General features: G+C 49.5%; 1 long non-coding RNA gene across 1 annotated transcript; it reads left to right on the forward strand.

Annotated features, from left to right (window-relative positions):
- The first annotated feature begins 25326 nt into the window (after positions 1-25326).
- Positions 25327-56288, forward strand: LOC132022585 (uncharacterized). Its single transcript, XR_009405633.1, has 3 exons — positions 25327-25770; positions 25884-25948; positions 55927-56288. It is a non-coding gene; the product is annotated as an uncharacterized LOC132022585 (long non-coding RNA).
- Positions 56289-71173: the final 14885 nt, after the last annotated feature.

A 71173-nucleotide genomic window follows, 5' to 3' on the forward strand; every position in this document is an offset into this window, starting at 1 on the left:
ATTCCATCTCTTTCTCAGAAGTTACCTAATGGCCCAGAGCCTCAATTTCCTTACTAGGAAAGCGGGGGTACACCCCCTCCTCCAGCTTCCCCTGCCAGGGTTACTGTGAGGACCAGCAGTGAGATCCCGTGATTGAAGAATGGTTGCAAATGGCAAAGGGCCGCCCTCACGCTCGATTCCAGGAAGTGAGGGCTGGACTCTCTTTGCGCTGTTCACACCCTTCCTTTTGGGGGAAGCAGAAGGCTCAGAAATAGCCTTTGCTTCTGTCCTCCCTGCATCCCCGCCCCCCGGGAATTGGGGCTGAATGTTTTCTTCTTGAAATACAAAAAAATCAAAGCAGATGCAGAAAAACCAAAAGCTCATTCCTGCTTCCCCTCAGCTGCCCTTCTGCTCTCTGGGGCCAAGAAGAGAGGATGCTGCTGGAGGCCTGGATAGAGCTCGAGCCTTCCAGAGTCCTCCCTGCCCGGCAAGGGCTCCCGGCAGAGACCTGGGCACTGTTTGTCATCTGTCCGGAGCCTAGTGCTGGTGGACCCTGGTCTTCCTTGGGAGGTGGGGCACTGAGAGAGGAGCCTAGCTTTCTCAGACCAGGCTGGTCTTGCCTGAGAGCACCAAGGAGCCACCTGGACACACCAGAGAAATGGGTCCTGTCCTCCTAACCCAAAATAATGGACACCTTTTTGGCCATTTGCACACTGGTGTTCAGAATTCTGTGAGTCTCTTTTCCCCTCTGATGATCAGTGGATGAGTTTTCAGGGCATGTTTGTCTTTTTCTAGAAACAGGGAGAGACCAGTTGCAGCATACACATTGTGTGGGACAGCTAGACGACCAGTCCCAAATGGGAGAGGGCCACAGAGTGGGGGCTGCTGACACGCCCTCCCGCCCCAGACCAAGGGGCTTGCCCTGAGATGGTTAGGAGGGCTCACTGGTCTACCTGTGTCTCCTCAGCTATATCTGACGGGGATCATTAATCAGAACTTGGTAACGGCAGCAAAAGGGATTCGCTGAGAGGAAGGTAACCTCTATACAGATGAGCCGTAAGACAGACAAGCTGTTTTCTAGACAGGCAGTCCTATCTGTGGCAATCTCAGACAATATGAGGTTTGTGTCTGGTGTTAAATGCCAATCCCTCTTTAACAGGAGACTGAGAAAGGAATGTTCCAGGCCACATTCTCAATCAGGTTTCCAGCAGGTCCGGGTTCTGAACTTTCTTCTGGCCCTCCTCTTGCTCCAAACCATTCTGAATTTCTCTTGGTTCCATGCCAGCGGCTCCCTTTCTTCTTAGGGCTTACAGCCTAGGAAACTGTTAGTTTCCCTAACTTCTCAGCATTGGATTTACAATACAGAGTTCAGCAGGCCTATTTTCATAGCTCTGTTTTTTTGCTGTCTGTTCTCCCACAGGCTTACCCAGAGACTGGGGATGGTGGGTGGGGCTCCGGGCCAGCACACAGTCTGCTAACGAAGGGGGCTGTGCCTTTGAAGAATTTATTTATTCATCTGACACACAGAGAGAGAGAGATCACAAGTAGACAGAGAGGCAGGCAGAGAGAGAGGGGGGAGGCAGACTCCCCGCAGAGCAGAGAGACCGATGTGGGCCTCGGTCCCAGGACCCTGAGATCATGACCTGAGCCAAAGGCAGAGGCTTAACCCACTGAGCCACCCAGGTGACCCAACACAGGTAAAATCTTAAAAGTAGGCAGAGAGGGGCGCCTGGGTGGCTCAGTGGGTTAAGCCGATGCCTTCGGCTCAGGTCAGGATCTCAGGGTCCTGGGATCCAGCCCCACATCGGGTTCTCTGCTCGGCAGGGTGTCTGCTTCCCCCCCTCTCTCTGTCTGCCTCTCTGCCTACTTGTGATCTCTGTCTGTCAACTAAATAAATAAAAACATTAAAAAAAAAAAAAAGGCAGGCAGAGAGAAAAGACCCAACAGACTGGCTACAGACTTCTCAATGAAACAGTGGGAGCCAGAAGGCAATAGAAAGATGTCTTCAAAGCTCTGAAAGAAATTAACTACCAAGTAGAAGCCTAGGGATCACAACTATCCTTCCAAAATAAAGGGGAAATCAGGACACTTTTAGAGAAGCAGTATTTGACCAATCTCATCACCAGCTGATTTGCCCTAAAGGAAATACTAAACAGTATTCTTTAGGCAGAAGGAATTTTTATTTATTTTTTTTAAATTTTTTAAAATTTATTTTCAACATAACAGTATTCATTATTTTTGCACCATACCCAGTGCTCCATGCAATCTGTGCCCTCTCTAATACCCACCACCTGGTTCCCCCCACCCCCCCCCCCCCATAGGCAGAAGGAATTTAAACTCCAATGTAATCTGGGAGATGCAGGAAGGAATGAAGAATAGTAAAGGTAAATACATGTGTAAATGTAAATGAATATTGGCTACCTTTATAATAATGATGATATCTTGTGGAGTTTTAAATAGGTAGCAAATTAAAATACCTGAAATAACATAAATAACATTTGTTAGGGGATGATGGGAGAGGTCCTTGCATTATCCAAGAAAAAAAAGGGGTAGAAGTACTAATTTGTGGGGCACCTGGGTGGCTCAGTGGGTTAAGCATCTATCTGCCTTCGGCTCAGGTCATGATCTTAAGGTCCTGGGATCGAGTCGCACATTGGGCTGTCTGCTCAGCAGGGAGCCTGCTCCCCCCCCCCACCTGCTGCTCTGCTTACTTGTGATTTCTTTGTGTCAAATAAATAAAAAAAACTTAAAAAAAAAGAAGTACTAATTTGTTATCACTTTGATTAGTCAAAGATAGATGTTGTAACCGTATGACATAAAATTTTAAAAAAGCAACAACACCCACTTGAAAGAGTGAGTCAGGTTGGCACTATAAAAATATCAAGTTGATAAAAAAGGGGCCAGAAAAGGATCATACAACAGGCAGGGCAAGTGGAAGGCAAAGAAGATGGGAGACTAAAACCCAATATAATAGTAATAACAATCAATATGGGGCACCTGGGTGGCTCAGTCGTTAAGCATCTGCCTTCAACTCAGGTCATGATTCCAGGGTCCTGGGATCGAGCCCCACATCGGGATCCTTGCTCAGCCAGAAGCCTACTTCTCCCTCTCCCACTCCCCCTGCTGGTGTTCCCTCTCTTGCTGTGTCTCTCTCTGTCAAATAAATAAGTACAATCTTTTTTTTTTTTTTTTTTTTTAATTTTATTTGTTTATTTGACAGACAGAAATCACAAGTAGGCAGAGAGGCAGGCAGAGAGAGAAGGGGAGGCAGGCTCCCTGCTGAGCGGAGAGCCTGATGGGTGCTTGATCCCAGGACCCTGAGATCATGACCCGAGCTGAAGGCAGAGGCTTAACCCGCTGAGCCACCCAGGCGCCCCAATAAATACAATCTTTAAAAAACACAAAACAAAAAACAATCAATATAAGAAGGATTAAACACTCCACTTAAAATACATCATTGTCAGAGCAAATAACAAAACCAGACCTAACTAAATCCTGTTTACAAGAGACATACTTTAAATATAAGTATACAGAAAGATAGGAAGGGAAAAAGTGATAAGCTGCACAAAGAAGTTAGGATAGCTACATTTATATCAGACGAAATCGATTTTAAGGCAAAAAGCTATTAGTAGAGTTAATGATACTCCATAATAATACAAGGTACAATTAGGTAGGAAGCTTAAGCAATTCTATAGTTGTATGAATATAATATATTATCCCCCAAGTAACCAAAGCAAAAATGAAAGAACTGAAGGAGAAATAGAAAAGCCACAGTCATATACTGGGGAGACGTTTTTTGGCCATCTCTCTTGGTTATTGATATCAACAGAAAAATATACAGTAAGGACACAGAAAATTTGAACAAGATGATTAATAAATTTGAATTAACTGATATAAACAGAAGACAGCTTTCAAACAACTTCAAATATACATTATTTGCAAGTGCAGATGGAATCTTTAAAAAAACTGGCCCAATGTGACACCACAAAGCAAGTCTCAACAAGTTTCACAAGATGAAATGAATATGTTGACTGAGTACACTGGAATTAAGTTTAAAATCAGCAACAACAACAAAAAACTTACTAAATCCTCAAATGTTTGGAAATTAAGCAATATTTTTCCTAAATAACTGATGGTCAAAGAAGAAATCACAATGGAAATTGGGAAATTTTTTAAAGTAAATGATAGTAAAAAGAGTACATTGCAAAACGTGTATGATGTAGTTAATTCCAGACTTAGAAAAAAATATTTATTTATTTATTTATTTTTGTCTTTTTTTTTTCCAGACTTAGAAGAAAATTTATAGCCTTACATGCTTAAATTAGAAAAGAAGGGCTGAAAACCAATGATTCAAACATCCAGCTCAAGAGGTTAGAAAAAGAAATTCAACCCAAATAAACAACACCCAAAGGAAATTAAACCCAAAGAAAGTAGAATGGTAAAAATAATGAAGATGTGAGCACGGATTAATAAAATAGAAAACAGATAAGCGATAGAAAGGAACCACAAATTTGGCCTTATGAAAATACCAGTAAAATGAACAAGCCCTTGGCAGATTCAATCATGGAGGCAAGAGGGGGGAGAGCGAGAGAGGGAGAGGGGCGTGGTGGGGGTGGGGGTAGAGGGAGAGAGAGAGAGAGGAAGGTGGAGGGAGAGGAAGAAAGAATGAATAACTGATACCAAAAATGAGGTAGGGAATTCAGATTCTATAATAATGGAATAATAATTCTATTATTAGACAGGAAGAAGATATGATGGACAACTTATGCCGATGTGTTTGATAACTTAGATGAAATGGACCAATTGCTTGAAAAAACTACAATTGAAATTTCCCACAAGTAGAAATTCTGGAAACTCAAAACCCTTAGAGAAATTGAATCTTTAGGGGTACCTGGGTGGCTCAGTTGGTTAATTGTCTGCCTATCGCTCAGGTCATGATCTTGGGGGTCCTGGAATCTAGCCCATTGTCGGGCTCCCTGCTCAGTAGGGAGCCTGCTTCTGCCTCTCCCTCTGCCTGCCACTACCCCGATTGTGCTTTCTCTCTTTCTGTCAAGTAAATGGATAAATGAAATCTTTAAAAAGAGAGAGAGGGAGAGAGAAATTGAATCCTTACTCAATCCAATATGGGCTTTCTGCAAAGGGAACTCTAGACCCAAACACCTTCAGTAGCGAATCTTACCAAACATTAAAGGAAGAAATAATGGCAGGATTACACGATCTTTTGCAGAGAATAGGAAAAGGGGAAACATTTCTTAACCTGTTTTCTGAATCTCATAAACCCTTGCCACCTGACAAGGACATTACAAGAAGGAAAATTTTCAGGCCTATTTGTCTCATGAATACAGATGCAGAGTCCCCTAAAGAAATATTAACAAACCAAATCCAGAAGTAGACAAAAGATATTAGATTGTGACTAAATTTGGCTTATTACGGAAATGCAAGTTCGGTTTAGCATTGGAAAAACATTCAGTTTGGTTTATCGCATTAATGGGATAAAGGGAAAAAGCATAACATCATCCTAATTGGTGCAGGAACATTATTTAATAAAACTTGACATACATTAATTGAAAGCACTCTTAGGCAAGAAGAAACAGAACCATCAGGATATGTGTGTGTGTGTGTGTGTGTGTTTATGTGCGTGTGCATGTGTGTGCATAAAGAGAGAGAGAGATTTTAAGCAACTGGCGCATGGGTTCATGCAATTATGGAGGCTGATGCAACCCCAGTTTGTAGAGCAGACCAGCAGCTGGAGACCCAGGAGGAGCCGACGACATGTGGGGACTGGTAATGCGGAGCACAGGCGAGGACATGATGCTCCGAGAGCTCTTAAACATTGCTGATGGCGGCATAAGTTGAAAACTGTACGAACACGTGCATACCCTAGGCCCCAGCCAGCCCACACTTAGCTATACACCCCCTAGAAATGCATTCATAGGAATTCCAAAGACATGTATGACAATGGCCTTTGGGGCTTGATTTCAGATCCCGAAACCAAATGTCCATCATCAATAGAATGGCTAATACTAGTCAGCAATGAGAATGGTTATTTATTCCTGTCAAACAACACGGGTGAAACTCACAAACACACTATCGAGCAAAGAAGCCAGACACATGAGTATATGCAGCACGATTCAGATTATAGAATGCTGGACACCGGGCAAAACTCATGTACAGTGTCAGAGGTCAGGATGATGACATTTGGGAAGGTGGGAGAGGCTAGTGTTTGCAAAGGGCATGGAGAGGGCTTCGGGGTTATTGCTTATGTGTTTCTGCTTTGTGGGAGGGTTGGCTGCATGACACAGCGTCTTTGGGAAATCCATCGTGTTTACATTAAAAAAATTAAAAAGCCAGAAAGAACAGGGGGACGTGATCTGGAGATTGCACGGAGAGACAGCTCTTTCCAGAAAGTTTGCTTTCAGGGTAAAAGGGGAGGCGAGTGGGCAAAAGGGATTTTTTTCGCTTCCATCTGGCTTTGGAATGCCGATGTGTTTGTGCAGTGGTGGAAATAAAGCGATCAAGGCTGGAGCATGGATGAAGATGGAGGGGGTCCTTGAGCCGTGAGGGTACAGGAGGAGAGCAGAGGCCAGAGGCACAGACTGCCCAGGCCCTCTGATCACCCTGTGAGGTGTGCAGGGAACTCACACACAGGCCCCTCCTTCCCAGGGCACCTCTTGTCCTCTTGCCCCGGCTTCCGGTCCCGCAGGGGGCCTGCCCCAAACTCACACCACCCAAGTGGAGTCTCTGCTTCCTGAAAGGGAGACAGGGACCGGAGGGTGCAAGCTAGTGGCCAGCAGCCTTTGGACAAGATGCAGGAGGAGCTTATGGCTGTGCAGGAGGTGAAGGTCCCAGCCCAAAAGGGGCTTTGAGGGGTATTCTGCGGATTTCTGCCTCAGGAGCTCCTGTCCTGATTGGCTGGTTCTGGGTAACCCAGGGGCTGGCCACCAGGCCCTGGCCACCTGCGTCTCTGCCCTCTGTCCCATTCCTGACCTGCTTGGGGCAGTGGCTGTCTGGCCACTCACCACTTTCAGAGGACCCCAGGGCTCTCCCAGCAAGCAGGGGGAGGGAACCTTGGCTTCAGGAAGGACAGGAAGTCAGCTTGAAAAAGCACATTCCTTGGCAGGTTAAAAAACATTTTTTTTTTTTTTTTAAAGTGTAAAGGCTTAACCTTTGCTAGGAAATGGTTGTGGTATTTTCTTTAAATGAAAAGAGACCATTGTAAGTGGAACTTTGGAAAATATACAACGTCTTGGTGCCTTTCTTCAGGGCGGTCCTGGGCAATCCTTGTCAGGCCAACTCTGGCCTTTCCTCCAGATGGTCTCTCCTCGTACTGTGTGAAGAGCCTGGACCTGCAGACTGGTCCCTGGAAAGGCCACTGGAATGCCGAGCCGGCAGGAGACCCCACGCAGAAGGGGCTTCTTGCTTCCTGCAGTGGCCTCCACTCCGGGCCACGTGTTAATGTGTAGGCCAAGTGCAAAATAAAAATGCAGGGCCCCTGGTTCAAAAATGATTAAGACCTTTAGGCTGGTGACAGCGGAGCATTACATGGAGTGCAGACCCTTCTAGTGAAGGACCACTTGTGACCCCTAGGTCTAGGAGCCTAGCCTCCACTGGACTCTGATGGATCATATTACTCTCATTCCATAGGCCAACTTGAGTTTTTGAAACTTGTCTCTTAGGGGGTACCCCCAGGGCCAGACAGGGATGCCAGAGAACACAGGGCAGGGCTCAGGGCTTTCTTCCGGGGTCCCACCCCCACTCCCTGCTTCCACATACCGCAGCTGGCAACAATTTCCCAAGCTGGCACCCTGCTCAGATTTCTTTTACATTTCATAAACTGCGTTCCTGGGTCGTGAGAACATTCTGGATTGAATCTGCACTTGCTGGTAACCTGGGAGTCTGGGATAATGGGGGAACACAACCAGCTGCATCCCATGAGTTCTGGGTTCCTTGATGCTCCTTGAACTGTTTGCAAGCCTTCCTACAGGGCCTATCGTAAATAGGAAAGGGCAAACACATGCCGACCTTGCTGCAAATGAAAACCATCTACTGCTTTCCCTGAATTTTAACACATACTGGTCTGTGTTGGTAGAGAAGGTATTACCTTGTATGCCACTTACAGACTTGTGTAGCTCTTGATGAGGTCAGGCCTAAGCATCTGGGTCTTCCTGGGTCTGGGAGACCCACCGTGTCCTACAGCCTGGTTCCCAGGGGTTGGGTTGACCTATAAGCCCAGACCCTCACCAGAGCTTCCCTGCCCTATGCAGTGGCCGGGAGCCACTCGTGGCTCCAGACCACTTAAAACGTGGCTAGCTTGAATTGAGATATATCATTCATGTACAATAGATAAAGGCTTAGTTCAAAAAAAAAAGGATGTAAGATGACTTGTTACTAATTTTTTTACATTGATTATATGTTGAACTTATTAAGATGACTTATATGATGGATAACGCAAAATACGTTATTAAAGTTAATTTTGCATGTTTCTTTTTCCTTTTTTAATGTAACTACTAGAGAATTTTAAATGATATTTGTGGCTTGCATGGTATTTCTATAGGCCAGTGCTTTTCTGAAGCCTCTTCTTGTGTATTTCTATATCCCAGAGTATGCAAATTCCATACGCACACACCCCTGATCAATTGACAGAATCTTGGAAGGAGAACCAGGCCCAGTGAGAAGATGTTGGCCTGAGTGCTGCCTCCTCCAGGAAGACCTCTCAGAATGTCCTAGGGCCACATAACACTACGGAGCCAGGGGCCTTTATCTGGCCATGGGTGATCTGTCTGCCTTTTTCCATCATCCAACACACATCTATTGAACACCTACAGTTGTGAGGCCCTACAGCACAATGACATCAATGTGTAGGCTCTGGAGTCTACATGACCTGGATTCAAGGCCTGGCCCTATCACCTTTGAGTTGTGTGCCCTTGAATGAGTTACTTACCACTTCATGCCTTGGTCTTCTCATCTGTGAAATGAAACTTAGAGCATTGATGCAGAATCAGGATGGTGATCCAGGTGTCTCCCTCACAGGCTCCCTGGATGAATTAGAACAAGGCACAGAGAGAGCCATGGACCCATCTGGCACCTGGACTTTCCCAGGGCTCAGCTAACTCTGAGGAAGGAAGGGACAGGAGTGAGGGCTTCAGGTAAGAGTGGCACCTTTGATCCTGGTGAGGCTCTGAGGCAGAGCAGAGAGACCCTGCAGTGGCCAGGATGTGGTGCAAAAGGTGGAAATCCGGGGAGGCGTCTACCCAGGATGCCCACCTAGAGGGCCTAGCATAGGCAGGCTTTGGGTGGAGGGCTGGGTTGATGATGGGGAGCTGGAATGTGAGTGAGGAGTGGATAGTCCTGAATGCAGATCATTCCCCCAGCTGGAGTCAAGCTAATGGGCAGGGCTGAGGGAGTGGCCCCAGATCACACTCCAAATCCCACACTGGCAGATCTGTGGTGTTGAACCCCTCTTTTCCTTGCAGTCTTGCTCTTCTTAATTTGGCTAACTTAATTTGGGTAATGCTCATTGATAAAACTCATCTGAAAACATCAGTAGCTGATTGTAGTAAACTTTAACATCCCCCCACAAGGGGCTGAGGGGGTTGTTTGTGCTGGCTGGCAGGAGGCCTTCCATGCAGTGATTCGGGGATCTAGGCTCTGTGCGTCTGGTGGCTCTGCCCTTCCTTACGTCCCCAAGTTCTCTGCAGCTGTCCAATGGGCAGACAGGGAGGGGCAGGTGCAGCGATTGTGACCTCTTCTAATCAACCTGGCCTGATGGGACCACTCATGCTTCCACTCCAGCCCTGAGAACAAGTCACGCGGCCCCTCCTGGATGCAAGAAGGGCTGGAAAGTGAAGGCTCTACATGATGGAAGAGAGAGCCCCGGTTTCTGGTGGCCATCTCTGCCAGCTCCCACTCTGGGGAGAGCCAAGCCACGGGCCTCCTTTCCCCCCACCAGACCCCCACCCTTCTGCCACCTGCCAGTTGCTGTAGCTGAGTCCTGAGAGGGCTCCCAAAAAAGAGTAGAGGAAAATAACCTCGACCCTCTCTAGAGAGTGACCCAGGGAGACACACTCGAAGGGACAGTGCACCATGGGCTTATACTTAGCCCACTCCAACCAGCCAGGCTTGGCCTGGAGGAATAGAGCTCAGTGTGTAAGCCAGGCCTGCAGTCTGGATCTGGAGAGAGTGTGGGGAGATGGACCAGCTAAGGCTTCCTGGAGCTGGGAGTGATCTCAGAGGGATGTTGCAGGGTCCTGTGGACAGCTCTCCCCATGTGCCTCATCACTATGCTGGTGAAACCCAAAGTCCCTGATGATTAGGACTGGACTGAGGGAAAGAGGCATGGGTGGGACTGGGGCAGGACAAGTCTTATTATCTGACCAGGCTTCTTTACACACCTGCTGGCCACTGAGGAAGATATGAAGGAGAACAAGGCCAGCTGGGCCTCAAGATATTTGTGAGTTTATGGAGAAAATGATCAAACTTCTGTACTTCGGTCTGAAGCAGGATATGCATCATGCCCTTCCAAGAGGAGGGGTAGATGGTGAAGGTCAGAGGGGAGGGGCTCACATGAGCAAGTCAGGCCTTCCCTTTGGGGCAATCGCAGAAGGCTTCCTAGAGGCTGAGGCTTGAAGGATGCAGACGGAAGAAATAGTGTTCCCACATGTGTGGTGCTTTATTATTTCCAAAGCCACAGAGGAAGGCAAGGTAGAGAGGGTGGCAGGGACAATGCCTTCTATTTGACAGGGGAAGAAGCAGAAGACCAGAGAGGCTAAGCTCTTGGCCTAAAGTTGCACAGGAGGTGATGAATGAGAAGGCAGGTGTCGGCCTAGCGGCTCTGGGCTCTGGGCTTTTTACATGAGTCTGATAGGCACGTTTCTCCCTCAAGGCTGGTCAGGCTCGGTCCTCAGGTGTGGCTGGGCAACTCCCAGGCAGGGAGCCGATCCTCCCTGGGGGCTTCTCAGGGCTGGGTGCTCAGCCTCCCCTACAGAACATGTGTTTCCTGTTTTCCTTTTCCCCCTGGCTTAGGACAGAGAACAGGGTTTTCCTGAGCGGAAGACCCTCAGAGACCTGGCCTGCTACCAGCTAGCTCCGGCTGAACGGCTTGCTCACGGTTCTCGTTACTCAGAGTGTTGAACCCTCTCACCCTCCCTCCCAACGGTCTGTGTGGCCATTATGTACCCTCCCCTGCCCCACTCCCAAACTCCCAAGACCTGGAATTCAAATCCAGAGCGGGGACTCTCCCCTTTGTATTCTCAGAAGACCCTTCACTGATCAGCCGAGTTTCTTGGGGAGACCTGGGGATTGCGCTGCTTTGGAACCTAGGAGCGGGAGCTCTGGGCCAGGGCTTGGCCCTGGGGTTTGGGCACTGAGCCAGGACTCTGGCCAATCCTACAGCCATTAGAAGTTCAGAGCCCCAAGAGCTCTCCCAACTCCTCACCCCCACACTGTTTCCCACTGTCCTGGGGCAGAGGCTAGGGCCAGTGGGTGACATGACCCAGCTGTCCAGCCTGTGTCACGTGAGGCGAGGCGGGGGAGACCTAGGGCTCACTCTGCTGAATCAGACTCGGCATCTTGTCCCACAGTAGGGTTCAGGGTGCCCCCCTGCTCCTCAGATGCAAGAGGGGTGCAGGATGAAAGCGGGAAGGGCAAGAGAACATTCCAGATCTGCAGAGCCTTGGCCCCTGGATGTGGGCGTGAGCTGTGAAGAAGAAAGGCAGGGTTTCACAGAAGCAGAATGCAATGCTGGCTACCATTCTGTTGGGAGGAGAAGCAAATGGGGGGGTGCGGGATGTAGGTCAAAGGGAACACTATTTTCAGTGATAAGAAGAGTAAGTTCTGAGGATCTAAGGTAGGGCAAGGTGATTAGTTCATAACATGGTTTTGCAGACTAGAAAGTTGCTGAGAGTAGATCCAAGTGTTCTTATCACACGAGCAGGAGTTCACTTACCTGTGCAAGGCCACGGCTTTATTAACTCTCTTGATCTTAGTACTAGCCCTACAATGTACATGTGTAACAAATCATCACATTGTATACCTTAAATCGATACAATTATGGTTGTCAAGTATTTCTCAATAAAGTTAAAAAAAAAAATCGGTATCGGCTACACTCCCCAGCATGGCTCCCACCCTGCCTCAGAGAAGAGGAGGAGAGGGTCTTCCCATTTCCTCGCCTGCCCCACCCACCCCACCTCACCCCTGTGCCTCCCCTACTCAGCACCACCTGCCCCTGCCCCTGCTGCTGCCCCTCAATCCCAGGAGACCCTGGTCCTGTGTTTGAGAATGGCTCTTGGGGAAGGTGGTGTGTGTTTCTTTCAGATGAGGTGCTGGGTTTGTGAGGACTTTAGGGGGGCAAAGGCGGGTCTGGGTACGTGGCTCAGTGTGGGTGCCTGTGGGGGCTGGTGAGATGTGACAGCCAGGCCCTGCCTTGGCCTATAGCTGGCAGTGGGGAAAACTGCCTCTGATGACCCGGCCTTGGGGCTTTGAAATCCCCCTTCCTCACCAGGGCTTTAGGCTCGTGGACAGCCCGGTTTATTAGGGACAGGTTTATCTGGGGCTGACTTAGCTTGTTAAGATAATTGTGGCAGAGGGAGGCTGCAGCCCTGGGGGCCCCGCCTCGGATAATTACTGTCCTTTCTCTTTCATCTCTGAGGGCTGTGCCCCTTCGTGCTTCCTGGGCCCTTTCGCTGGGGTCCTTCCAAGGCCTCAGGAGGGGCCCTGGAGATGCTTTCGTGTGGTCTCATGTTTTTGTTACACTTGCAAAAGCACGTTATTGCGACTACAGTCACCGGAGGCTGCTGTTCCTTTTCATCCCGACATCCCCTCTGTCCCGTGCTCCCTCCTGTCCCAGGGAGTGGGGTAACTGGTGGCATCTTGGGGACTCTTAGGGAACCTGGAGTTGGGGACGCATTTGAAGCAGGCCCAGGGCCTGTAAGTGTGTGGATGCAGCCCACGTGTGTGATAGTTCACGACGGAGGCTGTGGGTCCCTGCTGGGTAATGTGAAGGTTATTTGAGGAGGAATGGTTTCCAGGAACTCTCAGATGACCCCCAGTGCTAGCCCAGCTGCCGAGGTGGGGCCTGGGTGGGTCCTATGGCTCTCAAGAGGGGAAGCATGTGGGAAGCGCTAGAGAAACAAGATTTGAAGTGTCCAGAGCCGGAAGCGAGTCCCTGGGGGAAGTTCTTTTCATCTTGCAACACATATGAAACCTGTTAAGGGTTTACCCCCAACTGACACCAATCTTAAGAATTCACACGACATCAGTCTTGAGGCTGAAACAAACTTTTCTAAACTCTGCATGACAAAGCACATATTTCCCTCAGCCATGGTAGAGAAAAGGCCATTCTGTACTCTCCATGGAAAATGGCATGAAATTGCGGGCATGTGGTGAGCCCATCAGAGAACACACAGCCAAAAATATAAAAGAGCATTGTAAAAGTGTGTCAGGGAGTTAATTTATTAAAATATTATTTTTCTCAGGTGCCTGGGTGGCTCAGTCCGATTAAGCATCTGCCTTCAGCTCAGGTCATGATCCTAGAGTTCTAGGATTGAGCCCTGCTTGGGGTTCCCTGCTCAGCGGGGAGCCTGCTTCTCTCTCTCCCTCTGCTGCTCCCACTGCTTATTTATTAAATAAATAAAATCTTTGAAAATAGATAGGGGTACCTGGGCGCCTCAGTCAGTAAGTAGCTGCCTTTGGGTCAGGTCATGATCCCAGGGTCCTGGGATCAAGTCCTGAGTTGGGCTCCTTGATCAGTGGGCAGCCCTCTTCTCGCTCTCCCTTTGCCTGCCACTCTGCCTGCTTGTTCTCTCTTTCTCTCTGTGTCAAATATATTAAAATATTTTAAAAAATAAATAAAAATAAATAGATAAAATATTATTTTTCTGGTGTTTGCTTATTTGTCACCTTTTAAAAATGAAGGAGTTGATGTGACTTCTAGAAAAGAATGAGAAGCATTTTAAAGAAATAAATGTTCACTTTAAAAAAAAATTTAAGAGAGAGAGAGAGAGAGAGAGAGAGAGATGGGGCGGGGCAGAGGGAGAGGGAGAGAGAGAATCCTAAGCAGGACCCATGCCCAGTGTAAAGCCGGGTGGTGGACTCGATCCCACAACTCTGAGATCATGATCAGAGCCCAAATCAAGAGTTGGATGCTTAACCCACTGAGCCACCCTGGTAGGTGCTCCATGAATGTTCACTTTTTAACCTAGTTTTGTAATTTTGTGTTTGACTTCTTAAGGAAAGCCCCCTAAACTGGGTAAGTTTCTGGCCCCACAAAACTTGGGTCCACTTTGGTACTGCCACCGTTTGTCTGTGGGATGAGGTGAGGGAAGGTGGGTTGCCTTGAGATTCCCCTGAGGGTGCCCTGAGTCAGAGAGGCAGGCATGAGGAAGGGCCTATTGAACTTGGCCATTGCCTACATACTCTCCATGGCCCCGGAGGACATGCTCAGACAGCTGGGCTCCTTTGCAAGGCCCCTTGGGCAGTGAGAATTTCCAGAAGGGAAGATCTGGTATCCTAAAGGCTCTTAGATTTCACTTCTTATGTATATGGAGGACCGCACAGAAAGGAAGGGCGTTTTTACACCATTGTCAAGTTCAACGGAGTGATTATTTTATCATGTTCATCTCTCCTACTACACTGTAAGCTCCTTGAGGACAGGGCTCTTGTTTGTCTCACTCACCACTGTATCCCCAGCACCTAGCACAACGGCATAGAGTGGTGCTTAATAAACCTCTAGCAAAACGATGCATTGAATAAATTAATAAATGCACCAGGGGAGAGGCATGCAGCCAGGCAGGACCCTCTCTCATCTCTAAGCCCTGAGCCACAGGAAGCCCTCTGCAGACTTGCAGATGGTGTCTATGTGTCCCTGAACGCATCCTTCTTGGGGATGTCTGTGCCCCCGATGGGGACTGTAGGGGCTGCAGCAGGTAGGGTCCAGGGGTGAGGCTTGATCAGTGCTGATGAGGAAGGAGGAGGGGTGAGGTGGTGAGGATGGATGGGAGAGCTAGCCATTGTCATGGAATCAGAGCCCTCACCCTAGAAACCAGGAGGAACTGAGAGGTTTTGATAAGGTTGGCATGAGCCCTGTGGCCAGAGTGACTGAGCCAGGACTTGCCTGACCTCGTTGAAGTTCAGAGCTGGAAAGCGCCCGGAGTTCACCTGGAATGCTGAGTTCCTGTCCACCAGAGCCCTTCAGGTATCACCCCCTCCTGTGTTAATGTGCATGAGTGTGTCTGTGGGACAGGGTCGTCTAAGGGAGGGGAGAGTAGGGCCCTTGGTTCAAAAGGCCCGCTTTTGCTGGTATTCTGTATTCTAGTCCCTCAGTAGAGTGTCCCAACAGCAGAAAAGACTTGGAAACCACTTCCCTAGAACAAGTCATCTTGTTCTAATAAAGCCAGTTTTTGTTAGTCTCTCTGTGTTTTTAAGATATCACACATCTACAGTTTTTAGTGTCATACTGTTGGTTCATATTTTTAAGAATCTAATATCAGAGTCAGTTCTGTTTTGAAACCACCCAGGTAAGTAATATGCCACATTGCAATTTCAACTAGAACAAAGGGACACTCATTTAGAAAGCTTTGTGTGTGTTTCCATACTTCTCAAGAGGGGTAAGAAAATGCCAATCAGCATAGCAAACCTTCTTCTGAAGCTCTAGTTCTAGTTCAAAGAACCCAAGAGCATTGAGATGGACACAACCAATGGTGTGGCAGTCTCTGCCCATCACTGGTGAGCGTAAAGAAGGCTTTTATTAAAACAAATAAAAAATAAATGTTTACTATCAGTTAAAAGGTCTCATTCTTTGTCCACTTCTGCCAGAAAAAAAATTTGAAAAGCTTTTCTCAAACTTATTAAACAAGAGATAGATTCCTCCCCACCATGGTCATGGTGTCAAAAGAACATATTTGCTGTTAGTTTATAACTATCTCCGTGTACTGTTGCCCCAAATGGTATAGAGTCAGAAAAAGTTTGCAGTGGGAAAACTTTGCATGCAAATTGTTAATGTTCAGTTGTTAATGACATAACAAGGACATCTTCAATTTTTTTTTTTTAGAGTAGTACTAAATGTTAGTAGTACTAACATTTAATTTTCACAGTTAATTACTTTATCCTGTTATCTTTTGAATAAGTCCTGTGAATAATTATTTGGATAATTATTTAAAAGTTTTTGTCTCCTAATCATTTGTTCTGATATATTAAGTTTAATGTTTATATTTCTTCGAATGTTTCACTTAATGTTTTATATGTTCATTAATTTTTGAAATGAAGATAAATGTAACGTTTGGTTTCACTGATTTAAAAATGTATTAGTAATCTGAGCACTTAAAATACACATGTTTACTCAGTGTTTTGGGGTTATGCGAAAGCTAAGGACCGTTCATATTGTGATCACTATGTGAAAAATAGCCCTGTTGCATGCAAAGGACAGCACCAGTATTCAGAGAAATTAAGGGGACTTACTTCAAGGTCACAGGCCTCTTTATTTAGTGAGTGGCAGAGGATGGCATACGAATCCAGCTCTTCCCATGCTAAGTCTCTAGTTTTTGTCTGCCTCACTCTGCCTCTGACCCAGGAGAAACGGTGCAGGTTCTCCTCATCTGTGTCCTTGGTCATGTCTCTGTTGAAACCCCAACCCTCAGGTAGGAATGTGAGGCTGGTCCCACGGCTGTTAGAGATGCCGAAACCATAGGACCCAGTACCCACTCTCTTTTGCTCCCAGGGACTCTAAAGGCCACATGGAAGGGGGAAATGGCAGGGCCCAAGAAGAAGGAGAAAAGGGGGCTAAGATCCAGTAAGTCAGAGAGGCAGCCTTTGGCCTTGAGGGAGGAGGCCATGCACAAGCAGGTGGTCTCTGGTCTCCCCGCACATTGGAGTGTGTTTGTAGTTGTATCCCACACTCTGCTTGCTGTGGTCTTTGCTACGGGGTGAGGTGTTGCAGGGAGTGGAAGCCATCGCTCACTGCCCAGATCCTGGGCAGCATTGTGTGTCATGAGTGTCATGTGAAGGCCCCGCTTAGGATACTTTCCCAGAGAGACCTCAGGGTCCGTTCTGGGGACCCTGATACAGCCCATAGCTGCACACTGCGTCTGACTTGCTCACAAACATCTCGCCTTCCCCATCGGAGAGCGGAGGGCCCCACTCCTGGGCAGGCCCAGCTGCTGACCGCTCTGCTAATTAATGACTGCTGATTGGCTTGAGAGGCGCACTCATTATGCCCAGTAGAGATCAAAGCCAGGCCCAATAATCTGCTAAACGAGATGTCAGATTAGGGCATTCTTCTGGGCTATTAGAAAGATTTTTCTCCTTGGGTAAAGGCCTGTCAGTGTGTATGACCCCGTCACCCACCAGGAGCCAAGCCTCAGGGAAGCTCTGCAGCCTCCCTGCTCCTCTTACTTTGAATGTGGCCATTTAATGGGACAGTCCCCCACCCCTCCCCAGGGTCCTAGGGATGATCCCAGGGGGAGGTCACAAAATGGGGAGCCGTCCCCCTAGGAAAGTCATGTTTGGGCACAGTCACTTCTGCTTCTTTGTCCTTGGGGGTTTTGGGTGATTAGGAAGGTCTAGCCCTCCTTGGGTCCCTGCCTTCAGCTGTATTAAGACATGCTACCTCAGTTTGCCTCCCAGGACTAGGCGGCTGGGAGTCGAGTTTTGTGTTGATGCCACCCCTTTTCCTCGGAAACCAGTCCCCAAGAACCCCAACCCAAATTTCTCACCCCAGGGGTGGGAATGGAGCCCTGCTTTTCAGGGTTAGTGCTAACAGCCATTCATACCTCCCACTGATAAATGCAGGGTTGATCACTGAGCTAAGTGAGTAAATACTAATTTTATGGACCGCCTGAAAGTATTACAAGTTAGGTATATTAACATCCTCTACAATATATGCGCAGAGAAGGCCACTCTGTAATCGTCCAATTTAATTTAACAACAGCTCCAGAGGGGAGTCCTGATTGGCTGAAGTCAATCGGCATGTTGATTGGGCTAGAGACAAACACATGACCTATTTTTGGCCAATGAGAGAACACTAAATGCTAGACTTGTAAAGGAGGCCTGGAGGGAAGGAGCTCTTTTTCTCCCTGGGGGTGTGGGTGAGAATGGAACGTGTGGAACTGATAAAGCCATTTCTCTTACCAGAGAAGAATCTGGAGCTGTTGGAGAGATGGGTAGCATAAGACCACATGGGGCCAATATTGTGCATCTTTGGAGCCATAATTGAAGTTGTGGGTTAGAATAAAGCTAAATGAGGGACTGTGTTTTCTTTATGGTTTAAACCAGTTTGAGGTGGCTTCCTGGAACTTGCAAACACAAGCCAGATTCCACATCACCTGTCCCAGAGGAACCAGACCTCCCCACTGGGTCTGGCCTCCACAAGATGAGCCCATTTGGAAAGCCAGGAGACTGTTGAAAGTAGTCAGGGCACGGGCTGCAGTCACCACTTCTCCTCCTGGCTACCGTCCAACCTGCCACCTCAGCCCAGCCTGGCTGTGACCTCACCTGTCATTTGTGCTTCTCAGAGACAGCTTCACCTGATCACCCATGAGACAGGCTCTCCTCCCTATCCCTCACCAACCTCATCCTGCCTGGCATAGTTGAGATGACCAGACACGTCCATGCCCAGCCTAGCCCTCTGGGTTGGTTGGGAATAGTTTCCATTGTGAGAAACAGACACCCAGAGTGACAGTGGCTTAAACAAGATAGAAGGCTATCTCTTTCCCACCTAACATTCTGGATACAGGGTCCACCACTGGTGTGGCAACTTGGTTCCACCAGTGTTCATTTGTACCTTCACTTTTTTTATGTTGATCAACTTTCCCAGAGAGTTATCTACTTTGTCAGTCTTTTCAAGGAACCAGTTTTTGCTTTTATTGATGCTCGCTATGCCCATTTCCTATTAGTGTCTGTCCTCATCTTTATTGCTTTCCTTCTACTTTACTTGGGTTTACTTTGTTGTTTCTCTCCTCTCTAATCTCTTGAGCTGATCACTTAATTCTTTATAGGTTGTGATGTTTACATCTGCTCTTACAGGAGCCATAAATGAAAATGGATTTTTCTCTTTAACATTCTTGTACCTGCATCAAGAAACTTCGAGATGTTGTTATTTTTAATTGTTAGGTTCTAAATATTTTCTCATTTCTCATTTCCTTATAATTTTTTCTTTAAAGCATGAGTTATTAGGGGTGCATTTATAACTTGAAAGTATTTTTGCTATCATTTTCTAATTTCTAATTTGTGCATAACACATGGTCGGTTTTTATATATGTTCCAAGGGAAAAATATGAATACTACAATGACTGAGTGAAGGGCTCTATATTTGCCCATTAGACTAAGACTGTCAATTTAAGTCATTTCTAATTACATCTCCTTGATATGTCAGTTACAGAGAAATCTGCTATGATTGTGGAACTATCAGTTATTAGGGGTGAACTTTATATATTTCAAAGTCAAGTTATTAGTTATCTAAATGTTACAGATTTTCATCTCTTTCTGGAGAGTTTCCTTTCATACTATGTATTGAAACTCTATCTCTAATGATGCCTTTTGCCTTAAAGCCTATTTTCTCTATTACTGATACCACTTTTCTTTCAATTTTTATTTTTCTTGCTCTATCTAACTCCATCCTTTTACTTCACTTTTTCTGGGTCCCTGTATTTCAGTGTGTCTCTTATAAATAGCATATAGTTAGACTAAAAAATCTGATTTAACCATCTCTGGCTAAATTGGCTCATACACATTTATTGTGAGTTCTGTTGGATTTGTTTATCTGGGAATATCTTAATTTCTCTTTCAATTTTGAAGGATTGTCCTAATGGATATGAAATTCTTGATTGACAGTTTCTTGTATATGATGAGTTATTTTTCTCTTGCTTCTTTCAATATTTTCTCCTTGCCTTTCAACAATTTGACTATGATGTAAATAATACAATGTGATAAGTCTGGAAATCAGGTTCTCCTCTCCTTAAAGGGGTTATTGTTTTATTGTTGTGTCATTGCTGCTTTTTCTGTTTAGTGACTTTGCTGGACTAATTGTGTAAAGCCTGTATTCCCTGTATGCAACCACTGAAGTCTCTGCTTGGTCAGCCTAGTGCTCAAGTAATGATGGGTCAGAGATTTCCTTATATGCTTTTTTTTTTTTTAAAGATTTTATTTATTTATTTGACAGACAGAGATCACAAGCAGGCAGAGAGGCAGGCAGAGAGAGAGGGGAGGAAACAGGCTCCCTCCTGAGCAGAGAGCCTGATGCGGGGCTCAATCCCAGGACCCCGGGATCATGACCTGAGCCGAAAGCAGAGGCTTAACCCACTGAGCCACCCAGGCACCCCTCCTTATATGCTTTGAACAGAGCTTTCTAGATTTTTCCACATTGATACACAAAGCTCTAGTACATTCACCTCCACCTATGTGTAATATTCCATTGTATGGATATATATCTCAATTTATGCATCCTTTTATCTGTTAGTGGACATTTAGGTCATTTCTAATTTTTTTTTTTGTTTTGTTTTTTTTTTAAAGATTTTATTTATTTATTTGACAGAGAGAGATGACAAGTAGATGGAGAGAGAGGCAGGCAGAGAGAGAGAGACGGAAGCAGGCTCCTTGCTGAGCAGAGAGCCCGATATGGGACTTGATCCCAGGACCCTGAGATCGTGACCTGAGCCGAAGGCAGCGGCTTAAACCACTGAGCCACCCAGGCGCCCAGGTCATTTCTAATTTTTGACATTACATAGAGAGTGGCATTGAATGTCTGGTTCATGTGTAAGAGGTTTTTTGGTTTGTTTTTTTACCATGTATACTTGGATGTATAATTGCTGGGTGATGGAATGCATATCTTCAACCATAGGAGATCTTGCCATACTGTTTTCCAAATAACTGTTCTCATTCATGTATCCGTTATCATTGTAGCCTATTTGGTGTTTTGTTTTCTTAAATTAGCTTTAAAGGTTACCTCAAAAATCTCCTTCATAAAGCCTCTTGGGGTTTCTAGCTACAAGCAATCTTATTCTTTTGCACCAGTTCTGTTCCCTCTGTTCTTCACTTTACCTTGTGCCATTGTTAGTATGGGAGCTACCTCTCAACAACAAGATTCAATTTTCTGGGACCACATGGAGCCTGGCTGGATCCTCAGAGCATGTGCCCCAGGAATCCCTGAACTGAAATATTCACGATTTCAAGATCTGATACAGGACCCGTCCCACAGGGGAGCCTTCAGCTCTTCCCCTTTCTCCCCTGCATAGTTCATCTCAGCTAAGTTCATCCACTATCGTTGAGCACCAAAGTCTGGGGATGCTCCCTCTGAGATGGGCTGGGGCTGGGATCAAGGTTGCCTCCACGTGGAAGTTTTGGCTAAACTCCTCCTCCAGGCTTCCTTGTGAGGAAGTCTTTGCTGCCTACCACTCAGGCAAACATATTTGATTGTGAGGAACTATTCATCTGAGATTTGGAGTAATTTGGACAGGGCTGGGAGGAAGTTAGTCTTGGCTTAGGCAATCTGTCCTCATGGAAGTACAGAAAGATAGTGAGAAAACAATGTGGGGAGAGATACTCAAATAGGACATTTAAAATCACAGACGCTCACCCATTCATGTATAAACAACTACTTTGCTGGTTAGAACTTATTCTTAGCTAGTTTCTGAAGCTGCTCCCTCAAGGACCTCTCCTGGTCACACCTGGTTCCCATTACTGTATCTACTTGAAAGCAGTAAAGCTGCCTTTTCTTCGAAAGTACCGTGAAGCACGGTAATTCGCTCTGACCTGCCCCGGGGTTGTCCAGAGCGGCTCTTCTGACACTTTCATGGGATCGGTTATCCACAGCTCCTCATTGAGGCAACGTCTGTCTGTCCAGACGGAAACAAGGAATTGGCCCCCCAGTTGAAAATGCCATCGGGATTCAGCACATTGCGCCGTGGGCTTTCCACCTGCCCAGCACACTCTGTATGCGGCCGCTTTCGCCTTGGGCACAAATGGAGCTGTTCGTCCTTGCCTGGGCTCCTGGATGGAAGTCCCACACCCTCGGTCAATAAAAAAGGACCGGGGATTGCTGGGGGTGGGTATGCAGCTCTCATAAAGAAAGGGGCTGTTCTTTCCCTTCCAATGGAGAAGAGAAGGCAGCTCTTTCTTGTCCTGAAAGCCTAAGGAGGGGGACACCGAGTGGTCTGTTCTTATCCATGTTTCCTTGTTCATAGATCATTTGCTCACATTTGAGTCTCTTGCAAAAGTTAAAAAAAAAAATCTTTTGAAGGTACTTGCAAAATGCTTTTTAGATTTTGAAGGGGAAATGGGAGGACGGACTTGCTGGTGTGCCTTGTGTGAGCCGAGCAGGAGAGAGGAGACAGAATGCTGGCAGAATGGAGAGGAAGCAGCCCCTCTCCCCCAGTTTGGTAAGGCCAGGGCTCCTGCGTTTTCTGTGGGTGGAGTGGATGCCGGATCAGGTAGCTGGAGTTGAGTCCCCTTGCGGTTAGCCCTCTTCCCGTCCCCTTCCTTCCTTCTTCCTATCCCTCCCCATACGAGTCTGCGGCCCACTGAGAGAGGCACCAGTGGTAGGAGGCCCTAGAGTCAACAGACTTGGGTCCTTGCAGGGCCCTTCTGAGGCACCCAGACCTGCACCATGGGGGCGCCAGCCCGTGGATGTCTGCCCCACCGAGGACACCAAAGGCCATTGGGCTTAACCAAATAATGAGCTGTAGCAACCACCCCTGAAAGGATTTCATTCTAGGTTAGAAGATGTTTGCCTTTCTCCCTGTCCGTCATTTTTGGGATGAGCTAGCCCTGGAGGGAGTGGTGGGAAGAAAGTATGTGAAGATTTGATCAGATTCCTTCTCCAGCTCGAGCCACCACAGCTCTGGCCTCTCCTGGGAAAGGAGGGAGAACAAACAAATTAATAAACAAGCAGAACTGAGTCCTAGATTGTGCTAGAAACTCAAGGAAATAGACAGTACGGACCGGGCCATGATGTAGACAAGGGGACTTTTAACCAAGGGTAAAAGGAACTTGTCATAGTATAGACAGGGGAAGAGAAAAGAAGTAAAACCATTTTTATGTTTATTTCCTATGGAGATTCTACAATAAACCAGCTGGATTTGGGAATTCTTTAAGGATCAGCCCCCAATTCTATTGATTCATCAGCCCCCGACTTGTTAACGGAGCCACAGAGTTGGAATACAGCCGAGAGTCAGGACAGTTTAGGGCTACACTTTAAAGATAAAGCTTCCAAAAGGAGACTTTGGACTGGGGAAACGATTTTTGAACCAGGAAACATGGATGCAACGAGACCGTTCGCAGTGCGCACTCCAGCAGAAATTGTCATCATTGTGGCAAAGGGCCAACGAGATGCTGCGGTGGTCACGGAAGGCTGTGGGCTACAGACATGGGTGCAAAGGAGCGGGAATGCCGAAGCACGAAGGAAACGAGGGGGTGAGTGGGAGGAAGAGGACATGACACGGAGGACAGCAAAGGTGTCTGGGAAGGAGGCTGGTCGCCGCGCCACATTCTTTCTGTCATCCACCCTGGCAAGGGGAATGCCCACAAAACAGTGACTCATGTGGTCCAGGCTCAGCGGCGCTGGTTCAAAAGAACAGAGTTTGGAAGCCAAATGTTATGTCATTATAACATTATAACTTCAGTTCTTTCTTTGCGTTTCTCAGTCATGAGACAGGGTACTTTCTAGCCTGCCCCCCGTTTCTCTAGCGGCCTGTGTGCCTTCCCCGGCGCGCAGTTCTCCTTTCTCCTCTGCCCGTAATTTCTCCTCACAGCTACCCCAGGCCTAGCCCAGTGCCTCTTGGATCTTCCTCTCTTCTCCCTTTTACTTCCAATTCTACTTGTCAAAGTCCCAAAGAACCACTTTGCAGGCAGGGGTGTCCTCAAGGGTGGGAAGGAAAAGCAAAGACATGGGCCAGCGGGACCCCCCCACTAGCAGGAAAGGGGACGGGGGAGGCTTGGAACAGTCACTGGTTGAGTTATTTTATCCTGTTAAACAATAAGTGTGTAGGTTCTTTACAGACAAATGACCTTGATGAGGACACTGTGAGACCCAGACTGAGTTATTTAACCTCTCTGAGCTGCAGGTTCTTTTAGATTCCTCTGGGTGTGATGATTTCTGCCTCATGGGGGTAGCTGGGAGAGTTGAATGGATGACCCGTGAGAAACACAGTGTCCCTTTGAACCCAGTGGCTAACCACATCTCTCTGTGGACCCCTGGGAACATGGGAGAACAGAGCCTACAGCTCAGGAGATATGATTTCCTCAGAGACCCCTAGGATTACGGGCTCCTCTAGGGCTATGGCCTTCTCTCAGCTCTCTCTCTGTGGGCTCTCTCTGACTCCCTGCTCTGCCCTCAAAACCTGCTCAGCTGTCAGGGGGCTTCTGTTTTCCTCTGACGTCAGAGGAAGCCTCCATTTTATCTGATTTCCTGGTTAGTGTGATTTGGTAACCAATGTGTGCACACTGAGCCTCAGACCTTGCTAGGGGAACCTCTGGCATTATTTTAGAGGTGTTGGTCTGGGGGGCTGATTGGGCAACATTCCTTCTTGGACACCCAGGCAGAAGGGCTTCCCTGTTTGGGCCAGCACCCTAAATCTCCAAGCCAACGCCCCTCTCTGGGCCCAGAGTCTCTTTACTTGCCTCATTCCCTTTTGCTGCTCTGACTGGGCTGAGTCCCCTGAGTCCTCTCAGATGGCTGAGACCTTCCCTCCTGCCCAGGATGGGGTTCCCAAGGCCAGCAGTCCTCCCCGCTTGCTCCTTCCCTCGGATTGTGTGGAAATGTGGTGTTGCGGACCAAAGGTGGACATCTGAGGGAAGGCAGGTGGACAAGATGGAGGTCTCTGCTCTGTCACTGTGGGCTGTGACATGAGGGTCCCCGAATTCTGTCCATGACAGGCAAGCACAGTGCTTGACACATAGTGAATGCTTCACAAAAGTGTGTCAGGTGGCTGTTGATCTACCATGTTGGGCTTTCTTCAGCCCTGGGAGTCAGAAGGGGGAAAAGGCCTGCCTCACCTGCCTCCTTTGCTCTGTGACAGGCTGGGCATAACTGCGAGATAAACAGTCAAGGCTCAATGTCTCTGTGGGCGCTTACCCAGCCTGGGGGGGGGGCTGTTCTGACAGGGGGGGTAAGGGACATCGAGTCACCTGTCCATTATCTTTGGACAAAGCTGGGCCAGTGTCCACAGGACGGGAAGGGCTGAGGAGTGGGGAGGGAGAAGCTCTCTAACACACTTAGCCAGTCTGCTGCTTGGAAACACAAACAAATAACGACTGGCTTAATTACTAATGATAACAAGGTTCGAGGGTTTTCAGCACGTATCGGTTATTTCCTTCAGGTCTCCTGGCAGCCTGCCTGGGAGATGGGACCAGCATTTCTCCTGGATAAGTGGACTACGAGGCAGAGAGGTGGGGGAACCTGTGTAGGTTTAGCCAGCTGAACTCAGATCCAAACCCGGGCCTGAGTGTCACCACCTCCAGGCAGATTGCCCTTGTCCCTGCCCCGTTGGCTCCCTCCAGGATGGTGTGGGCCAGTGAGGAAGCTGGCGGTCACTCAGCGTGTCACTTTCTCCTGCTGGTAGAGAGGGGACCACACTCTTGGCACCTGTGGGAGGAGAGACTCGCCCCAGTTCTCTGAATTCCTCACTCTGGCCCTGGACAGGCCCTTTGGGCCCAGGAGACATTCTGCCTGCGAACTGGGAAGTGGGATGGGGTAGGGCAGGGGCATGGGCCTTGGAATGCGGTGGTGCTGGGGTTTCAAACCCAGGCACTAACATGCTGTGACTTCAGACAGATCATCTATATGCCTGGACTTCATTTCCTCCAACTGTAAGCAGGGGGTGGCGGACGGCTGGGGAGGGGCAAAAAAATTCTAATTTTTATTTGTGCTGTGAGTTTCTTATACTTGCCCTATATATGTTCTTCTATCTCTGTGGACACAGAAACCCCTCAAGACCAGCCAGGAAGAGGCCGTGCAGAGTGGGGGAGGCCTTACGGCCAATGGCAGGTGGGAGACATGACAAGGGGACTGGGGGTTGGAAAGGGACTAGTTTCTCGGCAGCCTCTGTGGCCACAGGCCTCTTGTATACTTCTAGAGGCCTTTGCAGTCTTCCGAGCACTCTACACACCTAACCATGGGGGTTGGCACCCCATTTTACGGCTGGCGAAGCTGAGGTCTGGAGGAGAAAGGAATGCTACTGAATTCCTAGTCCCTGCCCAGTTTGCTCAAGGCACTCTCGCGCCTTTTTTGCCCAATACAAACCCTATGGAGTCATCACGACTGTACCCATTCGCTGCTGAGGTAACTGAGGCTCCAAGAGCAGTAACTAGACCACAGTCATGCAGCTCCAAGGAGGCAGAACTAGGCTGATCCCTTGGGGGGATCTGATTGCAATGCTTGTGCTTTGCTCACCACGAGGCCAGGCCAGGCACCTGCTCAAGGCCAGCCTCTGGACTCCCAGCCCAGTGCCCTTTCCTTGGCCTGCATTCCCCTTGTTTTGCTCTGAGCCTTCAGGGGACGCTGTTAGGAGCTAGTAGCTCTGGGTTTGCCATCCGGTTCCTGTTGGTTCCCACTGGGCGCTGGCTTGGCTTCTTGGAAAGAGAGACCCGTGGGAAGTCCATGCCTGAGATCTGCCCTCGGGGCCGCTGAACTCCACCTTCCTCCTTCCCTTTTGGAAGAACCAGGTCCTGTTTGCATAGTCCTGCTTCCTGCCCAGGCGTCCTTGCCGTGGCAAGTGCTGTCAGGCTGGAGGACCCCGTATGGCACTGGGACTTACACCGGTGCAGGAGGCTCCCGACCTGTCCAGCCTGCCTGGGGAGGCCACGTGTCCCTCAGGGCCTGAGAGCCCCTTCTCCAAGGGGTGAAGTTGTTGCTTCCCTCGCCGGTCCCATGGTTCAGTGCTTATGTCTGTGGTCCGGGAAGCAGGGGGTGGTGGACAAAGGAGCAGGCAAGGGTTAACTTAATTTTGGCTGTTATTCCTCTTTGGCCTCTGCAAGTCAGCTTAATAGGATCTCAGCTTTCCTGTTGCCTCACCAATGAAACAGAAACCAGACCACAAGGGGGTCTGGAGATGGTTAAACGGCAATGCCTGCCGGTGGGCTGCTGGGCCTCCTTGGAGATATGGCTAGGAAATGACTGCTCCCCTGTTGGCAGGGTGAGCGAAGGGGCAGGGAAGTGGGGGCTCCCGTCAGAGGGAAGGAAGGTCGGTGTGGGGTCCACAGACCTCTACTGGGGCCCCCGGTCCACCACCTTGACATCTATGAGTCTCAGCATGCCTCTTGGGATTCCGTGTGTAAAAAAGTACTACGCTTGGTACAAAATCCACCTAACTCAATAATTGTCAGCCCTACTGAACTCCTGATTTTTCTCTCTCCCACTCCCCTACTTCCTGGGCCTTTGTAGTTCCTCTTCTTGCTTCCTGAAACAACCTTCCTTCTTGCTCATTTCCCGGACAGCTCCCCCTTCAGGTATCAGTCCAAATGTTGCTTCCTCCAGGAAGCCCTCTGAAACTGGGCCTCATGGTGCCTGAACTTGCCCTTGGAGTCTCGTCCCGAGCCCTCCCCGCCTGCATCACATGTCTCTCGTTTCCTCAGGGGGCCCGGTCATATGTGGCTCCTTCATCTTGGAGCCCTGGCAGTGCGCCCTGCGGAGGGTCTGAACCATTCACCAGCTTGGGAGGGAAAGAGGAATGGGCAGGGATTGGGGAGGGACAGGTCACCAGGGCTCTGACCCACTGGGGAGCCCTCTGGGAACCACGAGCAAGGGGATTTAGCCAATCCCGAGGTCGGTACTCTCCTGCCAGGATCGTATTGCTCTCCACAGTGGTTTTCATTATTTTTCATTTCCAGACTATTTTGGAAGCTGGCTGCCATGGGAACTGAGTCTTTGGAAAGCCCCAGCCTCTTTTCCCCTCCTGCCCCCACCCCTCCTTCTAGCTCCATTCCCTCTTAATTGGTTTTTAGTTCCCTGGCTTTCAGGCTGGTCTGTTTATTTTGATTGCAACTCCACAGAACAAATCTTTAATGAAGCAGGTTGTGGGGAGAGCCATTAGCAGCTGCCTGCCCCCAGGGAGCGGGGGAGTTGCCGGGCGGGAGGAGGGGGGTGGCGGGGAGGTGGGGGAGGCAGCCTTGGCAGCCCAGGGAGGAGGCAGTGGCCAGGCGTGGGTGGCAGTGGGCGTTTGGGGCTGAGGATTCCTCCGGGTGTAGTCCGGAGATGAAGGGACAGATCTTGCTCTCTCCAGGCTGTCTGTAGCTTTAGCCAGGAGGACCCCACAGCCCTTCTCAACAACCCAGGGGCCTTCACAGGGCTCCCCCAGTCCTCCCAATGGGCCCAAGGGGGTGCACTCAGGGGATGCACTCTACAGATGAGGGGAGAGTGTTCAGATAGAATGAGAGACCCGGGTCACCTCTCGTCAAGCCTATGGCTTTTTCCCTTGGAGACCCCCAGTTTCTAAGAAGTGGCATTCATCCTTACACCCGACTGGCAGCTGTGGTCCAGACCTGGGTTTTGTGGGACAAATGTCTCCTTGATTTGTGCCTTGGTTTCCCCATCGCTATGGCTCTAGTGTAGAGCAGTTTGGGCTTTTGACTACTTATAGGGCTGTTTCTGGGACTGGATGAGATCATGTGTGCCCAAGAGCCTGGCAGACAGGAAAACTTCACATAAATGTGAGTGGCTATTAGGAGTGCAGTGTAGAACAGTCCATATAGTTTTCTGAGCTGTAGCAAGCCCAGAGGAAGCCCCTGGGGCTTTGAGTGGCCTCATCTTCAATATGGCCTCCATGGACATAGGTAGTTTTCCCTTTCTCATTGACCTCATCCTGCCATTCATCTTAGAAGCAGAGACCGATGGGATGCTAGGGGGAAAGCCGCCTTAGAACTCAAGCCCAGTGTTTTCATACTGGTGGATTCTGTGACTGGGACTCTGAAGATGATAGGGCTGGGCTCCAGCCCTCTCCACATCCTTAACTTCAGCCCAAAACCCTCTGCCTTTATCTGCTCGGTATCATGGGGTTTCGGTAGCAAGGAGGGCTCCCTTTCTGTACTGGTCATGGTTGGCTCTGCAAAGTACGCTCCCAGCAGGTGGTGATCCTATTGTCCTTTTTGGTGACGGCTTGGAAATAAACACTTCTGGCCAATAAGAGGTAAAGGGAAATCTGATAGGGAAATGTGGGGAAATTTCCTTGTTCCTAAAAATGAAACAACAGAAAGATGGATTCTTGGGGCACTTGGGTGGCTCAGTGGTTAAGCGTTTGCCTTCAGCTCAGGTCATGATCTTGGGGTCCTGGGATCGAGTCCCACGTGGGACTCTCTGCTCAGCGGGGAGCCTGCTTTTCCCTTTGTCTCTGCCTAACTCCCTTGTGCATGTGTGTGCTCTCTTCTCTCTCTCTCTCTCTGTGTCATCGACCAATCAATCAAATCTTAGAAAGAAAGAAAGGTAGAAAGAAAGAAAGAAAGAAAGATGGATTCTTTTTGTTCTTGGCTGGTAGTGCGCCTGGTTATGATGACTTATACTGGGGTAGTCATCCCTGTGCCCCTGCAGGAAGTCAGAATGAGGACAAAACGAATCCCTGGAGAACTGCAGGGTATCTGATGACATGAGTGAGTGGCTGACCATACCATCCCTGGAATGGTCTCGACTTCCTTATTGTTGAAACCATTTGAATCTGCTCTTTTTGTGTTTTGTTGGTTTTTCTCTTTTATAGCTTAACACAAGCTAATTTGATATACTGGCTCAGTCTCCCCATTTTATTTTATTTATTTTTTAAAGATTTTATTTATTTATTAGAGAGAGAGAGAGAGAGAGAGAGAGCATAAGAGGGAAGAAGGTCAGAGGGAGAAGCAGACTCCCTGCGGAGCTGGGAGCCCAATGTGGGACTCGATCCCAGGACTCTGGGATCATCGTCTGAGCCAAAGGCAGTCATTTAACCAACTGAGCCACCCAGGTGCCCAATCTCCCTATTTTGAAGAAGGGGTGACTAAAGTCCCGGGGGGAGTGGGGAATGACTGGGTCAGGGTCGTGCCCTGATTAGTAACAGAGGTCATCCTCCAGGGCCCCAGGACTCTTGATGGCTGGTCTAGGGCTCCTTCTTGGATTCATAGCTGGAGATCTGGTATGCTGGGCTTGTGCCAGCTGGCATTGCCTGCCGGTGTCTGGAGGGTCCAGGCAAGCCAGAGAAGCTTGCAAGCCTGAGAGAGTTGGAACCAACCAGGTAGTATAACCTGAGGGCATCTTTAGATGTTCCTGGGGGGCAGCCTCTGAAAAGCATGTAACAGATGCATTATTCATTCATGCACCAGGTTGTGGGACCATAGAAAGAGGGGGAAACTGAGCTATTCAGGTTGCCACATATACCTGTTAGAATTACACTGGGCTTCTTAAAATAAACCTTGAACAAGTAGGGGGTATTTTTCTCACATAATAAGGAGTCTGGAGAGAGGCAGTATGGGTTCGTAAGGGAGAAATTAAGAAATAAGTTTCTTGCTGTCTTCCTGCTCTGCCATCCTTGACCTGAAGCTTTTGTATTCACGGTCACAAACAGCTGTGCCACTTCCAGCCATCACATCTGAGTTCCAGGCCAGAAGAAGGGAGTAGGGAAAAAGTTTGGCCTGCTGAACTTAAGTATCTTTTTATCAAGAAAACAATACCTTTGAAGAAGCCTCGCTATGAAATTCTTTGCACACCTCATTGACCAGAAATGGATTACATGGACATCTTTAGCTAGGTTTGGAGGAGGTGAATATTTTCAGCAGGGAATTTTGCTGCTCTAGATAAACTCCAGATTTTGTTAGAAAAGAGAGAGGGGGGAAAATGGGTTTTAGGAGGCAAGCAGCGGTCTTTTGTGGCCTGCCATGGATTTACACAGTCTTTACTTAGCAGGGCAACCAAAAGCCAGGAGGAATAAAACTCAGAGGGTGTGAGCCCCTCTCTGAAGGATCTGAAGCCACTCATGTCTCTCAGTTTGCTGCTTCCAAGGTCTTGTTCTTCCCTCTCACGGATGCCAGAGTCATCTTCCCACTGCTCCTCAATGTGATCCAAATTCCTTAACCTGGTATTTATGGTGTAGTTTTTGAATATAGGTGAGGTTTGGTCAGGTCTGGAGCCCACCTCTTACACATAGAGAGTGCTTGACAAATATTCACTTTCCTTCAGAATGATTCATCTTGGGCAGTCTCAAGCCAGGGGTTCCAGGAGTGCCCTTGGGTTGATCATGGGTGGAGTTCCAAACACAGAGTGAGAATGTGCTCACCGTTATGCTCATGGTGACTTAGAAAGTTGACAAGTATGAGTTGGCTTGAATGGCTGTGCCCATTTGAGAGCCAGGGATCCTATCTGTCTTGTCCATCACGGGGTCCCCAGCTTACAGCATGGTCCCTGCGCCTCAGAGGCACTGAACAAGTACCTGTTGGAAATGACGTAAGGAGGCATTTCAGAACAATTCACAATTGGATCAAATGTACCAGCTTCCTATTCTCCCCCCAGGACCTGTTCTGTAGCCTGGAAAAAGCTCTCTCATGTCTCAGTCCTAATGGGGGAGTTGAAAAAACAAACCCTCAAGGACAAGTCCTTTAGGAGAGGCCATCCAAGGTCTCTCTCTTGGTCCCAGCAGTTGTCCAGAATCAGGGTTCCAAGGATGACACTGCAATGTCCCCCAAAACACAAGTGCCCTCCCGTGCTTCTGTTCTCCCATCTTCCACACTCCCAAGGGTCACACACTCTTGCTCCAGCAACTGGAGAGGCTGGGAAGTCACAAAAGTGGTGTATTCAGCGGCAGTGGAAAGCAAAGAAGCAGGACGCATGACTTTGGAGTAGACCGTGACTAGCACCTGCTTCCATTCTCTTTGGAGATAAATGAATAGGAGTTTGGAGACATAAAGTGACTTGCCCAGTGCTCTGTCACAGATAAGCAGCAGATCTGGGGTCTGTCTGATTTTAAAGTCCTGTTACTACCAGACAATGACTTTGATGGTGCAAGACAAAGGTGGGTGCTGCAGAGTATATGTGAGGCTGGGTAGGTTGATCAGACACTAGGAACCTCCACCCTAGGGACCGTGAGTATGGCATTTCTAACACAGTCCCTCTGGATTCATAACTCCTTCTCTTTGAAAATGGACCTTAATGGGATGCTAAGGAGGCGTTATATAAATTTATCTTTTTAAAACTTCTATAAGTATAATATACATTCAGAATAGCACACAAATTATATAAGAGTGCAGCTCAATTAATTTTTGTGAAGGGAACATACTTGTATTCAGCACCTAGATCAAGAAACAGAGCATTACCAGTACTTCACAAAACCTCTTCTTGTCTTTCCCAGTCTTTACAAAGCCCTGCTAAGGATACACAATATCTTGATCAAAACTGTTTTGATTGTCTGGGTACCTCTTATAAATGAAGTCATCCCATGCATATTCTTGTGTGTGAATTCTTTGTTCACAATTCTACACTTGACCTTAGCCAAAAGTCTGAGAAACAATTTGTTCACTCTTCGGTTTGAGATTCAACCATGTGTTACGTGAGTTGTGGTTCATTTTCATTACTGCATATTCCATTTTGTGGGTATAGGGCAATGTATTTCTCCATTTTTACTGATGATGTGTATTTGGGGTAACTATTTTTAATTTTTAATTTTTTAAAGATTTTATTTACTTATTTGACACAGAGAGAGAGAGAGATCACAAGTAGGCAGAGAGGCAGGCAGAGAGAGAGAGGGGAAGCAGGATCCCTGCTGAGCAGAGAGCCTACTCGGGGCTCAATCCCAGGACCTTAAGACCATGACCTGAGCTGAAGGCAGAGGCTTAATTCACTGAGCCACTCAGGCACCCACCTAGTAACTTTAAGTTTTTAGTGCTCACAAATGGTTCTACTATGAACATTTTGAGCATATAGCCAGTTCTGTTGGAAATACATCTGGGAAGGTATGTATTTCATCTTAGCAGATGTTGCTAAAGAGTTTCCAAAGTGGTTATACCAATACACATCCCCACCATCTCATGAGTTCCAGTTGCTTCAAATTCTTGCCGACATTTGATTTTATCTGTGCTTTTAGTTTGAGCTCTTCTGTCTGCTTGGTATGTAATGGCGTCTCATTATGGTTTGGTATGCATCTGCATTTCTTGCTTGATTAATAAAATTGAGCACCTTTTAGTGTATTTATTAGTCACCTACGTGTTTTTATTGTTTAACTTTGAGTGAGGAAGGTGAGAAATGGGGAGAGGCCTCTTGAATATGAAGGTGTGTGGGGATGGTCGAGGGGGACATCTCTGCTGTGTGCAGACCAAGTAGAAAGGGAATCCTGGGAACAAAGGCTGCCGTGTCCACAGAGTGACAGTGCTAAGAGGAGCAGTGAGATGCTGATGTGAGAAAAGACTAGCTTTGGCTCAGGCATTTAGTAGCTGACACATTTGGGTAAGATCCCCAATGTCCACCTCTGTCAAATGGAAAGAAGAAGAATACAGACTAGATGGTGTTGCTGTGGAGGTTTAAACGAGAGCAAATGTGAACAGTGTCTGGCACATGGGTACGCAGAGATAAATTGTCTTCAGTGCCTGCCTGATAAGTGACAGCCATTATTCCTCTGATGGGGAAGTGAGGACCAGTACAAGTGCTCCATAGTTGTGGGAACAACAGCAGAACACCCAGTGACTTGTACAAGACTTGGTTCTTGCTGAGAATTCTTACATCTCATACATGGACCCTCACCTTAAGAAATTAGCCAGTTTAGTGTTTGCCCTCTTCTGCTCTCCTGCCCTAAGAACTTGCGAACCCCACAAGGACGAATAAAATAAAAAGCATTCATTTCTCCTAATGATGTTATTAAAAAGAATGGTCAGTTTTGTGTTGTCCCATGCTTCTCTAAGTCATTAAGAGTCAGTTTTACTATAACAGCTTTCTCTAACTGAGCTGGGGCTTTTCCACAATTTAGATGTTATTCATCTAATCTCCCCTTGTCTTTTCCTGTTGTGTCATGAACTTTATTTGTCTGTAACAGGGGGAAAATGGACATAAAGTAATCAGCAGATGAATACCAATAAGGCCATGGCAAAAACCAGCCTCAAGGACCAACCAATTTTAGGTCTGGCTTCGCTGGTGGCCTTCAGAGGATGAATTTTATCTGAAAACTTTACAAGCTCTGTTTTTCCTCTGTCCTGATTTTGTTAACCCAGAGAGTTGACTTGAGAGACACAATCTCCAAAACGGCTTTTGCTGAAGACTGCAGTTGTAGACAGTAACCTCTGATTGGGAGCCCAAGACAGGAGGTGCAGAAGCAACACGGGAGACCAACTGGGATCAACTCGCATGGGGTCACCTCGGTCCAAATCTACCCCTCACCAGACCGGTGGCCCACTCTTTTGTAGGATATTCACTGTAACCCAACTTCTTAGGCATACTTTGCAAAATGGCGTAACTCCACAGAGAATAGTCTGGATTTACAGTGGCCAGGTCGGGGAACTTTCAGCATGACCAAAATGGCACATCTTAATGGTGCCTTAGACTGGGGATTGACAAACATTTTCTGTAAAGAGCCAGATAGTCAATGTTTTAGGATCTGTGGGTCTCACAGTCTCTGTTGCAACTCTTCCTCTGTGCTGCTGGGTTGTAAAAGCAGTGATAGTCAGAACATAAACAAACAGGCATGACTGTGTTCCAGGAAAAACTTATTTACAAAAAGAGTCCACGAGCCAGATTTGGCCTGTGGGCTGTAGTTCACTGAACCTTGCTCTAGTGTATACCTCACCTGCCAACAACAAAATCTTGGCAAAACAGTAAAGACGGGGCATGGATGGGAATCAAGACCTCAAGGCCCATTTGAAAACCTCCAAATGAATGTTATACAATTATCCCCTGTGAGGGACTATGAATATATTTGGCTGTTTTTGTTTTTGTTTGTTGTTGGATTTTCTTGCATGGTTCCCCCCTACCAGGTTTGTTGAAGTCTTTTATTTTTTTTTTATTTATTTATTTTTTTTTTTAAAGATTTTATTTATTTATTTATTTGACAGACAGAGATCACAAGTAGGCAGAGAGGCAGGCTGAAAGAGAGAGAGGAAGAAGCAGGCTCCCTGCCGAGCAGAGAGCCCGATGTGGGACTCGATCCCAGGACCCTGGGATCATGACCTGAGCTGAAGGCAGCGGCTTAACCCACTGAGCCACCCAGGCGCCCCTGTTGAAGTCTTTTATTGTTGAAGAGCATTAAAACAAGCCATTCAATTTTACGTTTCTTACTGGAGCCCCAATCTACTGCTATAATGATGAGTAACCTTATTTTACTGAGAAGATCATTAAGGGGCTCTGTCCATGCCACCCAGATCCTTCACACAAAATAGAAGGGATGGATGCAATTTTCAAATTAAACCTAGCCCAGCTTTCAGAAACACTAGAATCTCCCTGGTCCCAAATCATTCCCTGGCCAGTTGCCATTCTCCTTTGAGAATATGTCGGTTCTCTACTCATGAGGGTAACGAGCCTACCCAAGCACCTAGGAATTTACCTCTCATCCTAGATTCTGCCCTGTTAGAAGCAATAATAAGCACATACCATAAGAGATCCATTCAATCTGCTAGTTTAATCCTTAATATCCTCCTAATCCATCCTTGTACAACCTACGACTTGGTTTTCTAGAAGAGATGTCCTGGAGAGACAGCCCATGGACCATGATGGAAAAAGACTTTATCAGTTATTGTTGACACCCAGTAAAGGAGTGAAACTTAAGGAGTTTGATTTTTTTGGATTTATGCTTCTCAATTAAAGGAACGCAAATCATCCCTGGCAACTGGAAGGCCATCCCAAACAGAAATTTCCCAGTGAGGACTCTTAAGAATCCTCCAGAAGCAGAAGATCATCAGGAGACTCTAGCCTGAGACCCTCATAAGCAGAAGACAGCATGGCATGGAGAGTTTATTCTTCCAAGTCTTCAGAAGAAGGGAGTCCAGATATCTCTGGAGCCACAGATGAACATATCCTCCTTTGTCTAATGCTCTTACTTTAATTTTTGCCTATTTCTTTCTACTTTACAGTCATGTTTCCCTGAGAGCATCACTGCTGCTCTGTAATGTAGGTCTTAGTGAGGATATGTCTTTGGTCACTGTCATGTCTTTTGTTCTTCTTCTTCCCAAAGAGACTCTTTCGATCCACACCTACACCTTCAAGGCAGTCTATACTCCACTGGGGTACTATTTTTTTCTAATGTGGAAATCAAGCCTTAACATGTTCAAAATGTGTAGGTATTTAAGATCTCAACACCCTCCGTGAAACATATCTCACTGAAACATGCCTCCAGGAACTTACAAAATGAAACCACATAGGCTATTCTAGAAAATTACCTGGAGGAAATATTCTTTCACTTTTTATGTGGAACATCTAAATGGTGATTTCTATAATGAGGGCTATGCCATTGGAAAAGGATGAGAGAGATGTATTATTAATCTTAGCTGAAGTTATAAATAATCTCCCAAAGCTTTTGAGGTTTATCAGACAAATCTAAACTCTTTGGCCCAGTTGGAAATTGACAATCAGATAGCTTTAGATTTTCTGTCAGCTACTCAGGGAGTTATCTGTGCTGTTGCCAACATTTTGTGTGTTAGCCTTGGATAAATCTTTCTGACCAGATATGACAATCTCTTTCAAAGCTGAAAGAGATGGCCACTTTTCTCTCTGAGATATATCCTAATGGACTCTGGAACACGATTTTTAACTTGGGTTCAGTGATGTGGGATCCTACCAAGTCTGAACATCACCCCGATTTTCATCTTCATGTGCATAATGGCTGCCAAGTGTAAGCTGTCCAGAGTCAGGAATGTGGGTACACAGGTACAGTCATATCACATGACTCAACAACCCATCACTTGACAGAGGGAACAGGGAGGCCAGGTTAGTCCAGCTCCAGACTGTTGTTTCTAAGATGAGATAATTCACCTAGAATTCTGACAATTATTTAGAGGCTGCCTTCGTGGCCTTTAGTTTGGCTAGGGAATGGCCGAAGAGGGAAGGGCCAGGAGGATAAGAACCCATGCTCCACCCGCACTCCCCCGCCCCGCCTCGCCCTGTCGCATCAACTGTGCAGTCCCCTTCACAGCAGTCTTTGACTCCCCTAGCATTCGGTTCTTTCGCTCATCACCTTACCGCACTGGAATTGACCTTTGCCTTAAGAAACTAACTGGGCCAAGGACTGGCTCCAATTCTGATGTCTACCCTCTACTAGAACGTTAAAAGCCATGGCCTCATTTCTCCCAGTGGGACATCATGTCAGGGACCTCCATGTGGTGTCCTCCCCCATTGCAGTAAGTCAGGAAAATGCCATTGGCTCATGTCAGCATGGGTTACTTTCCATGGAGGAGGCTTTTCATACGAGTGATGTTGGACCCATTTTAATATCGTACACATTTACCAATATCTGGCCTAGAGTCCTCCGAAAAAATTCACATTAGATGTTCTTAGAATAGAAATACATTTGAAAAGAGCTATTTGAATCCTTTTAGAGACCCAGCATGCATGTCCTTGTAACTGGTTAATTAATTCACCCATTTATTCAACAACCATTTTGGGTATCTGTTATGTCCAAGAACCCATGCTAGGTGACAGGAATAGCAGCAGTGAGCAGGACAGATGTGAAGCCACACTTGGGTAGCTCGCAAAGGTATTTCTCAAAGGCATGAGTAGCATTTGGCTTCCCTCATCAGTTCTGCCAGCTCTGCCCCACCTATGGCCCAAGATTACCTGAGGAGAATAGTCAGTATTTCATAGAATTAAGGAGCTAGAAGGGAACTTGGACATGGTCATCCAACCTTTTATTATGTAAATTATATTTACTATGTAAATTAATAAACTGAGGATGAGCAATTTTTGAGCAATTTTTTGAGCAATTTTTCAGAGATATTGAGAAACTTGTCCGGAATCACAGTGTGTGTGTGTGTGTGTGTGTGTGTGTATGAGAGAGAGAGAGAGAAAGATTGTGTGTAAAAAAGGGGCATAAACATCATATATTTTAAATAAAAAAGAGTCAGAATTAAGGCCTTTAAAAATGAGCTTTCTGGGGCACTTGGGTGGCTCAGTGGGTTAAAGCCTCTGCCTTCGGCTCAGGTCATGATCTTAGGGTGCTGGGATCAAGCTCCTTGCTCAACAGGGAGCCTGCTTCCCCCTCTTCCTCTCTGCTTGCCTCTCTGCCTACTTGTAATCTCTGTCTGTCAAATAAATAAGTAAAATCTTTTTTTTACAAAAAAGGGCTTTCTGAGAGAACTGCCATTCATTATGAACTCTAAGAACTTTATTTTAAAAACAAAAGATTGTTCTGTTTGAATATTGAAGTATCGGTGTTTCCTCTGTTTTGGAACATCAGGATTTTTAAAACTTGGATTAAAAAATATCACATAAAGAGGAGCCTGGGTGGCTCAGTCGGTTAAGTGTCTGACTCTTATTTCAGCTCATATCATGCTCTCAGGGTGGTGAGATCAAGGTCTGTGCTCAGTGGGAAGTCTGCTTGAGATTCTCTTTCCCTCGTCCCCTGCACCATACCCCTGCTCATGCACACACATGCCCTTTCTCTAAAATAAATAAGTAAGGGCTCCTGGTGGCTCAGCTGGTTAAGCAACTATCTTCAGCTCAGGTCATGATCCCGGAGTCCCTGGATCGAGTCCCGTGTTGGGCTCCTAGCTCCATGGGGAGTCTTCTTCTCCCTCTGACCTTCTTGACTCTCTCATACTCTCTCTCGATTAAGTAAGTAAAATCTTTTTTAAAAGATAAAGTAAATAAGATCTTTTTTAAAAAATTGCATAAATTGCTCAAAAATTGCTCATCCACTCTTTATGTAAACATTCCCATCACTGCAGGAATCTTCTATTGCCATCAGTAGAAATGGCACCTTATAGCCCAAAGCTGGTTTCCTGGGTAGAGAGAGTAAGACCCTTTTGAGAAGCAGCAGCCCTATTTCCTGGGGCAGACAGACAGGCAATCCTGAGACAGAGGGGTCACTCAGAAACGGGGATCTCTCTGCCTACCTCTCCAGTGTGGAGCTGGGCTCTGTCCTCCCAGACTTGCTGACCTCTGTGTGACCCTTCCAAATCCACATAATCCTGTAAAGGTCAGCCCACAGACCCACCACCTGCTGCTCCATCATAGCCTGAAAACTTACTGGGCTGAGATGAGGGGACGCCGGGGCCCTTTGAAACCGTCCCCACTCCTTGCCAGTAGAGATGGTGTTTTAGGTCTGATGTGAGGGTCCCACACTCCAGGCCAGGAGTCAGGAGGCTCTCCTTTTCCTTCCCAAGCAGGAGCTGTTGAAGGAAGAGGGAATTCAGTTAAAACAAGATTTGCTTTGTTCTCCTGGGATCTCTTCTGCTTTGCAAAGGTGTTCCAGGGGGACTGTTGAGCAGGATGCGAGGGGGTAATGGAAAGGGAATGGCATATGGGGCAGATAAACCCGAGGGAATCTGAAGCTGGTTCCCAGACAGGAGAGTTGACCGGAGGGGGATCAACAGAGACAAACTTAATCCCTGTCCTCAGAGAGACCTGTGGACCGGGCTTTAGCAAAAGCCTCTGTGCTTTTTTTCTGTTCCTGGAGAATTTAGACAAAATAGCCCTGAGCCCCATGAGGCAGGGGAGCAAAAGGCCCTCCCCAAGCCGGATTGGGGCCTTCAGGGTTCTGATGAGTTCTGTGTCTGGAGTGACTGAGTGGGGCTGGCAATTGGGAACAGAGCCTAGTGTGGGAAGGAGACCTCAGTGTCTTCAGAGCTGGGGAGACTCTTAGGGATCCTCTAATTCAATTCCTTCTTTTGGGGGATGGACAATGATTAACAGAGAGGGAGCAAGATCAGCCCAGGTCACACAGCACCTGTTGCATTTCAAATGCGGAACTCCTGACTCCCAGTCTAACTCCTCCTGGATCCTTCGACCGAGTGGGAGTTCAGGCTGTGTCGTTCATTCATTCATTGGTTCGGTCCTTCGGCTTTGTGCCTTGCCTTGTGGAAGAGTCCGAGGAAACTCATCATATTATCTTTGCACTGCAGGAACTTGAACTAGAAACACACATGCACACACACACACCTGCATGGGAACAGTTCATTGGAAATAGAGAGCAGTCCATAGTCTTTTCTGTACTGAACCACATGGACAGAAAGAGTTAGAGGAGATCAAAGCATGAGGAACTGGGGTGCCGAGGTGAGGCCACTCTAATTCTTAAAGAATTCTTACCCTCCACCTCAGTGACTGGCTGCCCACCTCCCCAGGCTTTGACTGGGACAGCGTCAGAATTGCTGGGATGCCATCGAATTGATTTGAATTGAGCTGACATGGGTCTTGTTTGGGGCAGAACTGGTTCTTTGTAGGTACGGGGCGAAGGCCATGGGGCCCTCTCTGCCTGATGCCTTGGAATTCAGGTTCTGCCTAGAAGGCTGAGGGCTTCCTCTGGGGCCCCCAGGCCCTGGTGAGCTTCTGGAGGGACTGAAAGATACAAATCCAACGGCGCCAATCTCTGTTCCCCCATGGTGGCAGGGCATCCAGCGATGGGTTTCTCCAGAGCACGGCAGAGCAGTAGGGGGGGAACAGGAAGTCCCTGCCCAGCCATCTGCAAGGTTCCCTTCCTGTTTGCCAAGTGCTTACTGAGCCCCGGGTCTCTCACGGAGCCCCGAGTACAGGAGGCAGATTTATTTCCCAGCTGGAAAGACAAAGACACCGTATCTGGCAGGGAAAGAGCAAGTTGGAGCTAACTCATGAAAAGAGCTTTGGCTTACGGCATGGGCTGTGTGGAAGGTCAGTTGCAGCTCAACTTTTTGGCCAGAATGAGGTCATCTGCCTAGACTGACCACGGAGGAGCCACCAGGGATGTGGCCACCTCTTTACACAGTTTGGGACTCACCTTGGGGACTTGCCTTTTGAGACTCAGTGCACCCTTTCTCTATAAAAAAAAAATATATCTATCTATCTATCTCTATATCTCTATCTCTATCTATCTATCTATCTATCATCTATATCTCAGAAAGAGAGAGAGCACAAGCAGGGGAAGCAGCAGAGAGAGGGAGAAGCAGGCTTCTTGTTGAGCAAGGAGCCGGATATGGGGCACAATCCCAGGACTCTGAGATCATGACCTGAGCAGAAGGCAGAAGCTTAACCAATGGAGCCACCCAGGTGCCCCAAGTCTCAGCATGCTCTTTTGATGATTCTCAGGGGAGCAAATCTCTACCATTTGTGGATGAATAAGATTTCTGGAAATAATAAAAAGTCACTCCACATAATGTAGAGAGGAATTTAATCATGACGTTGTACCCCAGAAACTGTCAACTGTAACTGTTGTGGGTCAACTCTACTCCAGGAAAAAAATTAAAAGGGAAAAAGTCATCCATTGTTGATGCTGGACATTCCATTCAGTTTAGTTCTATTCAACCAATGTTTCCTGGGTGTCTGCAGCCGGCAAGGCTCTGTACTAGGCTCTGGGAATTAGATAAACCCCAACCTTGCCCTCCCCTGCTTGGGAGCTGACAGCTTAGCGGGCAAGAGAGACACTAAATTTAAAGACAAATAATGACTGGGGTAGTGAGTGCATCAAAAAGGAGGTGGGGAAAGCACATCAGTAGGTGGGAAAGGGTAGCATTCTGGGCTGAAGGAACAGCAGAAAGGATTATAATATTAGCCATCATTTCTTGAGCCCCGGCTACGCATCAGACACTATACGGAGTAGTTTATATGGATGATCTCATTTAATTCCTAGAACAAAGGTCTGTGGTGGGTGCCATCATTATCTCCAAATTATAGATGTGAAAACAGGCATAGCCAGAATAAATAGCTTTCTCAATTAGTAAATAGCAGAGCCAACTCTGAACTGCTAAGCGAGAGAGCCTGTGTATGTTCAGACGGGCTGGCATTGTTTGAATAAAAAATAACAAGAATTCTCAAGAGGACGGGAGGGGAGAGCTTTGCAAACATAAATCGGGACAATCTCAGCAAAATGATGTGGCAACATGTGTCTAGAGAGTGTTAAGTTGTGCATTCTCTTGGTCTCCACATTCTGTCATCTAGAAACTTAGTCAAAGGAAATAATCAGGAATGTGCATAAAGGTGTACCAGGAGAAATAACTGAAATGGTCTTCCACAGGGATCGGTTAAATAAATTACAGCACAATTAGTGCAATAAAATATTACACAGAGTTTAGGGCACCTGGGTGGCTCGGTCGGCTAAGCATCTGCTTTTGGCTCAGGTTATGATCCCGGGGTCCTGGGATCGAGCTCGAGTTGGGGGATCCGTCCTCAGTGAGGAGTCTGCTTCTCTCTCTGCCTGTGTCCCTTCCCCTTGTTCATGCTCTTTCTCTCTCTCTCGCACACACACAAATAAATAAATAAAATCTTTTAAAAAATATTTCACATAGTTTAAACATTCAAAATTTTGTTTGTTCCTCTTGTTTGATCTCTTCAAGGTGCTTTAAAGAAGTGTGAGAGAAGTCTGCAAAAAGATGGAGTGGGTGGGCCCCTCTGTCCCGATAGCAAAGAACTGTAGCTGGGACCCCTGGGTAGTTCTGGAGGAATCAGGGAGGCCAGGCCGAGGTGAAGCCTGCTGGAGGGGAAGTGAGACTTGGCTCCGAGTAACCGTGACCCAGGGGAGGGGGTGCGGCCAGCCGGCGGCCTGCCTGAGTCCTGGCACTGGCTCCAGGCTCGGGGTTTAAAGAGCTTTAAAAGCTGATTAAAAAGGTTCCTTAGACATCAAATGGCTCTTAAAAATCAATATTTTGATGATTTAAGTGCAAGAGAATCAGAAACATATGGATTAAATTGCCCTCAAATTATACACACTTTAAAAAAAAATGTGTTGGTCTTTAGCAAGCCCCAAATATTTGAAAAACAGATAGAGATGTTTTCCTCATCTTCAGACAGAGCTCTGCTAGGTCAGCTTGAAGAGTCCAAAGAGGAGGTAAGTGGGAACGGGGCAGGGCTCAGAGGCCGATGTAAGGAAATGTCCCCAGCCAGAGTCTTCTCCTGTAGGCCGGGCTGTGCAGGGGTAATGAGGGATGGACTGCTTGTGTACGTGCCTGTGTGCATAGGCGTGTAAGGGAGAATGCAGGTGCACATTCTCCTCTGGGCCTGCTTGGACCCTCCTGAGCCCACTTCCCCCAGCCAGCCTCGTTCCTCTGTGTCCTGGGCATATGGATCTGGGTGTTCAGTGCTGCAGTCCATCCGAGGTTCAAGGGGAAGGTCCTTTGTTTCCACCCGCCCTCCATCCCCCAGCAGCCTGGGCCCTCCTGCAGCGGGTGCAGTGTGGCCCAGCCCTGGAAGGTTCGAGCGGGGATGGATGCAGGCATCACCCAGCCCAGACATGATCAAACTTTTCTCAGCTCTGGGCTTGTTCTTCAAATGAAACCTTAGGAATGAAGCCCCTGAATGAAGGCTGAAGACAGGGTGGCTCCTGAGGGTGGCTCTGAGCCCTGCCTCATCCCCTCAGGTGGCTCCTGAGGGGTGGGGGTAGCTGGTTCCTCCAGTGCCTCCAGTCTGTGATTAGGTTTCTGCCTTGCAGGTGCTGTCCCCCAACCTCTTCCCCACAACACTGTCCGAGGCAGAGTCTGGGTTTGCTGCCTGTAGGGCGGGTGAGAGATCAGTGCTTTGGAAGGGATGGTCGTGACTCAGAAGGCCCCTATGGGCATCTCTTGGGCACCCCAACTCCCTGACAAGACCCATTTCTGGGCTGGGAGTTGACCTCTCTTCGTGCCTCCATTGCTCTCTCTCCAGGGAACATGCTGGGGGCCAGGCCTTGTGTCACCTCTGAAGGACAAGGGCTACTAATTCTTATTTCAGCCCCAAGAACAGCTTGGGGATCCCCGGCCTTTCTCTGGGTTCCTCATTGGCCCATGGAGCTGGCTCTGTTGTCTCCCTCCTATTCCTTTCACCCCCCGCCAGTGGCCTCCAAGGAGGGTTGTTAATTACCACAGTGATTTCCACCTCAATGGGCAGGTCTCAGTGGCCAGAATGGAGCTGTGGACACTCTTCCCACCCCATAGATGCAGGGGCAGGAGTATCAGAGGTGGGAATGAGGGTGAGGTGGATGGGGTGGGCAAGAGTCCCATGGGGCCCTCTGCTGGCATCGGAGGTTGGCTGGGCACAGGTCCCTGGGACAGAGGGGACCGCTAGTGGCTGGCCCCTGGCAAAGTTGCTGTCATTAAGAGAGCCAGAGGAGAAAAACTGGCATGTCTGCTGGTCTTAAGTATTCTTCCCAGCCCTGTCCTCTGGGCCTTCTTCAGGGAGAGCCTGAGCCAGAGTGGGGGGACCAGGTAAAAGGTGGGGACACACTGGAGTCTGGATAGAGTGGGGGAGTAGGGAGTGAGCTGGGGTCCCAAGGCCTCACTTGACCTCAGGGAAAGGGGCCGAGGGCTGGTGAGGGATTCCTGAAGACCACGGCCACCTTGGCTGGGATAAGCTGGTGTGCAGCCCACCAAAGGCAGAGCGGAAAACGAGAAGGGAAGTAAAGCTCTCTCTTCAACACCACAGAAAGGGAAGGGAGTGGAAAATGACGCCCAGCTCAAGGTTCCTATTTCCGCATGTGCTGCTCCCTGTCACCTCAGTGTTCCGTCCCTGGAGATGTCCCATGGGAAGAAACAAGAGACTGGAGATCCCGCACCCTGAGTTGGACCAGGCAGGCCCTGGACTAATAGTACCCTGGTGAGGCACTGACCCCACAGCCTCTGGCCACTAGGTCAGGTCGGGCTGGGTCTGTCCCCACCCGGAACCAAGGGAAACCACTGCAAGCATCCAGCCCCTGCACCTGGGATTCCCAGTGGGCTGCTGGGCCCTAGTTAGGCCTGGACCAGGGAGATACCTGTCTGGAACCTGGGCCTCATCCTGCCTCTGCCCCTTCGTTCCCCCACCTGAGGCCCTCCCTCTGTCTTAATCTGTTGCCCTCCCCCAGGCTGTCCCTAGCCAGCTCTCTCACACAAAGGATGGGTGGGAAGACAGGAAGTGGGTCTGGAGGGACCCTGAGCTTTGATCTGGCCCCAAGGCAGGGGCAGCTGTCTTTGGTCCTCTTTTCCTATTTGGCCCAATTTCCTTGCCTCATCCTCTACCTCTGTATATGGATGTCTGGGTTCAGACAGTTCCAGGGGCGCCTGGGTGGCTCATTTGGTTAAGTGTCTGCCTTCAGCTCAGGTCGTGATCCCAGAGTCCTGGGATCGAGCCCCACATTGGGCTCCCTGCTCAGAGGGGAGTCTGCTTCTCCCTCTGCCCCTCCTCCCGGCTCATGTTCTCTCTCACTGTCTTGATCTTGAGTTCTCTCTCTCTTTTTCAAATAAATAAACAAAATCTTAAGAAAGGAAGGAAGGAAGAAAGAAAAGAGAAGGCTCTAGGGCTCTAGGCCAGCACTTCCCCCCACCCTCCCTCTCCACACCCAGTCCCTAGTGGCCCATCAGGCACATGGCAAGGCCAGTACATCATCCTGTCCCCCAGATTTACTGCCTGACCCCTCCACCCAGCTGAGGAAACTAGAATCCTGGGGCTCACCTTTGACAACCCCTGTGCCCTTGGCTCCTCATGTCACTTCATCATAAGCCTCTCCCACTCCTCCCTAAATAGCTCTCACATCTGTCCCCTCACCTCTCTTCCTGCCCCCAACCCCCGGCCACTTGTGTGTTCACCTGGACGGTGGCCACAGCCCCTCAGCCTGCCCAGTTTTACTTCCCACCAGCCCTCTCCACAGGTCCCATAGAGCGAGCTTTCTAAAATGCAAAGCTGCTCACGTCTTTCCCTTCTTAGAAAACCGGGTGGGCTCCCATTGCCTATCCAGTGAAGCCCTGGTTTCTTGGGCCAGCAGACCTTGCCCTCGGTGACCTGGCCCATTCCTCCCCAGCTCCTTCCCAGGTGCCTCCCTGCCTGAACCTTCTGATCCAAGCCTAGGGAACTCCTCATGTGTCCCAGGCCCACTAGGCACTCCCTTACTGCTGTGGCTTTGTAGATTCTATTCCTGGTGTCTGGCATGCCCACCCTGGTCAGTCCCTCTCTCAGCCCACACCTGACCTCCTCATGACATTGTCCCTGACCTCTCCAGCCCTGCTGTGACTCCTGGGGCCTCTCATGCTGGGCTGGGGCTGAGCACCATTCCTCAGTATTGTTCTTTGGTAGCTGGAAAATTCTAGGTGCTCTGAGGGCGGGCACGTGTCTCAGAATCCAGCTCAGCACCTGGTGGAAGTCCACGGACGGGAGGAGTGAAGGAGCATGTCCAAATGGAACCCAACAGCCAGCCCCTGTCCGGCCCTCCTTCTGGGGGAGGCCCCATGGGGGTACAGGCCTCTGGCACCCTCTATGCCCCAGGTATATCTGGTCCTTGCAGAAGCAATATGCAGACCAGCTGTGGAATCAGATTTTTTTTTTTTTTCCTTTTTAAAGTTTAAGCTGTTTTAGATACAGCCCCGGTGTGGAGGGGAGAGGCTCTGTGCCTCCCGCTCACCTCCACCCTTGAGGCAGTTGGAGAGAGGGAGAGAGGGAGAGAGACACAAATCCGAGGGGGGCCTAGACGTTGATCTGGCTCTACCTCCCTGACCTCAGAGCCACCCGCTTCTGTATTCATTCCACAAATGTTAACTGAGTACCTACTGTGTGTTCAGCACTCTCCCAGGTGCCGGGATATACGCAGTAAATAAAAGAGCCCACGTCCTTCCCTCCAGGAGTCAACAGTCTGTTGGGAGGAGAGACCTCAAAGAAACACATTTGGAACTGGCATGTTCCCTAGGCGGAAGGACCAGACATGCCCATGGGTCAGATGGGCCTCTCAGAGGGGCGAGGTTTAAGCTGAAATCTCAAAAATGAGAATAATCTTTTAAAAAGGTGGTGAGGGGGGGCACCTGGATGGCTCAGTGGGTTAAAGCCTCTGCCTTCGGCCCAGGTCATGATCCCAGGGTCCTGGGATCCAGCCCGCATCGGGCTCTCTGCTCAGCAGGGAGCCTGCTTCCTCCTCTCTCTCTCTGCCTGCCTCTCTGCCTGCTTGTAATCTCTGTCTGTCAAATAAAAAAAAAATAAAAAAAATAAATAAAAAGGTGGTGGGGAGGTGTATGGGTGGCTCAGACAGTAAAGGGTCTGCCTTTGGCCCAGGTCATGATCCTGGTGTCCTGAGACTGAGCCCCTCATCAAGCTCCCTGCTCAGAGGGGAGTCTGCTTGCCCCTCCTCCCCGCTCCTGGCTTGTGCTCTCTCTCTCAAATAAATAAATAAAATCTTAAAAAAAAAAAAAAAGGAAATGAGTTGCTGGCTCGGAATGCTGAGGAGAGAGATCTAGGGAGGAGGCAGTCCAGGCAACGGCCTGAATGGGGCCCTGAATCCTTCTCCAGGCCTCAGTTTCCTTCTTTGTGGTGGGAAGCCTTCTTTCTCCCAGGGCTTTGTTGGGAATCAAAGGAGAGGGATGTGTTCAGACAGACTTCAGAGGCCATTTGATTCTATTCCTGTGTTTACAGCAAGATGGCTGCCCCCTCCTGTTCTTCCTCAGTGAGGCCCCACCACCTTTACCCTCCTCAAAAAGTACCTCACCCTGGCAGGGTCTGCTTCAGCCTTATCAGCCTCCTCATATCTCAGTGTGAATCCAATAATCAGACTCTATGAGGAGAGTGCAAGGATTTGAGACCGAGATGGGAAGAAGACACCACAGAGGGGTCCATGGGGAGACGAGGGCTTCCTGACCATGAGCCCCTCAAGGATAAGCCCAGAGCCTGACATGGTGCTCGGAGCACAGCAGGGACTCCTCCAGGTTTGCTGAGTGAGTCAACAAACGTCCAACCTCATCGCAGATGGGAGCCTTTAGGGTAATGAGTTCTCTGGGCTGTGTTTCCTACCACAGTCCCCTTGCTTGCTTCCATTCTTCTTTCCAGCCTCCCCTGCTTGTCCTCCAGGCTTTGGGGGTATAAATGTTCTCACTTTCCCAGTGGACATTTGGCAGAGCCAGTGGGACCGCGTGTGCATGTGGTGGGGGGGGCATGCGGGCTGTGAGGGGGCTGGAGACAAAGGCCCTGGAGTGAGATTCAGGGCACAGCTGAACTGCCCTGAACTTTTCCTTTTTTGTTTTCAAGGAAACGAATAATCCAAGAACCACCCACGGGCCTGGCGGGCCCTGCTAAGCAGGGTTGGAATGTGCTGCCTTTCCCGTTAGTAATTGTTTTTTCTGGTCAGCCTGTAACCCTTCCCCTGCCATTCCCCTGCCACTGGGGAGAGGTCCTCCCTTCAGGGCATCAGTGGAGCTGGGGAGGACACGGAGACTGGTGTCCCCAAGGTTTCCCTGCACTTTCCCACTAGGCTGCCGCAGGGCGTGGCCAGTGGGCTTCTGGATCTGACCTTGACATTGCATCACAGACCGTCTGCCTGCACCGTGATTCTTAACCCCACTCGGCTGTCAGCCTCTGCTCTCGCAAGAGGCACTGGGGGCTGCCAAGGACTGGGGTACGCCAGAAGGTGCCCAGTCTGGCATGGGTCCTGTAGGCCTTTGTTAGGGTGTCTGTGTCTGACTGTTGCTGCGTCTGTGACTGTGAACGGGGGTCAGCACGAGCCTGTGTTGGAATGTGATCTGGGACACTGAGGACCCATTTGTGGCCTCAGTGTGTGTGTGTGTGTGTGTGTGTGTGTGTACGCGCATGGGTGTGTACACAGTCAAGTGTGTCCTGGGAGGGAAAAGAGTCTTGTTCCTGAGCTGACTCAGCACCTCTCTCTTCCGCCCCACCTCCCTCAGCCGCACCCAGTTGAGGGCCTGAGCCTTTGCTCCATGGAGGAGGCAACACCCTCTGCCGCCATGTTTCTGTCATTGGCTGCCCATCCCCACCAACAGGAGGGGGCAAACATGGCACCCCGGGCCCTGTCCCAGTTAAACTCCTTGTCTTTAATCCATAGGAATTCAAGAGGTCAGAGGTTTGGACTATTTCCTGACACTCCCCCTACCAGCCCCCAGCCAGGCCCTATATTCTCCGGTTTTGGGGGGAATAATCTGGAGCACTCTGGTTACATTTCCTGGGGCGGCTGTAGCTCAAGGCAGGCTTAGGTTCAGATGGAGATGATTTCAGCAGAGTCAGGAGGAGCCCTGGGGGTGTCCCTCACTGTCCCTCTACATCACCCTCTCTCCACGTGGACCACAGCTGCCTCAGCCTCAGATAGGCCTGAGATGCAGCCTTTAGTTCTTAGAGTGAGTGCAGCCTCCCTGGTCAGGGAGTGGGTGCTGGGTGGGCTGGGTGCCCCCTTCTCTCAGGGAGGGGCCGGGAACTCAAGAGCTGGGGAGAGCCACTGGGCCTGCTGCCCCAGCCTCAGCTGACAAAGCTCTGGGTCCCAGGCTCCGGGGCAGAGGCCTGCCTATGTCCTGAGCAGTTGGCAAAAGAGGCCGTGCCAAGGCCCGGTCCAGTGTGGCCACTGAACATTTGGTGTGAATCAAAGGCTTTTCCAGCCTGGAGAGGAATGCTGCCGAGTGGGGTCTGGGAATGGGCCTGGCAGGGCAAACACTGCCCTAATTGAGGCCCTTCTAGACTTTTAATTACAAGCAGTGTTTTCCCAAGCTTCCTAAATTGACCGTGGAGACCTGCTGGTGTTATTGCCCATGCCAGGGACAGGAAAAAAAAATTGTTGTGAAAGCTTTTTCAGTAAGGTTTATTTTAGCCATGTTTTGAGGTGGAAAAGCTCACACAGTGGAGGCCGGAGCCATTTTCCTCTGAGGGCCTCCTTCAGACACAGCCATGGTCAGACGCTCAGCTCGAACACAGATAGACAGCTGCAGAGAAGGACACATGCACATCAGACACGGTCGTGGACGCGGCTGCCGGTGCTGTAAACAGCAGGCTGGAAACCCAGCCCAAGCCCCCGGAATGTTTTAGAGAGGAAAACAGGCCCTTGCCGGCTCCCCTCCTCCACCCACTATGCCCTTCAGAAAGGCTGGGCCCAGGGCCTGCTTCGGAGCCCCTGTCCCCTTCACAAGGCCTGTTCACAAGGCCCAGGACAGATTTCAAACCCCCAGCTAGGAGTTTCTTATGGCAGAAACCTTTGTCCTGCTCTTGTCCCAATCCCTGGGGAACGCGACTGTCTGGGAAGGAAGGCCATGCCCTTGTCTGTGGAAGAAAAGGCCCTGACATTCGGCACCCCAGCTGAATCCTTGGGGGCCCTTTCTGACAGAAACTCCATAGGGTTCTGGGGAGTGGTTAGGGTACAGAGGCAGCAACCTGAGGTGTCTCTGGATGTCTGAGCACTGAGCCCTGCTTGTCCGTGAAAATCACCTGGATTCCAGGACTCTCTAAGGGCAAGAAAATCTGGATCCCCATGGCTTGGGCCCTGGGGTGTGTATGTCATACCACTGCTCACCGTTGTAGCTGGAACGCTGGAAGCACTCAGCACACGTTTGTTGAATCAGTGGGTGTTTAATGGCAGACTCTGGGCGCCCCATGCCTGCCCCCCACAGCTCTGAAAGACTGCAGTTTCCCCTCTTTTCCTCTTTCCCTTCCCTTGGTGCTCAGCGCCTGTGGATCCAGACACCCAGGCAGTGTCCAGAACCCTTACCCTGTGTCCAGCTGGGACCCAGGAATGGTGCACAGTAGAAATGGGCAGGGAGGGAGGCCAGACACAAGAATGCCTGCTCTGCCATTTGGCCAAGGGTTCCTTGGGCTTGGGCAGGACCCAGACTCAGAGCAGGAGACCAGAGGAGCTTGGGCAGGGTGAGCCTTGGTGGCCGTTACTGGCCGTTGCTATCATCCCTTATCTGGGGCTCCTGGCTCTTACACCACGTCCCTAACCGCCCCTGGAATCAGGGCCCCTGCTGCTCCCTCCCCAAACAGACCGTTACTGGGTTTCCGTTGTGTGGGGAGGGTGTGAGGGGCTGTCTGCTTAATTAATCATTTCAGGCCACCCTGGGAAACTCATTAAGCCACCTCACAGGGCTGGGAGCCGGATGCCACTCTCTGAGTTGGAACTTTCTGGTCTGCCACACTGGGGTCCATGTTTCCCTCCACCCATGTGCACACATGTGCATAAGAATGTGTGTGTGTGTGTGTGTGTGTGTGTGTGTGTGTGTGTGTCAGAGAGAGAGAGAGAAAGCGTGCGCGCCGTGCCCTCGTGTCTATGATTGTGTGTGTGTTTGCGTTTCCTAGATTCTGCAAGGAACTTCCCCTGATTCTTCTTAATTACCAGCCTAGAAGAAATCCAAGATGCTTAGAGCAAAGGTCAGACTCCACCTGTTTTCCCTGCACTTCATTTTCTGGCAGTTCCCACAATAGTACAGATAAGTACAAGATTCAGGCAATCTTTTCTAATTAAAGTAATTAAAAACCGGCGATGATTGCACCTTTCATCTGAACGGGAAAATATTTACTCATCCAAACTGCAGGCCCTTCAAAGCATTCAGGAGGTCTATTTTGACAAACAGATCCTCCCCCTCCCCCAGACCATTCTCTCTCCTCCAGGACACACACACACAAAGGCTGGTTTATTTGGCAAGAGATGGCTGCATGAGGCCCCGTGGAAGACGTGCCAGAGAGTGGGAGCCTGTGACAGGTTTTGAGCAAGTGCACACTTCAGCCTAGTCCCTGCCAGGCCCTCCTGAGAGGGTTTCTGGGGCCTTCGGGATTTTGATTTGACCAGTGGATGCTTTGCTGTTGCTCTTTCTCCTTCTCCCAGGGCGCTCCCCCCAAGGACCCCCTGCCTTGCTGGTACAGCTCCCCTCTCTTTAGGCCTTGCCCTCTGAACCGGCTGGCATAGAACGTCAAATGGAAGAACGTGTTGGAGGCTCAGATCTAGCCCGTCCCACTGCCCATCTTCCCAGGCTTTGACCCAACTCACTCGTGTTAGGTTGCTATTTTGCAAAAGCCCGTGTGCTGGATACAAAAGCCCTTCATCAATGCTGAAAACCATTCTAAGAGCGTGGGGTACGGCCCCCTCCCCTCAAGAAACACAGTCACACAAACTTCTCGACAAACTGCCCTTGGCTCTCCCCGGGGAAATCAGACAGAATGCAGACTGCGCTATTTCACTTTGAACACTGGAGGCAAGTCTAATCACCCAGTTTCCTGGCAAATGGGGTTTGGTGTCACAAACTGCAACTTTTCCCTAACGAGGAGTTCCTCCTGTGACCCCTACCAGAGGTGCCCTGACATTCCAGGGCCAGGAGTCCAGGGGTTGGAGTCTTTGAGGGGGTGGGGGGTGTGAAGGCACAAAAGCCTGAGTGCCCAGTCCCATGGCCCGGAGCTGACCTGATCTCTGTCCCATATCACCCCCGTCCCTGTCCCCACTGCCAGGAGACAGGACATGCTTTGGAGCTGGTGCAGCTAGAGCTTGAAGCAGTCTCAATGGGATTATCCACTTAGAGGCTGTTCCCAAATCCTCAGAATATGACATGAAGGAAAATTCTAGGAAACAGTTCCAGGAACACCCTGGCCCAGCTGTCCCCCGAGAAGGGCCTGGTTGCCTCTGCCTGCCTAGGCCAGGCTGGACAGTGTCCTCATGATGACCCAGAGCCCTCAGCTGTCCTCCCTGCAGAGCCGTGGCCTCAAAGAGCCAGTGTGGGCAGATCTGTATCTGTAGGAAGCATGCTGTTCTAGGGGCTGGGTAAGAAAGAACAGTCGGTGTGGGTGCTGTGTGCTGGCCTGTTGGTAGATGGATGGGCTTACTCTGCGCCCAGAACAGCCTCATCAGAGAGTGGGGGTGAGCCTACGGGGTTCTCCCAGGCTGCAAGCTCACTCCGAGTCAACCATGTTTGGACTCTGGACTCCGGCAGAGCCATCCCCAAAACCCCTCCTTCCCAGCCTTGCCTCTCCAGTCCCCGGCTCTAGAGCCATAGTTCTCATCTGGGCCACTCCCAGAAACACACTGGCACAGCTAAAGCAAAGGGTCCCCGAGGCCCACCTCATATCTCAGGGGTCTTGATTCAGGCCTGACCCCTATTGGACTCTTCTTGCTGGTCCCAAACACTCTGGGAGGCCTGAAAGAAGCCATGGGACCGGGGGATTTGCCCCCAGTAACTCTATCAACCTGTGTGCGCATGTGCCTGGCACACAAGGGCTCAAGTAGCCAGGGTTCCTGGGGTGGAGAAGCCCCTAGCCAGAGCCCAGGTGGGGAGCTTCCATCCCCCAGATGACCCACACCCTGTCCTCCTTCCAAGCTCAGTCTAACCCTCCTGCCCAGGAGGCCTGAGCCTGCAGGTGGCCCTCAGTGGGCCTGTGCTCCCTCAGTTGGACTCAGAGAATTGTGTTTGATCAAACCTAAGCATTGGGTGATTAACTTGCTTGGTGGAAACAGTCCCCAGGGGACTGGAACCCTTGTTGCAAAAATAAATTTTCCCTCTGGACCTAACTAGCTTTTGTAATCTTGCTTTCCTTTGCATTCTAGCTCCTTTTTTTTTTTTTTTTTTTTTTTGTTCTTTCTAGTATCCCAACCGGCTTTTATCTTCTTCCTTTCCTCCCACGGAGACCCAAACAAACAGTCCCAGTAAACAAACTTTCAGGCCATGCTCTTAAAGAGACATTGCATGCTTATTGCCAGCTGGACTGTTCCCCCACCCCCGGGCTTGGGGGTGTCAAAGATCACCATGGGACACTCACAGGAAGAAGCTGGCTTAAGGCAGTTTACCAAAAAAATTTCCCTAGGAGACATTGCTCCTTTCCCACACCTCATTAGAAGACAGAACAAGAGGGAACACTAGGGTTTAGCAGAGGTCTCTGAGTGGTACTGATGAGGTATGACTATGAGACTATTACTTTCTTTTGTCTCTAGAATCCGAAAGGATTTCTTTCTTTCCAAGCATGATTCAAAAAAAAAAAAAAAAAAGGATTTTCCTGCCAAACTTCCTGCTCCCCCCACTACCAAGCCAACACATCTCCGAAGTGATAATATCGAACAAAAGGAAAATATGAGCCGAATCTAGTTTGCACACAACTTTCCTGGAACTTGGCTTCTTGTGACTCGGAGAGACTCTGGTCTTAATTTGTATTGTTTGTGCACAGCTGGGCTGATGCGCTGAAGTCACTGTGGGGTGGGGGTAAGTGTGTGCGTGAGTGTGAATATGCATGTGCGTTAGTCTACCCGTGTGCCAGGCTGCTGGCTGGAGGGTCTCTGCCTTGATGGGGGGGGGGGTCCTCCACAGCACTGTGTATGTGGACAAGGTGAGGACGTGGGTCACTTCCCACTTGAATCGTCTGGATTGAAAGGATCCGCAGTTCTTGGAGGGGCTGCGGGATGCTCTGGTCATGTCCATCCCCAAAGTGGCCCAGTCCAGCAAGGTGTGCGTCTAGGCCAGGATTCCACGCAAGGCAGGAGGCACCGCGGCTCTGGCTCTGCGTCTGTAATAGGTCCCTGGAACGCTGAACCGCTGCTCCCAAGCCAGGTCTGAACCAGGCGTGTGTGCGAGAGGGCTGTGGTCCTGCTGCCCGCCGTGAAGACAGGGCCCCCTGCACCCTTGCCTTGTCCCTGCTTCGAGGGCTGGCCTCCACCTGGCGCAGGCAGAACCCCCAACACCCCCAAACCACTGACTTCTGTGGAACAAAGCCTAACTAAGGTGGCTTTTCCCCTTTAAGAGAATACATTCCTCAGCGGGATGGTGGCCCCTGGGGCTCTCTCCCACTCCCACTTGGAAGCCAGGCAGAAAAATTGCCTGGTGGGCAGGATTATGGGATTAGTCAACTTTCCCAAAACAGGCCCAGAGGCTCTGGGTCCGAAATGAGTTTTGGTCTGAGCCTTTCCCTGTGATTAGTGACAGATGTGTCAGTGGGCCCTCCCTCCTCCCTCTGCCAGTCTCGCTTCTTCCCTCAGTGCTAGTAACACACTGTGTTACCTTAATCACAGGCTCCAGAAATCTGGGGAAAGCATGTTTCAGTGAAAATGAGCCCCATGGTTCAATGGCTCCAGGACCCAAAGAGGAAGATACTACTGACTGGACCGACAGTCTCTTTGCCAGTCCTTCCCTATCGCCGCCAGAGAGCAGTCCCCCAAGCCAGGCTGAGCTAGAGGAGCTGGAGCCAAGGGGGCTGGTTGGGCCTCGGTGGTCTGTAACCCCGTCTAGCTTCTGCCTCCCATTCCTGCTGGCCCTCTGTCCCCACCAGCTCTTTGGGCCCAGCTCCCAGGGTCCCCCTACACTCTGAGACAAGCTGCCTCCGAACACCCCGGCCCTCCTTGACCTAGGCCTGCCCTTCAGTCCATCTGTGAGCCGGCCTGCATTGTTTCCAGAGCTAGTGTGTCCCAGGAAACAAGCTCCAAAAGGCCAGTCAGTGGAGGCCACCATGCTGGGACAGTGGGATGTCCAAGGACGTCTCTGTGGCAGAAGCAGAGCCCGGGATCTAAGCTGGGGAGGGGTGCTCGTAACTCCCCCAGGGACTCCCATGGCCTTGCCTGCATTAGGAAGGTCCTTGCAGAGAAACTATATGCTGACAGCTGCTGTCCCTCTTTGGGGCACTCTCCCTGGGGCTTTAAGCTCTGTAAAGGCTAGATGTAAGGAAATCGAATTTTGGTTCTTTCACTGATGCCAACGGTCTCTAGAGCTTGCCTCAAAAACCTCCTGGTGGAGCTCACCTGGTGGTCTGGAGGTGAGCCTTTCCTGCCCTGTGCCAGCTGCTGGGGGCTGCCTGGTCTTGGCTTCTCTGGGTGGCTAACAGCCAGGCCACACCCGGGATCCAGAGTTCAGAGCCTGGGGCAGATTCCAGAGCACAAAAGGACCCAGGGCGGAGTTCCAGCGGAACCCAGAGCTTGGGCAATGCTAACCCCTGACCAGACTGGAATGGGCAACAAGTCTGAGCTCTCCGTCTTTCTCAAAAGAAAGGCTGCCCCTTCTTTCAAGGGTATACTATAACCTGTGAATAGTTCTCCTGGGTAAAAGAAGTATGGCTCAGGAAAATGTTAGAGCAGACCGACATATATAGACCTAACATCAGTGGTCCCCGAGTCACAGATTTCTGGGTCCTGCCCAAGAGCCTCTGATCTAGTAGGGGTGGTGCCTGAGAATTTATATTCTCAGCTAGTGTTCAAGTGCTGCTGCTGCTGAAGGTAACACACTTTAGAACTGTGGTAATAGTCCTTCTGTCCCATTTTACAGATGCAGAAACTGAGGCCGATGGGAAGAATCAGCTTGAGGGAGGTCAGGATGATGGTGTCCCTGAGAGCGAAGGTCTCCTCTCTCCCTGGCAAGAGAACTTCCACTCTCCAGCCCTGCCTCGTGGCTGTAAGCCCAGGGCCACACAACTGGGAGCTGGCCCTCTCTGCTGGCTGCTGTGGCCCACTGGGCACAGTTCAGTGCTGGCTGTGACTTAGAAAATGTGCCTGTGGCCCCCCGTGGGTGCTGGAAATGGAAGTGGCATGTTTTGGCGTGTCTTGGCCTCCGGGCTGAAAACTGTTTATTTGGACTATTAAGAATACAACTTCAGCTGAACCACAAAATCAGCGGAAACCTTTATCTTGGGTGGCACGCTCTGGGCTTCCTCCCACTCTCCTGCGGGCTTGCAGAGTGGGGCCACATTGGACAAGGTGCCTCTGGGAATGATTCCAGGGCCTCTTAGTCTCTGCTCCAGAGAGATTAGTCAAGTGTATGGGGGGCTACTCTTCTCGGTTGCCTCTGTGCTGATGATGGGAAGGGAGGTATTAGGAGAGGACCCGAACTCTTTAATCAGAGACTGCAGGGCCTTTGGGGTCTCTTGAGTTGAGGGTGGGGCTTCTTCTGTAATTGGCCAAGACATATCTTCTGGGCCATCTTCTGCTACCCCAATGATCACTGTCTCAAATTATCTCCTTGTCCTTCTCCAGCCAAGAAATGGGTGAGTTCACAACACCCACTGCCCAGTCCAGCACACTGAGGGCTTGGCTCTGACACCACCCGATTACCCCTTTAGTCCTTACCCCTCTGGGCCTTCCTGGGCCTCCATAGTGGTAGTAGATAAATCAGGTGTGTGCTTATAACCCTCCTTGAAGTTTAAGCTTCTTGCCACACAAAACCCAAGCCTCGGCTTCCTCAAGTAGCTCCAAGAGGAGCCAGCCCTCTTGGCCTTAGCTGGTCATGGCTGGTCACTGTGTTGAGAAACGATCTCATGATTGGGTGCTCGGATGACCAAGATCACTCTTTCCTCCAGCTGCTCTCCCTCACCCACTCCCTGCATGGTTGCTGAACAGGCCCTGCTCTCACACCTTCCAGGGCTCTGCCAAGACACCCACTGGGCCCCTGCAAACACTGATAAGACCCGTTTCTAGAACCTCAGATTTTAAAATTCTACATCTTATTTTGTTTCTGAACGATTCCAGTTGGCAATCTTGTCTCCCTAGCTACACACTATAGACACTTATTGGGGTAGGAACTGAGTTTTCTGCCAATCACAAGCCCCCCACCCCCACCCCTGCCCCCATGACCCACCAGGAGTCTGGGTTGGAGCTGATGAGTGATTTTGGCATTCACCACCTTGGCTAATGACCTTGTCACAGAGTGTGCATACATAAGGGCGGGAGGAAGGGGGGCACTGGGACACATCTGACTTCCTTTGTCTGCCTCAGCAGCTACCTTGGGATGCACCCCTGACTCCAGCGGGACCCCCCCATCCCCAACACACACTGGAAATGGGGTGAAAGGGCCAAATGCCCAGGAGGCAAGCGGGTGATGTCTCCTTTTGGGAAATGCCTTCTCATACTCTGCCCAGAGTGGATTCCAGCAAAGGGGGTGGGTGGCCAGAGTGTCAATGGAAACAGTGAAATCTCTAATCTGTTTCTCCATCCTGGCTCCAATCCTTTTTTTTTTTTTTTTTTTTTAAGGATGTACAGCAAAGAAAATAAACCTGCCTGGGACTGAGCTGGGGGTGGGAGAGGTCGGCAGTCCAGGGAGTTAAAAATTAGCCAAGAGCATGAAGAATTCTACATCATTTCACAATTGGTCCCTTGTTCCCGCATTCATATAGACCAGTAAAGAGGATGGGGAAAGCGGGATTATAATGATAGAGAAACAGCAGCAAAACACAACGTGAAGCTGGGGAGGAAGCTGGGAAGGACGCCATGGGTTACCCATTAGCCTGCCAGGCCAGTGGCTCAGGGAGGCGAGGGCCCTGGCTACTCCGTCGCAGGCCTGCTGGTCCAGGTGGCCTGCCTCCAGCTCCACCTGGGCCGCTGGAAGTTTCTAACTGGGAGCAGGCCCTTTCCCGGGTTGGGCCCTCATTGGGCCCCGTTTCCTGGAGAGGCTGCAGCGGTTTTCTAAGCTGCTAGTTGGGGGGCCTGGGGCGATGAGGGAGGCCTGCGAGTGGAGGCTGCTCTTCGAGGCTGGGGAGGGAGGGCCTGGGGCTGAGGAAGGAGACAAATTGAGGGAGGTGGCTCAGCAGTTCTTGTCCTGGGACCTCACACTCAGCAGACATTGCTTTTCTCTCTATAGAACCGGGAACTGTCCCAGACCAAGGAGTTTGCCCAGGGTCACACAGTTCTTAATGGGTTGAGCTGGAGGTTGATGGAAAAGCCTTGCTCCCCAGGTCTCTGTGAGGCCACTGGGCCCCGGTCCTCCTGGGAGATGTGGCCTGCCTCACGGAGCCCAGGACAGACTGGGGCGCAGGATTGCCAGAGGCTTTGCCTCCATGTCTCCGGGTGGTGTGGAGGGGGTGGCCCCGGCTCAGAGGGTCGCCTGGCCTCCTTCAGTGGGTATTGCTGCTCCCCACAGAGCTGAGCCCACACGCTAATCATCTGGGCAGGCCTGACTCCTCACCAGAGGTGTGAACATGCCCCAATGTCGGGACCAGAATGAGGCACTTTCATAGACAAGTTGGAATCCGTCTGTGAGCAATAAATTGCTCTAGTCCCTGGGGCCATTTTCCATCGTAAATCTGAATGATTTGACGCTGCAGATCCTCTGGGCTGGAGCCATTTCCAGGGCTGGAGCCATTTCCAAGGCAACAAGAAAGCTTGTGGGGACTCTCCCAGGGCAGGGCCAGCAGGGAGCCGAACCCCTCATCTACCTCCTGCTCTCCTGTCCCCACCAGTTTTGGCAGCGGGGGTCCTGCCTTCCTCTTTGAGAGTCTGTTCTGGTCTTCCAGGGTGTGCACATGCCTGGCTATCCTCAGATCCCTTAACCGACTGCCTCCCAGCTCCTGGCTACTCCTTCTGTGGCTTCCTAGCAGGTTCTGGGCAAGGGTCTCTCCCGACGTGTCCTCTGTGCCCACAGCTTCAGGGAGCACACCGTGAATCTGACCTCAGAGCTGCGTTTCTAGTTCAGGCTACTTTTTCATGTTTCTGCTGGAAAGATTCTCCACCAGCATGTCCCAGGGGCCCCTCAAACTCATGCTGTCCAACCAGAACTCATCTTTCCCCTGTCCCCTACTCCACCCTCCCAGAAGGCACAGAATCTCTCTGGAATTGCCTTTGGCATCTCTCTCTCCTTCGTAACCCAGGCACCCCCGAGGTCTGCTTCTTGACCCCAAGAAGTCACATCTCCATCTTCCCTTCCCTAACACTCTTGAAATTCCATGTATTGGATTGTTTATTGTAGGAGACTCCCGACTGTCTTCCCCCTTCCAGTCACGTAGCTCATATTCCTGAGCCATCATCCCAAAGCCAGGCCCAGAGCATGTTCCTTCCTGATTCCAACACCCTCAATGGCTCCCCAGTGCCACCAAAATAACCCAAACTCTTTAGCATAGACTCACAGTCTCCACCCTGAACTGACTCTCAACCCCGCTTTCCAGTCTGGTTGCCCACTGTTGCTCCTTAGAAGCTATGTGTTACAACTGTTCCAGACCTCTCCCTCACCCCAAATCAGCCTTGCACTTACTGATGTGCCATGATGTGCCTGTCATGTGCCTTCTGCTTGGTGTGATCAGTCCTGCCTCTGCCCCACACAAAATCCTGCCCTTTGTTCAAGACTCAGCCCAGACACTGAACACCGAAACCCAAATGATGGTTAAGACCGTGGGAGCCCAACCCAGACTGACTGGGAAAATATGCACTTCTATTAATTCTAGTGTTGGACTTTTTGTCACTTAACCCCTTTGTGCCTTGGTTTGCCCATCTGTGAAATGGGTATAATAGCAGTAGTGGCTGCCTCATTGGGCATTGGAGGACTAAGTGAAACTATGTATAAAGCGGAAGAGTGTCTGGCATGTGGCCAGCACTTTATGTGTCTAGGAATAGCTACAATACCCCAGACTGTGAAGCTTCCTCTGATAGCCTAGGCCAGATCTCCAATCTTCACAGCATTTCCTTGACATTGGTAGCAGCACTTACCACATTTGGTTGTTGTGGAGTCAGAATCCTTTGATGTCAGGGACTCCTGGATGGCTCAGTCGGTTAAGTGTCTGCCTTCCGCTCAGGTCATAACCCCTGGGGGTCCTGGGATTGAGCCCCACGTCTGGCTCCTTGCTCAGCGGGAAGTCTGCTTCTCCCTCCGCCCCTCCCTGCTGTGCACATGTGCGTGTGTGTATGTACAAATAAAATCTCTCACACATAAATAAATAAAATATTTAAAAAAAAAACCTTTGATAACAATTGAGCAATTGTCAGAAACTGACAAGGGAACAAGGGAACTTTTATCACAGGCTTTGGGATGGGTCTTATAGCACCAAGGGATGGGTCACATTAGACAGAATTATTGCTGGGGTGCTTCACCATGGAAGAGGTAATGGAATTATGGGGATTCATACCACGAACTTCAAATTGGTCCCCCGAACCTGTTTCCCCACATTTCTTCGTCATACAACTCCCAATTTTTTTGCTGTCATGAATAAAGACTACATTTCCCAGCCTCTCCTGCAGCTGGATATGGTCACTTGACTAAGTTCTGGCCGAAGTGTCATTAAAGGGTAGGGAATGCCCTTCCTTGCTAGTAGCCGGATTCTGGAGCCAGACTGAGTTGAAATCCTGGCCCTGCCACCTGCCACCTAGTTGTGTGACCTTGGGCAAGTTACTTAATCCTCACATGCCACAGCTTTTTTAGCAGTAAAACAGAAATGAAAATAATATTGACATAATAGGGCTATTGTCAGGATTCTAGAATTAATATTTGAAGAGTGATTTGAATGGCTCCTGGCACATGGTGTGTGCTCTCTAAGTGTGGCTCTGGCGAGGAATGGAGATGTTGATGAAGAGAAAGGTGGCCAGACTTGAGGACGACGTGGGGCAATGAGGGAGACCCCTCCACTGGGGGCTCCCCGAACCCTTAACACTTAGTGGGCCTCCAAACCAGCCTGGAGTGCTTGTCTCTGACCGTGTTTATGGGCGAGAACAAGGAACTTCTGCCTTGGTGAAGCTACTGTCACTCAGGGTGATTCAGTTATTTGCTGCCGAATGGAATCCTAAATGATACGAGGCCATTAGGTCCAGCATACAGCTCTGTCCACTGTTCCAAGTTGAAGTCTCTTGAGACTGTGTCTTTTTGTGCCCATTGAGGTACATCCTTTCAAGACAGGAGAGCTTTCTGTGCTATGCTAGTGTTTATATGTCTTGTAAAGTCCTACTCATGATAAGTGCTCAGTAAGTAAGTACGGAATGATGGGGAAAATGAAGCTAAAAAGTGTTGTTCTGGCTAGGCAGTCTTCGTCATAGTCTGAAACCTCCAAGGGAATCTTTGTTGGCTAGTTGCAGAAAATCGTGGTAATAAGGAAGAATAGTGCTTGATTTTTTACGGAGAAGTGCATTATATTGTTTAACCTGTATGACCACCCTGTGGAATAAGTCCTCCCATCAGCCTCACTTTACAAACGAGGAAACTGGGCTTCAGAGACATGGGGATCAAGGTCTCAGATCCAGACAGGAGAGCCAGGACTCAAACTCAGGCAGTTTCACTCCAGAGACTGGGATCTTAGCAATTCTGCCATGAAAGTGTCTCCAGGGCTTTTCTCTGTTGAGCCCTTTGTCGAGGAAGTTGAGATCACCGGGAACCCTTGCTTCTCTTTCTGCTTTGGAGGTTTGTCTGGAGGGTTGAGCTTCTAGGTGAAAAGGTCAGCATTTTCCTGAGGTCAGTGGGTGTGAAGATCCACACAGACCCTGACCCCCTACATGAACCCAACCTCTCTCTCTCCCCTTCTGTTTTTTTGTTTTTGTTTTTTTTTTTTTTTGTGGCCATGACCATGACCAGCGGCCGGTCTGACCAGCTGATCTTTGGCAAATGGTGACAGTGATCGCTTGCTTCATTCTGCTCCTGCCTATTGTGTGATTTTCAGCGTCTTACGTGCTATTAGGCCCTTTCATGTTGTCTTGGCAAGAAAAGCTTCATTTTGAAAGATAAAAATAAAGAATGAAAGACTCTGTCCCCCCAAATGAAAATTTCAAGGTGAGATTTTAGGCAACAGAGATTTTGGGGTTGGAGAATTTCCTGCTCCCTCTCAAATCACTCCTTCTGCTTTCCCTCCTCCTCTTCCTCTTCCTCTCCTCGTTCTTCTTCTTCTTTTTTTTTTTAAGATTTCATCCATCCATTTGATAGAGAGAGATCACAAGTAGGCAGAGAGGCAGGCAGAGAGAGAGAGAGAGAGAGGAGGAAGCAGGCCCCCCACCAAGCAGAGAGCCCGATGCTCTCTCGATCCCCAGACCCTGAGATCAAGACAGGAGCCGAAGGCAGAGGCCTAACCCACTGAGCCACCCAGGCGCCCCATCCTCCTCCTCCTCCTTGTTCTAACCACTTCACATTCCCCTCTCTTTTTTCCTGATCCCAGAGCCCACATGTCCTTCATGGCCCAATTTTAATCTCTGGTTCAGGAGGACCTCCCTGCTGGTTCCCATGCCTGTGGGCCACCCTGTGTCACTCAGGCCACCCCTGGCTCAGGGTCCCCTGGCACTTACAGTCTGGGCTGTTCACTTTAGCACTTCTTCATACACTGGGCCAGTCCTCCAACTGCTGCTTATGTTTTTAGTTTTCTTACACAGCTTGCTCTCAGAGGACCAAGGTCACATTGAATTTAAATTTCCAAGGATATTGTTGCAGGAATTTCTCCCTTCGGAAGTCTTCTTCAGTCTCAGGGAAGTTCCATGACCTCTTCAGTCTCTTCCTGTCCTGAGTTTGAAAGATTCTCTATGCTTCCTTACATTCCTCCCTGGTGCCTGATTCAGTGCTGGGTAACAGGTGTTTAGGAAGGAATTACTGAGCTGTCTTCCTCTTCCTGGAAGCAAATGCAAAGGGCCATTGAGCAATGGTGCAAAAGCTCTCCTGCTTTCAAAGATCTCCCAACGAGGAGGTGACACAATTTCAGGCTTCGGGGATCAGTGCTTTTTTGAGACCACTTGGTCACGCTTGGTCATGCACCCACTGAAGCATCACCCCTCTGGTCTGGGCAGCCTTGACTGACATGCCTCTGGTCCAGTTTTTAGGCTGGAAACCACAGGTGGCCCTTCCTGAAAATGACTCAACAACCAACTTGGACTTAGCACCAGCCCCCTCCCTGGGCTCCAGGTAATGAGTCCCATAGGACCAGGCCAGGACTATAGAGGTCCCACCTTTTCTCAGAAAGATCCCATTGCCAACCAGAGACAGCCATGGCAAAAATTTGGCAAAATTCGAGCCCATGCACTTTTAAGCCACAGCTTCGTGGCTTCCTGTCGCCGTGGCCTCATTCCACCACACTTCATGGTACCCAGAGGGAGGGAGTTCATCTCAGACAGAAATATCTGTTTCCCCCAGTGACTTTGTCCAGGACTCAGGTCTACAATACCCAGGAACCTTCTTGGAAAGGGGCTAAGAGAGGTGTATCTTACCCTGCTCGAACCTGGACCCCTGGAAAATGTGGCCCAACACAAGCCCATTCTAGACAAAGCCAGAGGAGGCATTTGGGCTTGGCTTTGAGTTTGCACTGTGACCAAGTGTTCAGAGGCCCTCTGACACCCTTAGAAATGGCACCCATGTTCCCAGCATTCAGCTCAGTACTTTCTTGCCTGCCTCTTTCTTTCCTGTAACACTCTGGGTCACAGGGTAGAATGAATGGAGTTGTGACTGAAGGCACAAGTGGGAACAAAGACCCTTTCCTTCACATTGCTTGAGACCCCAAGACTTTTGCATTTTGTCAAGCCTGAGTTAGCTGTCCCTAGGCCCTTTGTATCCACTCCTGGAATGGCCTTAACACCCTCACCACATCCACATGCTCCCCAACCGTCAGGGTGTGATTCAGTTCTGCCTTCACTACCTTCCTTTCTTCCTTCAGAGATCTCTTTTCATCCTTTGAACTCTTAACTCTTGACATGAGCACCACTCTTGAGTGGCATTCAACATTGTGACATTGTTTATTGCCTCATGTGGCTATGAAGTGTGTTGTGAGTTTATTTTCCATCCACTCTCTGCACACTTTAAACCAGCTCTGTCTAACAGACATATAAGGTAAGCTCCTATGTGACTTTAAAATATCCAGTAATCACTTTTAAAAAGTACAAAGAAACAGACCAAATTAGTTCTGATAATGTATTTTATTTAACTCAATGTATCAAAAATAAGTGGGGCCAATATAAAAAAAATATTAATGAGATATTTTACCTTTTTCTGGTACAAACTCTTCAGAATCTGGTATGTATTTTATACACATAGCACATGTTAATTTAGCTGCTCTATTTCCACGGAAAACTCTTTATCTGTATTTAGATTTAGTGATGACCTCTCCTCTTCCATTTGCCCAATATGGAACCAGGGACTCATCTTGGCAGCTCTAAGATGGAGCCATACAACCAAAGGAATTCTGGGAATTGTAGTTCCCAGCCTCTCTTGGTGAGACTGATGAGAACGGAGAAAAGGATGGTGGTGATACCTGAACGGACAATGGGCAATCTTTATTCCTTGGATGAGCACTCCTAGGAGTGAGTGGGAAGAGTTGCCAGTTGGGAGGAGCAGCAGCAGCAGATCAAACCCTGGGAGGGAAGGCAGTAAATCCAGAAGGGCTCCTGATTAAGCCCAGAGGAGGGGAGTCTCTGGTATTTGGGGGAGGGGGGAGCAGAGAAGGAGGAAAATGGAAGGAGAACAGTGGGCTTCTGGGAGGCTGTGAAAGTGTTCTGGGCATCCTGATACTCCACGGTCACAAGGTGGTCGGGGTTCTAGCTCACTGACATCCACAATGGGGGCTTTCACGTTTGTCTCTCTGCATGACTCTGGGCACTAAGATTTGCTGGGACAAAGGTGTACTCCCAAGGTCTCAGAAACTATGAATTCAGAGGCTGTGTGTATCCCCCCTCCTCCAGGGAGGCTTCCCAGTTAACAACCCCCTTAGTCTGAACCCCTTATTTTGACACTTGCTCACCCACACAGTGCCATGGCTTGTTTTTGTGCACGTGCCGTGTCCCTCCAGGTAGCCCTTTGGGGACAGAGGCCCAGCCTATCTTCCGTATCCCACCCATCCTGGAATGTGCTCCACACAGTGGTGCTGGCCTGAGCTGGGGCAGAGGCCAGCAGGGAAGAACTCTGGCATCACCAGAGTCCCCAGGGCTGCTCCTGTCACCAATGGGCAAGGGTCTGGAAGAAGGGACAAAAGTCCATCGAAAGCCACTTTCCTTTATCCCGGGGCAGCCAATCTGACTGAAGACTTGGAGGAGCAAACTTGACTGAAGGAAACTAGAGAGTACTGGAATCAACCCTCAGGCTATTGAAAGGAGTAAGGCAAACAAAACCTGGGTGTGTTGGGGGTGGGGCCCAGTTGCCATGACACTGAGGGCACTGGGCCATAGTCACCAAGGCTGGGCCAAGCAGGGGTGAGGCTCTGTGGGGGAATCTCCCCTCAGCCACCAAGTTGTCTAGGGGAGGCTGGCAAAGCATTAGAACAACTACCTCATAAAGAGGAGACCCCCAAGTGAGGACACCAGCTTCTGACCAGTGAATGAGCCACTCACCTCTCTTCCTGGGCATCAACTCCAGATATTGGAAACATAGTAACTATGACCTTTCCGTTCCTTCTTAAGAACTTTAGGGCTGGGCTCAAGAGGGGCTAGAATCCATGTAGTCAGGGCCCTGATCTTGTGGATGAGGAAACCGAAGTGAATTTGCGATGAGGCTGGAGTTGGGGTTTAGTCTCCTGGCTCCTCCCCGAATGCTTTTCCTTCTTCCCTTCGTCCTTTCTACTTGCCTCACCTCAGATAGTCTCTCTTTTGTCCTCCCTCAGGACTGGGATCTTTTTTCTGATACTTCATCTTCTGAAGAAGAGATAGCATTCTCCATGTTGTTGATTTCAGAGCAAGCTTTGAGGGCCCGGTGCATTTGAGGACGTTATAAACGGTTCGTCAGTTCTCATCTAGTGATCTGGAGGCAGAAAGTCAAACCCCACGGGGCTGTTGAGGAATCCAGACAGCAAAAGTCAGATCATAGTGCTTTAAGCAACGAAACACGGAGGATTTGACAAGACTTGTCTTCAGATACTCCCCACACTCTGAAACTAGCCATACTTTGTGCTTGCAATTCCAGTGTCTGGCACCAGATGGCAGTATTTTTCTGTTAGGAATTTAAGACAATTTGCTAGTCTGAGATAGGTTTTCAATTTCATCCGTTCCCTTCCGTTGGTTCCTTCGTTCATTCATTCATTCGACAATTATTTACTGAGTGCTTTCAATATGACAAGCACTTTCTAGGTACTGGGAATACAGCAGTGAACTAACAAAAAGCTGTGACCTCTTGGCCTTTATATTCTGGTACAGGCAGGGGATGAATAAATGAGAAAAGCAGTTGGTATATCATAGGTGCTATGAAGAAAGATAAAGCAGAGAAGGGGAAAGGAGGGCTTGGATGGGAGTACATTGTGAAGTTAAAGGGAAGGTCAGAGACGATAAGATCGTAGAGACTGATAGCTGGGAAATGCTATGGGGCTTTTAGGCAGCAGGTGAAAGGCAGAAGCAGAAAACGTTTGCATAGGAAGGGGCTGTAGAGGGAGTTATGTTATATTTGACAGATGGGGAGACTGAGGCTCAGAGAGGAAACCCAAGGACAGTCTGGAGGGCAGAGGCTGGCAGCCTTGGCTCCCAGGCCCCTCGTACTCTTCCCTCCCTTCTCAAAACCAGTCCTGGTCCTATGGGAGCCTGCCCTCAATTTGGCAGAGACGATGAACTCATGAACTCACCAAATGCTGTTTGCTTCTCTTCCTGAGAACATTTTCCAGCCTACTTTACAGTTACCAAGTTCTGGTCAATGCATACTGGGCAGGGGTGATAAACACCAATTCCTGTGGACTTCCTGCGTGATCTTCCACGTGCTCCTCTCTCCCCATCTGTGCAGCTAGAAGCACAGGAGTCCAGAGCCTTGGAGGATGAGAAAGTCACTAAAAGGAGGGAGACTTGGGGGGCCTGGGTGGCCCAGCTGGTTAAGCATCTGCCTTCAGCTCAGGTCGTGACCTTAGGGTCCTGGGATTGAGCCCCTATCAGTGGGGAGTCTGTTTCTCTCTCTCTCCCTCTGCCTGCCCCCCACCAAATAAATAAATAAAATCTTTAAAGATAAATAAAAAAAAAGAAGGGAGACTGGGCCCCTGGATGACTGCATGAAGCCATGGCTGGAAAACCCTGTTTTGGACTGTGGCATGAGCGAGTTTTGTGTGGACATCACCAGGGACAACCATGGACTGACAAGCCATTGAGATGTGAGGGTTGTTTGTTACAGCAGCGGGCTTACCCTAACTATTACACCCTCACGATTGAATTTAACTGAATATACGTCCCTCCCACCGTAGCTTCCTATGTTGTCCATAGGAGCCACCTTGCTATTTCTGCCTGCCTGTGCAGAGCCCTTTTCTCTCTGTTCATAGCTCCCATTTTCATCAGAGGAGCCATCCCTCTTCTTGGTGAAGCTTTCTCTCATGGAGCCTCTCTACCATCACCCTGAGGGCGACATGGGACCCAAGTGACCATTCCGAGTACACGGTCCTCTTGGCCAAGTAATTGGTTCAGGGGCAGATACATAATATGATAAATCTTGCCTGAGATGCAAACCATGGATGCTGGAAAGAGGGTCTCTCCTCCACTACGGTACTGAACAATGGGAGCCAAGAAAGCCCAAAGCTGCTGGAGCTGTTTGTTGTCCAAGGACACAATAAAGAAGCCAATGGAAGATGAAACCAACATAGAAAAAAAGAAGGCCAAAGAGCCAGAGAGAAAATCTGACTCAACCACATGATTCCAATCTTGCCAGAAGTCCTGCCGACCTTCAGTTTTCCTGGTTACAAGAGCCAATTACCTTAAATAAATAAACAATCAAAACACCCCCAAAAAACCCCAAAACTGATCAAGTTTTTATTTCTGTCACTTAGCACAGAAAGAGCACTGATTAATAAGTAATTATAGAATGAAGATGTATTGGGACCACTGCTCATGTTCAGAGCTACAGACTACGATCAGGTGGCAGGTAAGTCAACACCGGCCACGAGGACCTCCTGGTTCCACATACAGATGTATGTGGCAGGTGGGCTCGAAGTCTATGTGAAGAGCAGAAAGACCAGTTGACAAGCTGGGTCTTGTTTGTCCGCATTTGAGGTTGCTGGCTTATCAGGATATAAGAGGAAATGTGCACCTTTTCCTTTAACCTTCTGGAAAAGCTGGCTTTTCAGTTCTTGAGGTCTGAGCTTTCCTTATCATTGCGAGGGAAATAACAGTCTTTGGTCTGTGTTTCCGGCCAAATGGAGAAGCTGTCAGGCAGGGGTGGGCTGCCCTGAGATTTGGGGGGCCCGCGCCCATCTGGTGGTTTAACAAGGTGTCTATCAGGAGGCCCAGGAGAGAAATAGGGCTTCGAGGGGACCAAAGGCGAGAAGTGTTGGAGATTCTATGGGGCCGGGGACATGGACAGCAGAGATTGGCCCCCATAGGATTGCTGAGGTGGGCAGGGGCTGCTCTGTGCCTGTGAGAATTGGACCGCAAGAGTGCAGGCTCAGAAACCTGGAGGAAGGTCTGCAGGTCAAGACCATGTCAGAGTAGAGGCTCCCCCTCAGCCTGGACCACGTGGGCAGTGCCAGGCTCTGGCACTGGGGTAGGTGGGTAGGCACTGTCCACACCAGAGAATTTAGAAGAACAATTCATTAACTCAGTAAGAATGCAGGGGAAAGTCCTGACACCCCAAACATTGGATTTTTAACATTTTCACTTTTGTTGATTATTAAAATGCACGCTTAGTGGCAAAACACGAGAATATTGAGAAGGTGGGTGAAGAAAATGAAAACACCCAGAGTATAGACGAGACCCTGAGAAGTTAGAGACTTGTCTGAAGCATCCTGACATGGAAAGGCATGCTTTCTGGGGGTAGCTGGGTGAAGAGTGGGCACGGGCGTGGGTGAGACTGAGGATGATCTAGAACACAGGAAAGGAGCAGGGAGCTTGAGGGCAGGGGAGCTTGTGGCCGGAGGAGTCACAGGGCGGGTTTGGGGCCCTTTGGCCAGAAAGTATGCATGCAGATTCACAGGCGAAACAACAAAGGGCAGCTGGCCTTCCAGCAGGGCCTTCCTCGTGCTGTCTCCAGACAGCCTGCAGGAAGGAAGGAAAGGCAGTGGCTAGGATTCAGTGTAGACCAAAAGGACCTAAATTTAGATCAGACGTCCAGGGAGGCGCTAGGAAATGCACTGGAGATTGTCTCGCCCTCTGCAGCATGGTCTTCCAGAAGCACATCCAGGAACAGCATCTTATGTGACACCCCCCACCCCCACCCCCAGGAGGCCTTGATGGTAGGCAGGAGTGAGAACATGTCATTTACAGGTGAGGCCCCCAGGGCACAAAGCCATTCCTGGAGTAAAGTCTAGAACTCTGGTCTCCTGGGCCCTGATCTCAGCCATGTCTCCGGGAGGGGAAAGAAAAGTAGCATGGGCGAGTCTCCACATTATGAATGCTTCCCCTGTGGCTGATTTTGCCACAGCTCCCTGCCCCTGTTCCCTACCCACTAACTTGGTTCAGGCCCACAGGCCCCTCTTTCTGATGGCAGGCCGGCCCCTTTCCTGTCCTGCCCTCGGCTGTGGTGTTCCAGCTGTTGGCCCACAACCTGGGGCCGCCCATGTGTGTCCCTGACCTCATGTCTGGTTTGCCAACTCTGCTTTCCCCTAATCCTGAACCCAAATTCCTGTCCCTGGCCCCTGTGGGTAACCTGCTGGATGGTTTGTCATGGAACCCATTCCCCCCTACCTCAGCCACAGCTCCCCCTTGTCATTGCCAGCCCGTCTGGGCCTCATACTGGGGATGACAGCTGACCCCACAAGCTGGAAGTGGGCATCTGGATAAAAGGGGCCTGGACACTCACTCTGAATTTCTTCCATCTTCCAAATGTCACACCTTTCCCTCACAGGGCTCAGAGACCCTTTCAAAGCCTGAATTCCATCCTGTCCTCCTAAATTCACTTTCTCTCCTTCACTGAGCAAAAACACATGCCTCCAGTTGACCCACGGCTCCTCCGGCTCTGTCCTTCCAACCACTGCCCTGGATCCTGACGAGCTGGCCATCTGGTGTCTGCTGCTTCTTCTGTTCTGTGCCTAAAACCTACTCCTCCACGCCATCTCTCTGCCTTCTATGAACGTCTTATCACTGTCGTACGATGCAACCCTAACCCCCAATGCCACAGTCGAGGTCAAGGCTCACCCTCCCACCCCTGATGTCTCCCTGCACTTCCGGCTGAGCTTCTCAGCCAGTGTGAGTATTACTTCCTCCAGGAAGCCTTCCCTGATCTCCACTCCCCTTTCTCTCAGGATTGCCAGTCTTACTGTTCTGCATCTGGAGCAAACCTTGATTGCAACACTCCTCCCACTGTGTTAGAGCTGTGTGTTTACTTGCTGGTCACACCCATTAGGCCCTGGTCTCTTGGGGAGAAGGAATAATGTCGTTCTGTCCTGGAGCCCAAAGGGTGCCTGGCAGGTGGCAGGTACCTGTAAACACAGGTTGCTCTGATGACTTTGGTGGCCATTTCTTGAGGATCATTCTAAAAGCACTTCCTGTTGGAGGGGCTCTCAGCTCCTCTACTAGACTGGAGGTTTCTGAAGGCTGGGAACCTGTCCTGTTCCTTGCGGTCCCTCTCAACACGGAGCTGCTGGCAGGTCCTGTGACTGGAACACAATACGGACTCGGAGGAGGACTGTGGGCAGAATGAGATGTGTGCCTCGTGTTTCTTCAGGCACACCCAGCTGTTGACTAATGTGTCCCCACAGGCAATTAAGTTTACGAGAGAGGTTTTTTACCTGCTTGCCAATCGTGACTACAAAGACACTTGGAGAGTCCGGGGGCCGTGAGCTATCCGTGGAAGCTGGGGGGCCAGAGAGCCACTGTGAATGAAGGCAGAGGGCTGGGTGCTCAGCAGGTCAGTTTCCAAAGAACCCACCCCTGTCCTGGAAGGCCAGAGGAGTGTCTGAATCCATCCGGGGGACTGGGGATGGTTCATGAGGGTGGGACAAACCCTCTACTCCACCACTTTACCCACATGCCAG

The sequence above is a fragment of the Mustela nigripes genome, chromosome 7 (genome assembly GCF_022355385.1).
Source record: "Mustela nigripes isolate SB6536 chromosome 7, MUSNIG.SB6536, whole genome shotgun sequence".
NCBI classification, from domain to species: domain Eukaryota; kingdom Metazoa; phylum Chordata; class Mammalia; order Carnivora; family Mustelidae; genus Mustela; species Mustela nigripes.